Source organism: Helianthus annuus, chromosome 15 (assembly GCF_002127325.2).
Source record: "Helianthus annuus cultivar XRQ/B chromosome 15, HanXRQr2.0-SUNRISE, whole genome shotgun sequence".
NCBI classification, from domain to species: domain Eukaryota; kingdom Viridiplantae; phylum Streptophyta; class Magnoliopsida; order Asterales; family Asteraceae; genus Helianthus; species Helianthus annuus.
In genome coordinates, this window is record NC_035447.2 from 6,829,196 (window position 1) to 6,901,284 (window position 72,089).

Genomic DNA, 72,089 nt, shown 5'->3' on the forward strand with positions numbered 1-72,089 from the left:
CACTTCTTCAATTTCAGGATCCTCAATACATCTTAAATATGGTCCTGCAAGCACATTATTTAAGATTGTAAATTGAGATACCTTGATCCTGAAAGCTCTAGGATTTTCTCCCATTGGAATCTCTCCGTCTTGCAAGTATTTCATGATTGGTGAGACCCATGATCCTGCATAAGATTGAGCTTCTTCACTAGGGATTACTGCAGTATCCTCTTCTATTTCCATGGCTACTTGACTTTCAATAGCAGGAGCCAGGATATGGATGATAGGGATACTTATGTCTTCTGGAATTTTTAAGGATGATCCTAAGTTGGCCAATGCATCAGCTTCCTTGTTATCCTCCCTTGGTACCTGTGTTAAGCTGAAAGAAACAAAAGAGAGTGCCAATTCTTTGACTATCTCTAAATATTTGGTTAGTTTTTCACCTTTAACAGCATAGGATCCATTAAAGTGATTGGTGATCAATAATGAGTCTACATATACTTTAAGATATTTTACCCCCATATCCTTAGCAATTTGTAAGCCAGCAATTAAGGCTTCATATTCAGCCTCATTGTTAGTTGCTTGGAACTCACAGGCTATGGAGTGGGGTATTATGTCCCCCTGTGGCGATTTTAGTAGTATCCCGAGCCCTGTGCCCTTGACATTTGAGGATCCATCAGTGTGTAGTATCCAAGGATCCTTGGTTTCATCCAGCTGTTGGACCTCCAATTCTGCTTCTCTTTGTAGATCACTACTGAAATCAGCCACAAAGTCAGCTAGTGCTTGGGATTTAATGGCTGTTCTTGGCTCATATCTTATATCATGGGCACTAAGCTTTACTGCCCACTTAGCCATTCTTCCTGACATCTCTGGTTTCCTGAGGACATTCTTAATTGGAAAATTAGTTTTAACAACAATAGTATGGGTTTCAAAATAATGCCTTAACTTAGTGGATGCCATGATTAATGCAAGAATAAGTTTTTCGAGGTGTGAGTACCTGGATTCGGCATCAAGTAGACTTTTACTTACATAGTAGATAGGATATTGTGTACCTTCGTGATCCTTGGCAAGGACGGCACTTATAGCGGTTGAGGATACCGCCAGGTATAAGGATAACACATCTCCTTTTTCCGGTTTTGCTAATGCTGGTGCTGAGGACATATATTCTTTAAGGGCTTGTAAAGCGTTCTCATGCTTCTCAGTCCATTCAAATTTCTTGTTCTTCCTTAGGATATCGTAAAATTCTTTACATTTTTCTGAGGATTTTGATATGAACCTGTTCAGAGCTGCTATCCTGCCTGTTAGCCTTTGCACATCCTTAGCATTGGCAGGGGACTTGATGTTTATTAGTGCTTTAATTTGCTCCGGACTTGCCTCAATGCCCCTCTGAGTTACCATATAAAGTTGATCACTTGTGCATTTGCCGGAGGTGCTGGAGCCTTTTCAGGGATCCTTTCAGGATCCTGAGTCCTTTGCTTTTTTCTTCCCAATAATTCTTTCAGGTGCCCCTTGCTTAACAGATACCCAATCTCTTTTCTTAAAGCTATGCATTCTTCAGTTAGATGCCCGAAATCTTCATGGTATGCACACCATTTTGACTTGTCTTTAGTCCCGGATGGTTTATCATTCTTCCTGGGCCACCTAGCTTTTTCACCTAGATTCTGCATTGCAAGGATTAGTTCATGATTATCAACGGAAAAACAATATTCTGAGATTGGAGGATATTCTTCATCATCCTCTTCTTGGTCAACAACATGCACATTCTTGTTCTCATTTCTATGGTAGGATTTGAATTTGTTGTTCTTGAAGGAGGATCCTTGCTTCTCCTGTTTTGAGGATCCTACTTGTCTCTCCTGGATCCTCTTGTCATCCTCTAGCCGGATGAACCTGAGTGCTCGAGTTCTTACTTCATCTAGATTCCTGCATGGTGTCATAACAAGATCATCATAGAATAATGAATCCTTAAGCAGTCCCATTTTGAAGGCTTCAACAGCCGTAGCCATATCCAAGTTGGGAATGTCCAAGGATTCTTTACTAAATTTAGTTATATAATCCCTTAATGATTCATTATGATTTTGAGTTATCCTGTACAAATCACTAGTTAATTTTTCAAATTTTCTGCTACAAGAGAATTGGTTATTGAATAAATTAACTAAATTAGCAAATGAAGTAATAGAGTAGGGGGGAAGACTTAGCAGCCACTTAAGAGCTGATCCCGTAAGAGTGGATCCAAATCCTTTACATAGGCATGCTTCCTTCAACTTTTCTAGGATAGGATTGATCTCCATCCTCTCCCTGTATTGTGCTATATGCTCCTCTGGATCCGTTGTGCCATCATACAGCTTCATGGTAGGGATATGGAACCTTTTGGGTACCTCTGCATCACAAATTGGTGGTGCAAAATGAGATACCTTGTGGCTTCCATCTGCAATCTCTGGGATAAGCTTGACTACCCCTGGAACATTTGAGATCATATCTTTTAGCTTCTGCAACTCCCTGGCCATAGCATGATTGGTACCTGTATCCTGCATGAATCCATGGTTAGTGGTAGGATAATTATTTAAAGTGTTACCTCCCATTGGGTTCAAGTTAGGGAACCCATATTGCTGGGATTCTGGAACAACGGAGGGACCAGTGGAAGCAATGGTCTGCATTGGAATGAAGTCCCCTTGATGGACATCTAGACTTCCTGTTTGCAAACTTTTTAGGGATCCTGGTATCTGGAAGGATCCTGGTGTCTGGGATGATCCTGGAACGAAGGAGGATCCTTGAACCTGGGATGATCCTCGAACAAAGGAGGATCCTTGGCCCTGGAATGATCCTGGAACAAAGTAGGATCCTTGAAACTGCTGTGCCCCCGGATAGGCTCCTGAATTCATGAAGGATCCCATGTACTGAGGATAGGATCCTACTGGCTGAAAATGTGAGCCTGATGTCTGAGTCATTGCTGCCGACTTGAGATGTGATCCTCTTGACTCCCCTATGATTTGCACGTCCGGGATCCCTGATGGCTGGGAAGTGATCATTGGAGTATCGAAGCTCAAGGATTTGGGCATCAGTGGGGAATGATCCTCTGCCGCTTTCTTTTGTCTTTTGAGGTCTCCAATTTCCCTGAGGATCCTGTCATTAGTCTCATCCTGCCGCTGCATACGATCCTTCATCTGCAAAATTAAAGCAAATACATCACTAGTACTGGGAATAGAAGAATTCATAGCAGAGGAAGATGGAGGTTTAGAGAAAGTGGGAGTTGATCTCTTCTCAGTATTTTTCTGAGATCCTGCCGGTGGAGGAGGCAAAGTGGTCTGTGATGAGGTGACTGCAGACATCGCCGTGGACGTGTTCTTCAATGATGAAGCCATGCAACTCTTTGAAATGATTTCGAACAAAAGATTTTCTTATGAATGAAGCACCAATTGCCCCACGGTGGGCGCCAAACTGTTTTGGTCAAAAATCACACAAGGATAATGTAACCAAATTTTATGTAAACGGGGTATGATGCTTGGTTAATTATGAAAGTAAAGGATCACTTCTGTGATAAAGATGCAAAGACACAATGATTTGTACGAGGAAAAAGCCCTTGATCAATATATGATCTCCGGCACAAAAAACCTCGGGTGATGGCAACTACCGATCACCAAACTTCAATATAAGAACAAAATGGTTACAACTTTGGATGATAATGAGCTGAGTACAAGGATCACTATTGCTTTTGGTGTCTAAGTGTGTGAGAGTTGCGTTGTATGTCGTGTCCCCTCTTCCAAATGATGGAGAGTGGTATTTATACAAGTGTAGGTGACCTATTTTAGGTAAAAGGACTAATTATCAGCTCATTACCCCTTTAGAAATAAAAGACAATCTAGCCTAAATTGCCGCCCATAAATCAAGCCATGTTTCCATATCCTGTGCAACGTCTATCTCTGATTATGCTCCTGCCATAATTGTGAAGACGCGTCCCTTGATCATGATACTAGGAGCGTATCCTGCTAGATATTCCTGCAAAATAACATTGCATTAAGTGAAGGTGACCGTTAGCATGAGGATCCTTTGATGGTCCATGATCCTGATCCTGAAGTCCTGCTGAGGATCACTGTCTGCCAAAGAAACAAGGATCACTGGTTAGGATCACGTGTAAGGATCACCTATAATAAAAATCCAGCCCTAACAGTTTCCACAATCTCCTTCATGGAAGTCTCTCAACACTTCTTCAATTTCAGGATCCTCAATACATCTTAAGTATGGTCCTGTAAGGGATCGTTTATATAGCACATTATTTAAGATTGTAAACTGAGATACCTGGATCCGGAAAGCTCTAGGATTTTCTCCCATTGGAATCTCTCCGTCTTGCAAGTATTTCATGATCGGTGAGACCCATGATCCTGCATAAGATTGAGCTTCTTCACTAGGGATTACTGCAGTATCCTCTTCTATTTCCATGGCTACTTGACTTTCAATAGCAGGAGCCAGGATATGGATGATAGGGATACTTATGTCTTCTGGAATTTTTAAGGATGATCCTAAGTTGGCCAATGCATCAGCTTCCTTGTTATCCTCCCTTGGTACCTGTGTTAAGCTGAAAGAAACAAAAGAGAGTGCCAATTCTTTGACTATCTCTAAATATTTGGTTAGTTTTTCACCTTTAACAGCATAGGATCCGTTAAAGTGATTGGTGATCAATAATGAGTCTACATATACTTTAAGATATTTTACCCCCATATCCTTAGCAATTTGTAAGCCAGCAATTAAGGCTTCATATTCAGCCTCATTGTTAGTTGCTTGGAACTCACAGGCTATGGAGTGGGGTATTATGTCCCCCTGTGGCGATTTTAGTAGTATCCCGAGCCCTGTGCCCTTGACATTTGAGGATCCATCAGTGTGTAGTATCCAAGGATCCTTGGTTTCATCCAGCTGTTGGACCTCCAATTCTGCTTCTCTTTGTAGATCACTACTGAAATCAGCCACAAAGTCAGCTAGTGCTTGGGATTTAATGGCTGTTCTTGGCTCATATCTTATATCATGGGCACTAAGCTTTACTGCCCACTTAGCCATTCTTCCTGACATCTCTGGTTTCCTGAGGACATTCTTAATTGGAAAATTAGTTTTAACAACAATAGTATGGGTTTCAAAATAATGCCTTAACTTAGTGGATGCCATGATTAATGCAAGAATAAGTTTTTCGAGGTGTGAGTACCTGGATTCGGCATCAAGTAGACTTTTACTTACATAGTAGATAGGATATTGTGTACCTTCGTGATCCTTGGCAAGGACGGCACTTACAGCGGTTGAGGATACCGCCAGGTATAAGGATAACACATCTCCTTTTTCCGGTTTTGCTAATGCTGGTGCTGAGGACATATATTCTTTAAGGGCTTGTAAAGCGTTCTCATGCTTCTCAGTCCATTCAAATTTCTTGTTCTTCCTTAGGATATCGTAAAATTCTTTGCATTTTTCTGAGGATTTTGATATGAACCTGTTCAGAGCTGCTATCCTGCCTGTTAGCCTTTGCACATCCTTAGCATTGGCAGGGGACTTGATGTTTACTAATGCTTTGATTTGCTCCGGACTTGCCTCAATGCCCCTCTGAGTTACCATGTATCCTAGGAACTTTCCTGCCTTAACACCAAAATGGCATTTTGAAGGATTAAGTTTCATGTTGTAACTATCAAGGATATCGAATGCTTCTTCTAAATCCCTTAGGTGATCCTCAGCTTTCTTTGACTTTACCACCATATCATCTATGTACACCTCCATAGTTTTTCCAATTTGATCTTTGAACATCATATTCACCAGCCTTTGATATGTTGCACCTGCATTTCTTAGTCCAAAAGGCATGGCAATATAACAATATAAACCGGTTGGGGTCATAAAGGCTGTATCCTCTTGGTCAGATGGTTCCATCTGAATTTGTTGGAATCCAGAGGATGCATCCATAAAGGTCAACAGTTCATGCCCCGCCGTTGCATCCACCATGGAGTCAATGTGGGGTAATGGGAAAGGATCCTTGGGACATGCCTTATTCAAATCAGTGAAATCGACACATACCCTCCACTTTCCATTTTTCTTTTGGACAACAACCACATTGGCTAACCATTTTGGATATTTTACCTCTCTGATCATACCTGCTCGAAGTAGTCTCTCTACTTCTTCTTGGATAATGGCATTCCTTTCTGGTGCAAACTTCCTCCTTTTTTGATGGATTGGTTTGATAGACCTGTCAATGCCAAGTTTGTGAGTAATAATATCCTTAGATATACCTGTCATATCTTCATGTTTCCAAGCAAAGGTAGGTTTTCTTCTTTTGAGGAAGGATATTAAGTCTTCTTTCATCTTGCCAAGGATCCCTGATCCGATATAGATTTTTGATTCAGGATCATTAGGATCCAAAAGGATTTCGTCCACATCTTGTTCCCTTGCCTCCAAGACATCCCTCGGAGGATACTGTAATTGCTATTGCTCCCTTGGCTTCGAGGTTGGCTTCATGGATGAGGTATAACAATCCTTAGCCTCCTGCTGATCACTGTTGATCTTGATTATTCCCCATGGGCTAGGGAGCTTCACACATTGATGGTAGGTGGATGGGACTGCTTTCATATCGTGTATCCAAGGTCTGCCAAGGATAACATTGCAACAAGATAAACAGTCAATAACACAAAATTTCTGATAATTATGTAATCCTTCCACGTAGATTGGGAGTTTGATGTCCCCCAGAGTTTTCTTTGTTTCCCCACTGAATCCTACAAGCACGGAGGATCTTGGTGTGATGTCTGATTCTGGGATTCCCATCTTCTTCAGGACATCAAGCTGGATAATGTTCACTGAGCTCCCTCCATCAATAAGGATCCTGCGGACAAAATGGTTAGAGATAAAGAGAGTGATAACTAAACTATCATGGTGAGGATCTTGAATGTTAATGCGATCATCCTCATCAAATGTTATCATCTTCCCTTCTGAGACACTTGAGGTTCTAATAGGCCTTTCTCCATTATCCATTTTTGATTCTTTTGCATGTCTTTTGGCCGCCGAGAAGGATGTACCACAGATGTCTGATCCTCCGGATATAAAGTTGATCACTTGTGCATTTGCCGGAGGTGCTGGAGCTTTTTCGGGGATCCTTTCAGGATCCTGGGTCCTTTGCTTTTTTCTCCCCAGCAATTCTTTTAGATGCCCCTTGCTTAGCAGGTATCCAATTTCTTTTCTTAAGGCTATGCAATCTTCAGTTAGATGCCCGAAATCCTCATGGTATGCACACCATTTTGACTTGTCTTTAGTCCCGGATGGTTTATCATTCTTCCTGGGCCATCTAGCTTTTTCACCTAGATTCTGCATTGCAAGGATCAGTTCATGATTATCAACGGAAAAACAATATTCTGAGATTGGAGGATAATCTTCATCATCCTCTTCTTGGTCAACAGCATGCACATTCTTGTTCTCATTTCTATGGTAGGATTTGAATTTGTTGTTCTTGAAGGAGGATCCTTGCTTCTCCTGTTTTGAGGATCCTACTTGTCTCTCCTGGATCCTCTTGTCATCCTCTAGCCGGATGAACCTGAATGCTCGAGTTCTTACTTCATCTAGATTCCTGCATGGTGTCATAACAAGATCATCATAGAATAATGAATCCTTAAGCAGTCCCATTTTGAAGGCTTCAACAGCCGTAGCCATATCCAAGTTGGGAATGTCCAAAGATTCTTTACTAAATTTAGTTATATAATCCCTTAATGATTCATTATGATTTTGAGTTATCCTGTACAAATCACTAGTTAATTTTTCAAATTTTCTGCTACAAGAGAATTGGTTATTGAATAAATTAACTAAATTAGCAAATGAAGTAATAGAGTAGGGGGAAGACTTAGCAGCCACTTAAGAGCTGATCCAGTAAGAGTGGATCCAAATCCTTTACATAGGCATGCTTCCTTCAACTTTTCTGGGATAGGATTGATCTCCATCCTCTCCCTGTATTGTGCTATATGCTCCTCTGGATCCGTTGTGCCATCATACAGCTTCATGGTAGGGATATGGAACCTTTTGGGTACCTCTGCATCACAAATTGGTGGTGCAAAGCGAGATACCTTGTGGCTTCCATCTGCAATCTCTGGGATAGGCTTGACTACCCCTGGAACACTTGAGATCATATCTTTTAGCTTCTGCAACTCCCTGGCCATAGCATGATTGGTACCTGTATCCTGCATGAATCCATGGTTAGTGGTAGGATAATTATTTAAAGTGTTACCTCCCATTAGGTTCAAGTTAGGGAACCCATATTGCTGGGATTCTGGAACAACGGAGGGACCAGTGGAAGCAATGGTCTGCATTGGAATGAAGTCCCCTTGATGGACATCTAGACTTCCTGTTTGCAAACTTTTTAGGGATCCTGGTATCGGGAAGGATCCTGGTGTCTGGGATGATCCTGGAACAAAGGAGGATCCTTGACCCTGGGATGATCCTGGAACAAAGGAGGATCCTTGGCCCTGGAATGATCCTGGAACAAAGTAGGATCCTTGAAACTGCTGTGCCGCCGGATAGGCTCCCGGGTTCATGAAGGATCCCAAATGCTGGGGGTAGGATCCTGCTGGCTGGAAGTGTGAGCCTAATGCCTGAGTCATTGCTATCGATCCGTGGTGCAATCCTCTTGATTCTCCCATGATTTGCACGTCTGGAATTCCTGATGGCTGAGAAGTAATCATTGGAGTATCAAAGCTCAAGGATTTGGGCATCAGTGGAGAATGATCCTCTGCCGCTTTCTTTTGTCTTTTGAGATCTCCAATTTCCCTGAGGATCCTTTCGTTAGTTTCATCCTGCCGCTGCATACGATCCTTCATCTGCAAAATTAAAGCAAATACATCACTAGTACTGGGAATAGAAGAATTCATAGCAGAAGAAGATGGAGGTTTAGAGAAAGTCGGAGTTGATCTCTTCTCAGTATTTTTCTGAGATCCTGCCGGTGGAGGAGGCAAAGTGGTCTGTGATGAGGTGACTGCAGACATCGCCGTGGACGTGTTCTTCAATGATGAAGCCATGTAACTCTTTGAAATGATTTCGAACAAAGAGGTTTTCTTATGAATGAAGCACCAATGGCCCCACGGTGGGCGCCAAACTGTTTTGGTCAAAAATCACACAAGGATAATATAACCAAACTTTATGTAAACGGGGTATGATGCTTGGTTAATTATGAAAGTAAAGGATCACTTCTGTGATAAAGATGCAAAGACACAATGATTTATACGAGGAAAAAGCCCTTGATCAATATATGATCTCCGGCATAAAAAACCTCGGGTGATGGCAACTACCGATCACCAAACTTCAATATAAGAATAAAATAGTTACAACTTTGGATGATAATGAGCTGAGTACAAGGATCACTATTGTTTCGGGTGTCTAAGTGTGTGAGAGTTGCGTTGTATGTCGTGTCCCCTTCCAAATGATGGAGAGTGGTATTTATACAAGTGTAGGTGACCTATTTTAGGTAAAAGGACTAATTATCAGCTCATTACCCCTTTGGAAATAAAAGACAATCTAGCCTAAATTTCCGCCCATAAATCAAGCCATGTTTCCATATCCTGTGCAACGTCTATCTCCGATTAAGCTCTTGCCATAATTGTGAAGACGCGTCCCTTGATCATGATGCTTAGAGCGTATCCTGCTAGATATTCCTGCAAAAATAACATTGCATTAAGCGAAGATGATCGTTAGTATGAGGATCCTATAATGTCCCATGATCCTGATCCTGAAGTCCTGCTGAGGATCACTTCCTGCCAAAGAAACAAGGATCACTGGTTAGGATCACGTGTAAGGATCACCTATAATAAAAATCCAGCCCTAACAGCAACTACATTTGCCTTTCCTTCGTGATATTGAATATCACAGTCGTAGTCGCTCAGCATCTCCATCCATCTTCTTTGCCTCATGTTTAACTCTTTTTGCCCAAATATATATCTTAAACTTTTATGATCTGTATAAACAGTAAACTTACTTCCATACAGATAATGTCTCCATATCTTAAGGGCAAAAATTATGGCTCCTAATTCTAGATCATGAGTCGTATAATTTTCTTCGTGCTTTTTCAATTGTCTAGAAGCATACGCAATTACCTTCTTGCGTTGCATTAACACACATCCATAGCCTAATTTTGAAGCATCACAATATACTTCAAAGTCTTCTGTTCCTTCGGGTAAAGCTAAGATTGGTGCATTCGTCAATCTATGCTTTAAAATCTTAAAGGCTTCTTCTTGTCTAGGTCCCCATTCAAACTTAGCAGCTTTACAGGTTAACTTAATTAATGGTATGGCTATCTTAGAAAAATCTTTGATAAATCGTCTATAGTATCCAGCTAAGCCTAGAAAACTTCTTATCTCCATAGCTGTTTGTGGGACTTTCCACTTTGTAATTGCTTCTATCTTAGCAGGATCTACATGGATACCTTCATGATTTACCACATGACCTAAGAATTGTACTTCTTGCAGCCAAAATTCACACTTCGAGAATTTGGCATAAAGCCTTTCTTTTCTTAACAAGGTTAAGAGAACGTGTAAGTGTTCACAATGTTCTTTTTGGCTTTTGGAATAAATAAGTATATCGTCGATGAAAACGATCACAAATTTATCCAAGTATGGTTTACAGATTCGATTCATCATATCCATGAATGCTGCTGGGGCATTTGTTAATCCAAAGGGCATGACTGTAAACTCATAATGACCATACCTAGTTCTGAAGGCAGTTTTAGGTATGTCTTCTTCTTGTACTTTCAACTGATGATATCCAGATCTTAAATCTATCTTAGAGAAATACCTAGCTCCTTGCAATTGATCAAAAAGATCATCAATCCTAGGTAGTGGGTATCGATTCTTAATCGTAACCTTATTCAATTCTCTATAATCGATACACATTCTCATTGATCCATCTTTCTTTTTCACAAATAGTACTGGTGCACCCCAAGGGGATGAACTTGGTTGTATGAATCCTTTGCTTAATAATTCATCTAATTGCTTTTTCAATTCTAGCAGTTCGGTAGGTGCTAATCTATATGGTGCTTTAGCTATTGGTGCAGTACCTGGAATTAAATGAATTCTAAATTCTACTTCTCTATCAGGTGGTAATCCAGGTAATTCTTCTGGAAAAACGTCTGGGTATTCTGAGACTACGGGGATGTCCTGAAGTTCCTTATCTTTAGTGTTAATGATTACTGAAATCATATACACCATTTCCTGTTTCCTCGAATAGCTTGCCAATTTCATTACTGAGATAAATTTCAGTGGCTTTCGAGGCTTATCTCCAGTAATCAAAATTACTTCTCCTGAAGGGGTTTGAATTTCTACTGCATTTTTGTCACATAGGATTCGTGCATGGTTGACTACTAACCAATCCATTCCTAATACTATGTCGAATCCGGCTAAATTCATTGGTAACAGATTTGCAGAAAACTTATGGCCTAAGAGTTCTATTTTTCCTTTTTGCCAGATTTTATCTATGTTCACAGAATTTCCTTCTGCGGTTTCAACTGTGAAAATTTGCCTAAGAGTGGTTAACGGTAACTTAAGAGCTTGACAAAATGAAGTATTAATAAAACTTTGGTTCGCACCAGAGTCAAATAATACTTTTGCAAATACGTCATGTACTAGGAACGTACCAGCTATCACATCCGGAATGAGTTCGGCCTCTTGGGTGGTCAGCTGGAATGCCCGCGCATTTCTCTTGGTTGCTCCTTCAGCTGGTTTGGTTTGGTTGGCTACAGGTTTAGCTAATTTAGGACATTCAAATTGGAAATGACCTCTTTCTCTGCAATTATAGCAAATTCTTGTTTTCTTCCTGCAGTCTTCTTCCCGATGTCCTTTGGTCTTGCAAAAATTGCAAACCATGTTGCATTGTCCATAATGCTTCTTTTTGCAATTTTTGCAGAAAGGAGATGATGAGGATTGCCCCGTTCCTCTTTTCTTGGTATTACCCACACGAAATCCCTGGGTAATCTTCTGAGTTATTTCCTTCTTACGATCTTCCTCTCTTATGCGTACCAACTCATCCGTCAGGGTATTAGCTAATTCTACCGCATCGTCAATGGTACGAGGTCTCGCAGCTTTAACGATGTTTCGGATTTCACTAATTAACCCCCAGATGTAACGAGAAATAAGTACCGGTTCTGGCGAAGCCAGTGTTGGCACCACTCTTGCGTATTCAAAGAATGTCGAAGTATATCCTCGACAGTCTACACCTAGCATACGATGATTCAGGAACTTGTTTGCCATTTGTTCCTTCTCGTATTCGGGACAGAATTTTCTTTCGACAAGACTCTTAAATTCTTCCCAATTTATTGCATAGGCTACCCTTCTTCCTTTTGCCTGGAGGACCGTGTTCCACCATTCGAGTGCTCCTTCCTTGAACAGATTTGATGCATACATCACTTGATCCTCTTTAGCACATTTGCTTATTGCAATTACTGCCTCGGTTTTCTCTAACCAACGCAGTGTTGCAGTTGCCCCTTCATTACCTGCAAATTCTGCGGGTTTGCAAGCAAGAAATTCTTTATAAGTGCAACCAGGCGTTGCAGCTTTTATTCTCTTAGGGAGTGGGGCCTGCTGCGGATCATGATCATCATGATTACCGCCTCCATTTATGCTGTTACTGCCGTTATCTTCTGGAATACGTTTACTAGGAATTAATTGTGGTTCGGCAGGTTTCTGAACAGCGGCTACAATTTCTGGAATAGCATTGGCTATCCCTTGGGCGATAAAGTGCTCAATATCTTGTCGGGTTATATATTGATCTTTCTGTTCTTGCTCAGATTGATTTACTTCATTAATTGGTTCATTGTTAGCGTTTTCCATTATATCTTACAAGGTTTTATTGCCCATTTTTTGTCTATTTTATCTTCCCAAGGTGTACTATTATCCAACTTTTGGACTTCTGGGTTAAACCTAACTCTCTTGGTTCGGGGTTTCTTTTTCTCCTGACTCTTTTTAAGTATCGAATCCCTTTTCTCTGGGGAAAGAGGATTTTCATAGTTTGCCTTGCGGACAAAGATTCCTTCTTCTAAATTTACTGGGTTTTTAGAAGAAGATGCAACATCTAGTTTGTGGTAGATAGCAGACAGCTTTTGTTTACCCATACTGTAACTATCAAATAATCAGTTAATAAAACAAATAATCACAGAATGATAATTAGTAGGATTAAGTATTTTGTCAAATACTTAATTCCGTAATAGGCTTAAATCAGTGGCTCGATCAGTGGCTCAATAGTTATTAATTATTAGCTCTGATACCACCTTCACTGTCACGGCTCCCCGACCCACCCTGGACGGAGTCGGGGGCCGTGAGGCAGTTCCCGGTGACACCCGTGGTATTTAATTTATGCGGCAGCGGAAGTCTTTTATTACAGGATCTTTTCACCGTAAAAATTGCTCGTTTAATATATTATACAAAGTTTTAGGGATAAATTCCCATAATTTACAATCAGTTGATTTCACACAGAAATCATTATTTGCCAAAACATGTTTTATTTATTTATTCACACTGAGCCACTTCTCTGAGCTTGTAGTGCTTTACTGCACTTTTCCTGGATCACACAGATCACCTGAAACATGTTTGAAAAAGGTTTTGTCAGCGGGGAAATACTGAGTGAATCATTCTGTTTTCTAAAACGACCCGTTAGTTATTAATTTACAGTATTAAGAGCGATTACAATGTTTCTCTCAACCAATTATTAAGAATGGGTATTTGTCACTCGACCGGATCTGTGACTGTGGTCATACCACTATTGGGTCCCGTCGCCCCAATAGTGACGGTTCACTCACATAGAGTGATACTCACTCACCTAGAGTGATAAAAAATAGTAATGTGCACAATACCCCACATACCAGCTGTAATTTGGTGATTACAAAGACTTAATCCCTGTAATTATAACCTTGAAAATAATTTGAGGTATTGTAATACTTACTCACAAACTGTGAGAAAACAGTTTAAAAAGAAGAATGACTCACTTTTCAGATTAACGAGCAAATAGATAAGCCTACTGATTAGCCTTGATTAAACCTAATTTAACACAATGCACACACAGGCAGGTTAGTAACTAATACAGCAATTACGTCAATTCACGAGATTAAACCTTCACAACGATTAATCAGTGCAATACTCGATAATTCAATCGGATTGACAACGAATAACAGAGCATAGTCCGAATTCGAACAGCACTCTAATATTCAAGTCGAAATCACGACGAATAATCAAAGTACAAGCTCAATTGAGCAGCACCTGGACTATCGTTGGATAGTTATAATCGATCGGACGTTGAATCGTAATAGCGATCGAGTTATTACCCTGATTGTGGCAGCGTTTCGATAATCGTGTGTGTTGTGAATCTGTTTCGATTATAACTCAGTGCATAAGGTGAGTTTGGACGTCGAAGTAACACCAAAATTCAAGTGCCACTGCCCCCTATTTATATCTGAAAAATGTGTTCCCTCGCGTGTCGCGACAGGGAAACCTGGTCCTGTCGCGTGGCGCGACGGGTAACAATTTAGGGTAGGGTAGGTTCGTGTCCCAGTAGCTTGGATGAGTTGTTAATCAAACGAAATTTTACTTCTCCAGCAAGTTCAGAGGATAAACGTCACTAGGGTTTAACCCCCCCTGAGTTTTAGGGGCCCTGATCATACTTCCGATTGTTACGAAAATTTTAGGGTTTATGCGGGATCACTTGGGTTTCTCAATTAGGGTTTCCTTATTACCTAATTACCATCCTAATTATGGATTTTAGTGACAGTTGTTACAAGGGGGTACGGGAAAGGTCGAGATGGTCTGGGAAGATGGGGAACCAACGATGCTATAGAGGATGTTATGATCATGACAAGATCAGAGGGTGATGGTTGAACTAATCTTGTCATAGTTTGATAGTTAGAGGGATTATTTAGAAAGGTTTATTTTGGTTTTAGTTAAGTATATTTATTTGGTTTATCTTATAAGTCTGGATTTGGTTTGATTTACTTTTTTAAGTTTGACTCTAATTAGGTTGCTTGATCAGTAAGTTTGGTTATCATAAACAAATGTTAAAAGGGTTATTGTAAAAGGTGTGCTTTGGTTTGGTTTGGTTTGTAGGGTTGTAAACGAATCGGATGAACACGAACAAGGCATTGAATGTGTTCGTTCATTAAGGAAGGAACATGTTTATGAACTGTTCACTAACACTTGCCGAACGTAGAGGAACACAAACAGGCCCATATAAATGTTCATGAACGTAAATGAATACAAACGAACGTTATATATTCATTTAAAAATACAATTTGCATGTTTCGTCAGATAAAATATGAAGAATCCATAATAGAAACTTGAACACAAACTGAAATTAAAATGATCAAATGAGGGATGTTGGTGGAGGCGGAGAGTATAACTAAGGTTTCAAATTAAAAAAAACTAAAGCAAATAAAATAAAGAAATATAACATAAAAATCATTGAATGAACATAAGTGAACACACTAATGAACGTTCATGAATATAAACGACTGAACGGAGCCTCAGTTCATGTTCGTTTGTTTAACTTATCGAGCGAAATTTCTTGTCCGTGTTTGTTCATTTATATATTAAACGAATAACATAAACGAACTTCTCGCCGAACGTTGACGAACTGTTCGTTGAACGTTCGGTTAATTTACAACCCTATATATTTGTGTTAAAAGAGCTGAACGAGTTCATTCAATCTCGTGTTTTGATGTTTCTGTTTTTTTCGATCCGTGCCTGTAAAATCTTGTTACATCTGTAGATAAGATAATTATAATGAATATGTTTAAATGTTATACATTTACCCACATCAATACTTTAAGTACATTCACCTAACAATAATATAGTTTACTAGTCACGTAAAATCTTAGATAAATGCACATATAAATGAATGGTTTGGTGATATTTATGTGGTTCCATAAACAACATTCACAACTCTTACAAAACCTATAAGAGTATTTTTTTTTCAACATAAACCTGCCTAGTACAACCTTGAGAATAGTTGAGTAGATTATACATTTATATTCTCTTTTAGAAAACCAAACACAAAATCTATTTTTAGGATGTCAAAAATGTAGTTATGGTCTAAGCCCATTAAAGAATGGATCCCAAAAATTGCATTAAGCCATAAGGAAGTGTCCCTTTATAACCCTACAAGCACACCATCTTTGTCTCCCCACCCCTTCCTTAAAATCCCCCCCACTCCCTAAACTTTCACAATTTCCTAGTCTCCCCGTGTGCCTAAACTCTGTCTTTCTTTCTTCACTATAAGAATTCAGCTCCCCTATGGCAAGTACTGCTGGCACTGGTTCTCCTTGTGGTGCATGCAAGTTTCTAAGGAGAAAATGTGCTGCAGATTGCATCTTTGCACCCTATTTCTGCTCTGAACAAGGCCCGGCTCGGTTTGCAGCCATTCATAAAGTGTTTGGTGCAAGCAATGTTTCGAAACTACTGCTTCAGGTTCCGGTGGCTGACCGTTGCGAGGCCATCGTCACTATTGCTTATGAAGCTCAAGCTAGGATCAAAGATCCTGTTTATGGTTGTGTTGCACATATCTTTGCCTTGCAACAACAGGTACACATACATATGTTACATGTAGTCGTTATCATACAAGAATCACAAATATGATGAAAAGACATGAATAAACTTATAACCGATCTAGATTAGGGTTGTTCAAAAAGATCGCGACTCAAAAGCTCGCTTGAAATTGGTTTGGTTTGTAAACAAGCTGAGTCCAAGCCAAGGTAAGATCGCTCGTTTGGCTCGTTTAAGGTAAATAAGCCGAGCCCAAGCCTAACCTAGCTTGGCTCGTTTTGGCGTGACTCAGCTCGTTTACAGCCCTAGCCCTGCACTAGATCAATGGCTAAGAATATGGTTGTAATTTTGTAATTATTATTTTGAAAGTATTGAATGGCATAATTTAAGGGACTTAGTGGTTGCTAGAGAGCCAAGGATGAATAGTTATGACCTATTACATTTTCACCATATATGGATTCTTACATGAACTACATGTTTATTTATATAATTGATTAGTTAAGTTCATTTCATTGATGAATTCTTCTCTAATCTTAATTGACAACTGAATGGTAGGTTGCATGCTTACAAACACAGTTGATGCAAATGAAAGCTCAACTGGCACAAGGATTCTTCGATTCAATCAACATAGAGACTCAATGGCCAACGCAACGAATTTATCCAACCTTTCCAGATTTCATGAACCGAAACATATCGCCTAAGAGCTCACTTGAATCCATTGATCACATGACCAATGAAGGAATGGGGGATCAAGAGAAAGAAAGTAGAGATGATTACCATAACATATCTTTTGAACAAAGTAATAGCAACAAGAAGAGACCTTTCCCAAGTGATTTGGGTGAGCTTCAAGAACTAGCTGTTCGAATGATGAGAAAATGAGTCACTTTCTATATTTAGTAACCCTAGAGAGAGAGAGCCGGTGTTTGCTTCTTATGATCATCATGTTTATTCATCTTGGTTTGCAGTTCCTTTAGCCATCATTAGGTGCCAAATTCTAATGTTTAACACGTTGTTTAATTTTCAGGTTTTAACTAAGTGTAAGAAATCAAAACACTAGGAACGGTTTTCTTTTTATTAAAACTCAGTACGACTCTAATATGTGTGATTGTATGCATTTTAGATATTGTATACAAAAGTTGTGTGTCATCATATTCTGACACGATAAGATACTAAGTCAAAAAAAAAAAAAAAATTCTCGACTCTGATTTTTAAATCTATTTTAAACCTTAAAAATGTTGATTAGGCATGTAAATTATGTATATTTAAATCATTTAGGGTTAGGTTAGAGCTTTAGTTACATGTAAATTATCTATACTTGATCGTTTAGGGTTAGGTTAGAGCTTTAATTGTCAAGGACCTAGTTACCACTTACCACTTACGTACCCATGTTATAATGTAATAATTAAAGCCTAAATATGCAACCTTTTCCTTTTATAAAAGTATAAATATAGTATTGAGTGCCATTCTAGCTATGGCTAAATGGTAAAGGCTAATTAAAAAACTTGTGAGAATTCAATTTCTGGTGTATGATAGAATTTGGAATATATTGATATAGTTTAAAAATAGTTGTAAAAAGAGAGTAACATTCAGTCATTCCCAGCAGGGGCGGACCCACATTGGTGCCACCGGGTCCCCGGACCCAATCTTTTTTAAAAAATAGTAGATTCGGTATATTAAATTGTATATGGACCTCATAAATACAATTAGGTGGACACCATAGAAATAATAAGAAAGCTGGTGTAGTGGTAAATCTCTCTCTTTTCCACCAAGAGATCATAGGTTCAATCCTTGATAAGCCCATTTTTCTTATTTTTTTTAAAAAAAACTAGTTCAAACCTCACTTTAACTCGACCCGAAGGAGGACCGACCCGAAAATAGACCCCATTGAAATAAAATCCTGGGTCCGCCACTGATTCCCAGTATAAAAAAAAAAAACATATATAACGTATTGGAGTAGATAGACTTGAAGATATGATAATGAGGACAATAATAGCGAAACTTTGACGTTTTAGAAAAAGAACCCTCGGTTTTTGGGTCACTTTGAAATTTTATCATCTACAAAGCTAGATCGTACGTCAGGAGGAATAAAATACGTACATATTTTTTTTTTGTATTTATATAAGATAAATGTAATTGGAGTTTGAACCCATTGGTATCTTCCCCAGGAATTGAATATCTTACCTATGCTTCCTAGTCTAAAAGTTTCAAATATATCATATAAAATATTAGTTTAGGATATACATGATAATGATATGAATCATTAAATATTCTTACGTTAGTTACAAATGATTGAATGGCTTGTTTTCATATTTTATTTATAGGATTTTTGTTTATTAATTGGAGTAGAGAATGTAAGCGATAGAAATCATGATAACTAGCTTGGTTCAATTAGGATTAGGTATGACGGGCCTAGTTTGTAGCCCAACATGACCCGTCTTGGGCTTCTGTCGTATGGGCCCAATTAACAAGCCCACTCCTCTTATCTTCTCTCAAAAATATCCGCAATAACACAAAATGAGCGGGAAGATAAGGAGGATCCAAGGAGAACACAGAGATCATTAAATGCTTGATTGATACGGAAGGGAAAGTCGCCGGAAAGGAAGTACATCAAGCTGGCCGCATTAAATGAAGCCTCTGATCCTGCCGTTGGGACTCAGACACGTGTCTGAGTTCCCCAAGGATATCCAGAAGCCGTTAGATCGATCAGTTGGGTTCTCCAAGAGAGATAAGTCACTCTCTTTATATAAGGAAGGTAAGGAAACTCAATGGGGGACAAGATGAACCCTCACTAAATGCTCGGTAACATCATTTATTCCAACAACCTTGTATAAGCATTTACTCCGATATAATTACTCGCACACAAGAATCCACACCAAGGAGAATATTCCGGTGGCAATATTCGTCGAAATAGGCTTCTCATTATTCCCGGCAAGTTTACTTACTCTCATGCCGGAGCTTGGTCACGGATCCCTCATCCAGGGTCCCCCGTGACGAGGCTAACAATTTTCTTTCTTGTAGGACAGAGGAAACAGGGATCCTGCAACGTCAACGAGACTCTTTGACTGGCATCCGTGACTCGAGGGCTCGACATATACCATGAAAGTGTTTTTGTGACAAATGTGTAAGAAGTTGGAAACAATGGTTTAATAGAGAGTTCTACCATCAATATTGCATGTGCGTAAAGATCAACACTTATACCTTCACGTGTGCAAGTTACGGGGAACGACTAGATGCACGAAAACAATAGAGATAACTACATTATGTTTTTCTTCGCATGGAACCTTAATCTATCTTGGGCTTTATAGCCTCATTCCTCCAATGAAATCCTAAGCTTTTCAAGTTTTTTTTTTGGATTAAGTTACATATCAGATCTTGTTGTAGTTTGTTTTATGGATTTCCATGGCACAATTCATCTTTCCAAGGTGAACACATATTACTTAGGGTGTAGGGAGTGGTTAGACACTTGAAAGTGGTAAACTCCAAAATCACTAAGGGTGCACGATATGGCTTCGGTGAATGGTTCGGGGATGCCATTCACCGATCGGTGAACCATTTCCCCTATTTCGGTGACCACCATTCGGTGAACGGTGAATGGTTTATTCGGTGAATAGTCACCGAAGTGATTGATGAGAAGGGTGAACCATTTTCGACCATTGGAGTATATTTTTTTTGACCGTTCCGTTGCCCTCTATTTTTTATATAAAACCCACAATTTTTAATCATTTTAAAACACACAACTCTTTCAAAACATCTCTCTTTCTACACCCACAAACACCATGGATAAACAAAACAAAAGTGAACCCAAGAAAAAAGGTTCCGCTAGCCGAGGATCAGATTCAAGAAAAAAGGTTTCGCAAACGAGACAAGGTGATTTTAGAGGTCCGAGTGCACCGGTTCAAACCTCCTACGGAAATTCACCAACTTCTCAACCTCAATTTTTTTACCCCCAAACTTCACAACCGACTTTTTATAGCACCCAACCTAATTTTCCACCACAAATATTTTCACACCCAAGCTTCACAACCGAGTTCTATCCATTTGCATTTAGGACCCCGCCAATTCAATCACCAAGAGAGAATGTCGAGCGCCCACTTCCTATCAACGATGAAGACCAAGATTTAGAGGTTGTCCCCGAAACACAACATTTGGATGTAGATAGTGGCGAGGACGAAGAAGAATATGAGGATGAAGACGATGATATTGGTGAAGCAAGTGAGCCGAAACAAAAGGGAGTCAAGGCGGAGCGTCAAAGTTGGACGAAAAAACATGAAGAGGCCTTAGCCAAGGCATGGGTTCATTGTTCTTTAAACAAGAAACAAGGAAACGAGCAAAAAAAGGGACAATTTTTGGAAAAAAGTTCTCGATCATTACAACGAAACAGTCGGCGGAAGTACTCGAACAATTCATCAAGTACGTTCAAAATGGATGCCTATATTAACTAAGATAAACTACTTCAACGGTCTTTGGCATCAAGCGGTAACATTTTTTTGAACATTTAAAAAATATTTTCCATAACATTGTTTATGCTTAATTATTTTTTACTTTATATTTGTTATCTATGTAGGATCGTATTCGTGGTAGTGGGTGTGGCGACGTCGACGTCATGAATAGGGCTTTAACTGATTTCAATACAAAATATCCGAGTGGTTATCAACAAATTGAGGCATGGGTGGTCGTTTGTAAACATGACAAATGGGCATTGTTGGGTGAAGATAGTGGAAGTTCAGGACAAAAAAGAAAGTCGTCTGATTCGGATAACTACAATACGGGTACACCAGGAACTGAGTTCAATAGCGATATACCGGACATAAACGTAGACCCCTCACCAACAAGACAAAAAAAGAAAGAAAAGAGGCCCGCAACATCAACAAACAATAGCAAAGAGGCCCTCACCGAGAAGCTCGCGCAATACACTTTGATGAAAGAAGAAAAAGAGCACGGGCGATAGAGTTGACGTATATAAGAAAGAAACGCGAGGAAGACACCATAGCGTTAGTGGCTGAACAACGCGAGGCGGTGAAACAACTTTTGTATGATCGGGATTTGGAGACATTTACTAAGCCACACGACCATGTTTCACCCGAGATGTTGCCGTTTATTCTGACGAGGAAATGAGATATCGCAAAAAAATATAATTGGCCATGCAATTTCTAAATATTAGGTTTATTGTGGTTTAATTTTTTAGTTTCAAGTATGTAATGTGTTTTTTTTGTTAATTAAAAGTACTTTTATTTAGTTTACATATGTTTTATTTATTTATGCATAATATATAATTTCTAGAAAATAAAAAATATATAACTCAAACATTAATGATTGAGTGCAAAATGTGAAGTAGAATGGGGAGTTGATATGCCATAATATGGGGAGTTGATGGACGTTTGTGAAAGGTTGATGGGCGTTTGTGGAAACGGGCTAGGTATAGAATCGTCAGTGCGAGGGAAGTTAGCATACACACGATTCGAGAGAAACGACGCGTAACCCGCCATATCGGGCATAGTGGAGTGTATTACAAAGGGAGCAATTGGACGATTGGGTGGCGGGCTAGGATTTTTTTGTAATGTCCACGGGTTGTTCGAGTTAAAACCACGATTATGAGGATTTTATTTTTCATATTGTGGTTGGATGAGTATTTTTTTTTTAAAATAAGATAGAGATGATTATAGAAGAGGTGGAGTAGTTGTGGTAAAAAAATGAATAGAAATATGAGTTTTTATAGTGAAAAAATTCAATTTTTTTTCACATAGCCGTTGGCCAACGGCTAGCCCAAACGGCTAGTTATCTTGGCCAATCAGATCCCGCCATGTCACCTTGATAGCCCGCCCAATGCCTGGCCTTAAACTCCCGCCCAAGAGGCCACGCCCAAACCCAAGCCACCCGGGGTGGTGACTTGGGCGTTTCTCTCCAACCCACGCCCTAACCCCGCCCCATACCGCATACTCTAACCTCCGTATTTTTCGAGAAGATTTTCGTGTCATCATATATGGCCGTTATAAGACATAGATATATAAATAGAAAATTTGTTATAATACAATAATAAATATGACCTGCTTGTTATCAAATACATAGACAAAATGTCCCCTTGATTAGTTATATTATGAGTTTAGTAGCTTTCAAAAGCTCAATAAAATTAATCACGCAAATAAATTTAGAACAATTAGGTTTATAACCCCATATTTAAATCATTAAAAAACAAACCAAGATTAGAAAATGTAAGTTCAAAATATCTATTTCCTCATTGTACAAACTCCAAGGAACAAATTTTGCCGTTTATTTGATGTTAAAAATAAATATATAGTTTTATCAAACTTGAGTTCCCTTAATCAGTCATTTTAAGTTTACATTTTATTTAATGTTTATTTTTTTCTGGATAATGTTTAATGAATGAGTATATTATAAATCTTTTTATTGATGCGTAACTTTTTTTTTTTTTTTGAATGACTAAAGTTACATACTATGGGGATTGAATCCCTAATCTCTTATATCGTAAGCTCCATTTAGACTCATAAACACCACTGGGCTATTCCCTAGTGGATTGATGCATAACTTACTTCTAGAAAATAGCAATGGATTATCAATGTATCTTTCTCAAAATAATTATCTAAAAATCACCTAAGTTCGTTGTTTTATTTTATTTAAAATAACTTGTGTACGTCAAAACCAGTGTTTTATAACCAAACTGGGTGATTGATCGAACTTGTTACCGTGTTACACCCGAATCTAACAGAGCCATTGGTTTTATATGGTTAACAAGACTACTCTGACAAACAGGCAAAAAACGGATGAACCATTAATAGCATACCCAATAAGGGTGTTTATAGGTATTTTTTTGGGAGGATGTGAGGAGACAGGAGACAGACTTGGTAGATGGTCATAGGAAAGAACTGCAACTACTAAAGACGGATTATGAGAGTTGGAGGAAGGAAAGAGAATAAAGTAGTTTTACAGGCCTATAAGTGATATAAATCATGATAGATCGGCGGGTTGAAATATCTCGGGTTGCAATGTCGAAATATTTCATCCGTACATACTTAATCATGACATGTTCATGTCGTATTTCAAGTTGAACAGTTTAATTTTAGTTGTGAATGTGAATAATACTTAGTTACATAATAATACAATCGATGACTCTCGCTAGGTTTTTTTTTTCGCAATTGATGTCTATTTAATTCTTTGTGCTACTAAGCTATATCTTATTTCTCGTATATAGAATATGTATAATGTACTTCACGCTTAACGTACGTTAACGTACGCGACAAATTTACGCACGTTAATATGAAAATCACGCACGTACAAAACTGATAAAACCTAATCACGCTTTCAGCAACTTGGATATAATCACGCATACATGTGTGTAATCACGCATGGGATTTTGATCAAACATATAATCACGCACGTTATAAACTTAATCACGCATGTTGTTTTTCGTCGCGTACGTTAACGTACGTTAAGCAGTTTTGTACGTTAATCTTTCTCTAGACATAAAGAATGATAGTGGGTAAGGGTGTTTATGGTTCAGTTTTAACTTTTTTAAGTCAAATCGTAAGCCAAAACACTAGTAACGATTTTTTATCAACAAGTGAAACCGAGCCGTAAAACATTAAAACTGACCAAACCCAACTGTTATTAACAGTTTGGTTTCACAGTTTAAGCTTTATTGAGGGCCCTTGTATAATAAAATGTATAAAAGTAAATCTAAAAATAGTTTCCAAACAGAAAGCCGAAGTCAAACTTGATTTTTTCTTAGTAGCAAATATTATTAGTTGATTATATTAGACTAGGGGGCCACGAGGTCGGTGGGCCCATAGTCTAATAAATTAATGGGTTAATCTGTTTATGAAAAAGTCATATTTAAGTTAGTATGCTTTGTAATGAGTTATATTATTCAAAACCTAATAACTATTATTGACGGACCACTGGAGTATCATCGTGCCACCAGCAGAACTACCCGATCATATCCATCTTCACTAGGCATCATATCCATCTCCACTAGGCATCATATCCATCTCCACTAGGCAATAATGCCTATACATCAATTTAGGAGCAAACCTAATAAATCTGGGAAAATCCCCTTTGTGGGAATCGAACCCATAACCTAATGGTTATAAGCGTTATCCCACCCCAAAGATACTACTAGGCTATAATGGCATGGGTTGATAACTTTCCTTTTATTTTTCATATCGCGTAATGCAACAAGCGAACAAAGGAAGTTAAAATGTTAAATTAAAACAATAAATTATTATTTGAGTAAGTTAATCATGCGGGTGAGGGGATATTCTTGGTTATGTTTTTGCCTTTATACCTTTTTTAACTTATTTTTCCCTTTTAATTTCAAGAATGCTCATATATGTTTATAGACCTATAACAAGTTTGCAAAGTTATATTAGACTTCTTTATGTAACTTTATAATTTATTTATTCCTTCTAGTTATCATTTATATGTAGGTAAAATAATTATTATCTATTAGGTTTTTGGGATTGTGAACCAATATGATTATGGGTCTAATTAATATTTGGTCTATTCTAAAACATTGCTAAAAAGTTAAAACTGAGTTTATATAAAATAATGTATGTTTTTTTTTCCCTTGTGGACATAGATATTATTTTACATTATATATATATTTTTTTTACCAATGACTAATGGCAAGATTTTTATAAAGAGAACAAATTAACCAATTATATCTTACAACATAATAAATTAGTTAAACATGTATGATTTCGTCTAATGTACTTTGCAAAAACAATGCACTAGCAATTTGTTTCCTAGCCTCACTAAAAGAAACTGGAATCGAAAATTTTGATCTTGACTTAGTATTGGTTACACTTTATTCACGTAAATAAAATCAACGTGAGGGCATACTGCATTTAATTTGTACCCAAAAGAATCCTAAAAACATTGGAAAATTATATAACTACAAAACAGAAAAATCAAAGTAGAAATATAAAATAAATGTTTAAATAAATAAAGCACTCAAAATATTAAATCTTTATGTACTTCGAGCTCATGACCCATTTATATTTATTTTGTCAAAAGATGCCAAAAACTCAAGTGTGAAAAGAAATTAGTGGTTGAAGAATCCGCAATTAACTTGTCAAAATTAATGCACAATAGTTTAATTGGTATCGGAAGGAAAGTGTAGATTTGGGTTTGAGACCATACTGCTAAAGTTCGAATCTGATCCTAATCGGGTTTATTGTAATGAACCTTCGAGCGGCGTTTTCCCGAAACTGATGATGATGAGCTTGGGTTATCCGTCTACTAAAATTGGAGGATGATATGATATAACTAATAGATAACGTTTTTGGGAACAACTTTTGTACCAATAGATCGGCTCGTAACTTTGATTTTTAAGTTAACTAGAGGTATTCGTTGTCACCGTTGCGGGACATTACATGTTAGATTCATTTAGTTACGTGTGCAAGCATTCCTTACGTTAACAACGACTTGTCATTAATTTATCATGTTGCAGTTTTGTATATGCAGAAAAAAAAAAATCAGATTGCGACGTTCGGTTTCACATAAAGTAGAAGCAAACCGTTTGTTACATTCCGTCAAGTACGTTCAAGGTTGAATGGTTTCTCGTCCTACATTTGACTCAACTCACAGGTCTTAGTACACTAACAAAACAATTCCAAAATTACGAGTAGGGTAGAAGTAAAAACAATTCTTACATATATCATCTAGTCAAAATAATTCCTTTCACAATGCAAAGTTTGGGATATCCAAACTTAAACTAATTAAGATCAAATCAACATTAAAAATTGTGAATCATAGTTAAAAAATGAATTTAGTTTCTCGGAAGACCAGTTCTCTCTGAAGAAGACTAAAAGACGTCGGACCTTTAAGCTAACCGTCGCCGGTGGCTCCACGGAGTGGTGATACTCTGGTTTAGCGTTCGAGGTCGCCGACATCTGGCTTGACCTTTAATTCTAAACCTTCCTCCCATTCACCGACTGGGACGGGGTAACAATCATTGTGTGTGCTGGGAGCAAATCGTTGGTGGCTCGACGAGAAGGTGGAAATTAGGATAGGGTGTGAGGTTCGACCTGAGTCACATATCGGCTGGGACTCCAACTTTACCTTGTATTCTATCTTGACTCTCCAGCGACTCCATTCGCCACTGGGATTGTGTTCCCTGGATCTATCTTGTCAAACATGGATAGGAGGCAGAGGGGAGGGCAAGGGTCATGGAGCTGGAAGATCAAAGAAAAACCACCGGAGATGAGGGACAAAACCATGGAAGACGAGGAATGGGAGACGGTGAGAAGAAAGAAAGGAAAGGAGATAGAGGTTGAGGATCCAAGTACTACTATCTTCTTAGCAAATTTACCAAAAGAGGTGCCCGACAAAGAAATATGGCTGGAAATCAGAAGATGCGGGTACCTCTCGGATGTGTACTTCCCTAGGAAAAGAGACTTAAAAGGCAAAAGATTTGCATCTGCCAGATTCAAAAAGATCAGAGATATCAACGAATTGGTCCAAGCTTTAAATAACGTATGGTTCGGGGATAAGAGAGTCAAGGCAAATGTGTCCAAGTTCCAGAGAGAGGAAGAAAAAGAGGTAGGGGTAACATGAAGCATTATGGAGGTCAGTGGCGGCCAACGATGGTGGACCATGAGAGACCGAGCATGGCAAAAAACTGGGGGGAAGGTATAAAGGAACATGAGGCAAGCACAATGAACAGGAACAATTAAAGGCAGCTAAACTACAAGATGGATGGAATAATGATAGGAGAGGTTGGTCTTACTCAAAAATTGTGGTAGGTGAAAGAAATAGAGATAAGGGAGACATCGTTATTTTAACAGACCAAACAACGGAGGACACAGCGGAATGGTGCAAGAGGACGGTAAGGTTGGAAGCAAAATCAGTGAAGAATTTTGTGTAGAGCAAAAGAGATAATCAGCAAACTATTTCCAGACACGATGGAAATCAGATACCTTGGGGGATTGAGTATTTTAGTTACTTTTGGATCTCAAATGGTGACAACAGACTTTCTGAGAAATTACAATAAAGAGTGGGGAGAGTTCTTTAGTAATGGAAAGATGTGGAGGGAAGACATGAATCATTATGAAAGGATTGCATGGGTCACTATCTATGGGGTGCCGGTTAGCTTAAGAAATAAACATAATATCAACAATATTGCAAGGTAAATTGGGAAGGTGGTAGAAGTGGGAGAGGTTAGTAAGGAAGATGGAAATCTGTCTATTGCCCATATAGGAATCATTGTTAATATTAGTAAGTTGGTTAACACTGAAATCGAAGTTAAGTACAAGGAAACAATATTTAAATGTTGGATATCAGAGGTTCTGGGTAGTTGGTCACCGAAATTTGTAAATGATGAATCGGTGTTCGTTAATATTCCGGTTGAGAACATGACAGATGAGGGTAATGAAACTCAGTCTCTTGAAGAAGACGTAAACAACGAAGATGGGGAAGATAGCGGCAAAAAGAATGGAAAGGGAGATAACAGGGCTAGTGGGAATATTCAGGCGGACGTAAGGGGGGAGAATAATCCGGTGATCGGAGAGGAAGAGGATATGCCAGTGAACGTAGAAGAAGACGAAACGTTGGTGAACGGAAAGGTACATTGGATATTACAACAGGGGTGGAAAACGAAGTGGGTAGTGGGGAAGGAGAAACAATTATTGCAGATATGAATTTTGGCGGCAACTAGAGGGAGATATTTGCTGAATGCATGAGAAGTGAAAAGACAGCAGGCAACCTTAGTCCAAGGTATAATACTGATCTCAATAATAGGGAGGATACATGTAGGGACAATGGAGTAATAAAGTTTACAGCTGGGAATAGGGATACTGGTGAGCCAATTAAGTGTGGGCCGATAATTAATGATGTGCCAACAACTACTAATAGAAGATCAAACCAAAAAGGGGCTGGACTAAATAATATAGGTAATGGGCAAAATGATGATCCATTTAACTTAGATGAAATTATATGGGCCTCTCGTAGACGTAATACCAAAAGGAAAAGAAAGAAAGGGGAGGATACGTGTACTTTCACCAGATGTTATGTTGCGACACATAAAAGGACTCGAATAAATAATGGAATAGGAATCAATGAGCAGACGTTACCAGATGAGCTGACCGATCCGATTGACAAAACGCTGGACCTGAACGAAGAACCTACTGTTGATGCGACGGAAGAAACAGATGCAACGCTAGGGTTGGGAAAAAAGATAGGGGTAAGGGTAAGGGTTTCTAAGTTTCGGCCTGAAGTTAGAAGGATAGTGCAAGAGGAATTGGAGCTAAACGGTGAACCATGAATCTGTTGACAGTAAATATTAGAGGAATTGGGGGAACAGAGAAACCATTGTGGCTTAGCAGGTTAGTTAAAGAACAAAAAGCGTCCTTTCTTTGCATACAGGAAACTCAGATCTCGGATATAGATGCAGTAATAGTTGGGAGGTATTGGGGACAGGTGGATATGGAATGGGTGTCTGTAGATGCCAGGGGAAGATCTGGAGGGTTAGTCTCTGCTTGGGACCCGGGGGCCTTCTCGAAGAGAAGTGTCATAAAGAACGAGTCATTTCTGGCAGTGACAGGTCGTATTTTTGGAACAGAAGTAGTTCTAAACATAGTAAATGTGTATGCCCTTTGTGAGACGACACGTAGACGGATTTTATGGGAAGAATTGAAAAGAATCAAAGTTGAAAAAGAGGGTATGTGGGTAATGGCGGGAGATTTTAACGAAGTTAGAGAAGAAGAGGACATGATGATATCAAGATTTGACAGTCATAGTGCGTTGATTTTCAATACTTTTATTGCAGAGGCAGGAATGATGGAATACCAAATGGGGGGATATAAGTTCACATATATGCCGGATGATGGATCTAGCCTAAGTAAAATAGATAGGATCCTTGTTTGTGATGAATTTATGAACAAATGGCCATTGGCAAAATTTGAAGCATTATCTAGATTCCTATCTGTCACGGCCCCCGACCCGGTTTTACCTGTTTCCGGAGCCGCGGGACAGAAACCCCGTGATATTTGTTTAATTGAGTTTTAGCAGCGGAAAATTTTGAACATCAGGATCGTTGTAAAGCTAAATTTTTCCCGATTATTTTTATTTCACAATTCGGGATAAAACCCCGATAATTTACAATACATAAGTTTAGTGATAAATTCTTATTTTAAAACATCTTTATTCATTTTATATTGAGCCACTATTTTAAGCTTGAAATGCTCCTCAGCACTTTTCCTGATTTACAGCAGATCACCTGAAACATGTTTGAAAAAGATTTTGTCAGCGGGGAAATACTGAGTGAATCATTCATTTTACTGAAAATGACACATTTGTTATAATTCACAGTATTAAGAGTTTTTACATATGTTTATTATCAACCAACATTTCAAGAATAGGTATTTGTCACAGACCAGCTCTGTGACTGTGGTCATATCACCATTGGCTGGCCCAATGAGTGACGTATATCACTTTCTTTTAGGCTCGCCCACCTAATGTGATTAAAACAATAATAATACTGTGCACAATACCCCACATACCGGCTGTAATTTGGTGATTACATAAACTTAATCACTGTAATTATAACTTTGAAAAAAATTGGTTTGGAGTATTGTAAAACAATTGATAAAAAGAGAATGACTCACATTGCAGATTTAGTACTGACAGAATATGATTTTATCCCTGTTAACCTAATTTCACAATAATGCACACAAACAGAGTTAGTGATCAATACAGCAGTTACGATAATTTCCCGAGATCAAATACTCGCAATGAATGACCAAGTGCAATACTTCAACTCATTTATCAAAATGACAAACGACAAAGTATAGTACTTCAACTCATTATCGAATTATCGACAACGACAAAGTACAATGCTTCAACTCATTTATCGGATTACCGACAAACGACAAAGAATAGCCCAATGTGGGCGGCACTTAGACATTCTTTGGGTATATTGATCCCGGAAACTGAATCGTAATAGCGATCGAGTAATTACCCTGTTCCGCGGCAGCAATTCGATATTAGTGTGTGTGTGTTGGACTGTTTCTGTGATAACTTGATCTACGTAACTCGGATTTACGTCGTTCCAAAGACAGAATTCAAGTCCCAACCCCCTCTATTTATACCCGAAATTTGACACCGTCGCGTAGCGCGAGGGGTACCCCCTATAGGTGTCGCGCTACGCGAGTGGTAACCTATGTTCATAGGGTAGCTACGTGTGTAACTAGGCTTGCTGTGTTGACAGTTTCGTTAATTTCGAATTTTACACAGAGTTATGAGGATAATCGTTGGCTAGGGTTTATCCCCCTCTGAGTTTTAGGGGCCCTGATCCTGATTCTGATTGTTCTGGAAATTTTAGGGGTAGTGCAGAATTACTTGGGTTTCTTAATTAGGGTTTCCTTAATAGCTAATTACCATCCTAATTATGGATTTTAGTGACAATTGTTACATTCTCCCCACCTTAAGAAAAATCTCGTCCTCGAGATTTATTGGAATAAATGAGGATATTTGCGCTTCATTTTTGATTCCAGCTCCCAAGTGTATTCTGGTCCTCTTTTTGAATTCCATTTGACTTTGACCAACACCAGTCGTTTGTGTTTGAGAAACTTGACTTTTCTATCTTCGATCTGTAGTGGTTTCTCTATAAACTTTAATTTTTCGTTCACCTCTACATCTTGAAGAGGTATTACCAGGGATTCGTCTGATAAACATTTCTTGAGATTGGATACATGAAATACATCATGTACTCCAGCTAGTTCTTCTGGTAGTTGTAAGCGATAAGCAACTGGTCCGATTCGTTGAATCACTGGAAATGGTCCAACATATCGGGGACTCAGTTTCCCTTTCTTACCGAATCTTACAACACCTTTCCAAGGAGATACTTTTAGTAGTACTTTGTCTCCTATTTGGAATTCAAGTGGTTTGCGACGATTGTCGGCATAGCTCTTCTGGCGATCTCTGGCTGTTTTCAGTCTTTCCTTGATTCGGGTTATCTTGTCTGTGGTTTCTTGTACGATTTCTGGACCTGATAATTGACTTTCTCCTATTTCTGCCCAACATATGGGTGTTCTGCACTTGCGTCCATATAGTGCCTCGAATGGAGCGGCTTCTATACTTGAATGATAACTATTATTATAGGAGAATTCAATTAATGGTAAATGGTTATCCCAATTACCTCCAAAGTCAATTACACATGCTCGGAGCATGTCTTCCAGAGTTTGGATTGTCCTTTCACTTTGTCCGTCGGTCTGTGGATGATATGCAGTACTCAGGTTGAGTCGGGTTCCCATTGATTCTTGGAAACTTGTCCAAAATCGGGAAGTGAAACGACTATCTCTATCCGATACAATGGAGAGCGGGACTCCATGTAAGGATACTATTTCATCCACATACAGCTTGGCTAATCTTTCCATGCTAAAGGTTTCTTTTATTGGTAGAAAATGAGCTGATTTGGTTAATCGATCCACGATTACCCAGATCGCATCATTACCTTTTCTGGTTCTGGGTAACTTAGTAACAAAGTCCATTGTTATAAGTTCCCATTTCCATACAGGCATTTCTAACTGTTGTAGTAAACCTGAAGGTTTCTGGTGTTCGGCTTTAACTTGTGAACAAGTTAAACACTTAGATACATATTCAGCTATATCCTTTTTCATTCCTATCCACCAGAAATTCTTTCTTAAATCTTGGTACATCTTGTTGTTTCCTGGGTGTACAGTATACCTAGATTTATGAGCTTCTTCTAAGATTTTCGATCTTAAATTTCCTTGTTTAGGTATCCAAATTCTGCTTTTGTGGAATTTCCAAATTCCATTATTTCCTTGTTCCAAATCTTTTAGGTAACCTCTCATTCCTTCGGCATCGTCCTTGATTGCCGTTTTCTGAATTTCCTTCACTTGTTCTCTTAAATCTACTTGTAGATTTATTCTAAGAGCACGGACTCGCCTTTGTTTTTCATGATACTTACGACTTAAGGCGTCAGCGACCACGTTTGCTTTTCCTTCGTGATATTGAATATCACAGTCGTAATCACTCAAGATTTCCATCCATCTTCTTTGCCTCATATTTAACTCTTTTTGCCCGAATATATACCTTAAACTCTTATGATTTTAAGGGCAAAAATTATGGCTCCTAATTCTAAATCATGAGTCGTATAGTTTTCTTCGTGCTTTTTCAATTGTCTGGAGGCATACGCAATTACCTTCTTGCGTTGCATTAACACACATCCGTATCCTAGTTTTGAAGCATCGCAATATACTTCAAAATCTTCTGTTCCTTCTGGTAAGGCTAAGATTGGCGCATTGGTTAATTTCTGTTTTAAGATTCTAAAGGCTTCTTCTTGCTTTGGTCCCCACTCAAATTTAGTGGCTTTACAGGTTAACTTAGTTAATGGTACAGCTATCTTGGAAAAATCCTTAATAAACCGTCTATAATAACCAGCTAATCCTATAAAACTTCTAATTTCCATTGCAGTTTGTGGAATCTTCCAGTTAGTAATGGCTTCGATCTTAGCAGGATCTACGTGAATACCTTCGTGATTCACCATGTGGCCTAAGAATTGCACTTCTTGCAGCCAGAATTCACACTTTGAGAATTTAGCATATAACTTTTCTTTTCTTAACAAAGTTAAGAGTGCATGTAAGTGCTGACAATGCTCGACTTGACTTTTGGAATAAATAAGTATATCGTCAATGAATACGATCACAAATTTATCCAAATATGGTTTACAGATTCTGTTCATCATGTCCATGAATGCAGCTGGGGCATTGGTTAATCCGAAGGGCATGACTGTAAACTCATAATGACCATACCTAGTTCTGAAAGCAGTTTTAGGTATGTCTTCTTCTTGAACTTTCAATTGATGGTATCCAGATCTTAAGTCTATCTTAGAGAAATACCTAGCTCCTTGTAATTGATCAAAAAGATCATCAATCCTAGGTAATGGGTATCGATTCTTAATTGTGACCTTATTCAACTCTCTATAATCAATACACATTCTCATTGATCCATCTTTCTTTTTCACAAACAACACTGGTGCACCCCAAGGGGATGAACAAGGTTGTATAAATCCTTTGCTTAGTAATTCATCTAATTGTTTCTTTAATTCTAGCATTTCGGTAGGAGCTAATCGATAAGGTGCTTTGGCTATCGGTGTAGTTCCTGGAATTAGATGAATCCTAAATTCTACCTCTCTATCTGGTGGTAACCCAGGTAAATCTTCTGGAAATACATCTGAGTATTCTGAGACTACAGGGATTTCCTTGAGTTCCTTACCTTTAGTACAAATGATTACTGAAATCATATATACTATTCCTTGGTTTCGTTCATAATTAGCAACTTTCATTACTGATATGAACTTTAATGGTTTCCGAGGTTTATCTCCTGAAATCTTAATTATTTCTCCAGTGGGTGCTTGAATTTCTATGGAATTTCTATCACATATGATTTGAGCATGGTTGGTTATTAACCAATCCATTCCTAACACAACATCGAATTCAGCTAATTTCATAGGAAATAGGTTTGCAGTAAATTTATGACCTAAAAGTTCTATGTCTACTTTTTGCAAAACCTGATTAATTTCTATGGAATTCCCATCTGCAGTTTCGACTGTAAAGATCTGCCTAACTGTAGTTAATGGTAACTTAAGAGCTTGACAGAATGAAGTATTTATAAAACTTTGGTTCGCACCAGAGTCAAATAATACTTTTGCATAGACGTTGTGGACTAAAAACGTACCGGCGATCACATCCGGAATGAGTTCTGCTTCTTAAGTAGTCAGCTGAAATGCTCTAACATTCTTCTTAGTAGTTCCTTCAGCTGCCTTGGGTTTGTTGTCTGCTGGGTTGATTAACTTAGGACATTCTGGTTTGATATGTCCAGTTTCTCCACAACTGTAACAAATTATGGATTTCTTTCTGCAGTTTTCTTCCCGATGTCCGGTTGTTTTGCAAAAATTGCAAATTCTATTACACTTTCCAAAATGTCTCTTTTTGCAAAATTTGCATAATGGCACATTTGAAGATTGCCCTGTTCCTCTTTTCTTGAAATTACTACTATTACCTACCCTAAATCCTTGGGTAATTTTCTGAGCCAATTCTTTCTTCCTATCTTCATCTCTTGTACGGATTAGTTCATCGGTTAAGGTATTAGCTAATTCTACTGCATCGTCAATAGTGCGAGGTCTCGCAGCCTTGACGATATTGCGAATTTCGCTAATTAATCCCCAAATATATCGAGAAATGAGTACCGGTTCTGGCGAAGCCAAGTTAGGTACCACTCTCGCATATTCGAAGAATGTCGAAGTATAACCACGACAATCTACCCCTGTCATTCGATGATTTAGGAACTTATTTGCCATTTGTTCCTTCTCATACTCAGGACAGAATTTTCTTTCAACAAGATTCTTAAATTCTTCCAAGGTCATAGCATAAGCCACTTGTCTTCCTTTTGCCTGCAGCACTGTGTTCCACCATTCTAGTGCTCCTTCCTTAAACAGATTTGAGGCATACATGACTTGATCTTCTTCAGCACATTTACTTATTGCAATTACTGCTTCGGTTTTCTCTAACCATCGCAGTGTTGCAGTTGCCCCTTCGTTGCCTGCAAATTCAGCGGGTTTACAAGCAATAAATTCTTTGAAAGTGCAACCAGGCGTTGCAGCTTTTCGCTTCTTAGGGCGCGGCGTGTGCTGAGATTCATTGTCAGGATTTATATGATTATTGCCCCCGTTTATACTATTACTGAAATTATCTTCGATAGTATGTTTACTAGGAACGATATGTTGCGGATCATTTGGATTTTTCATAGCAGCAACGAACATTGGAATTGCATTGGCTATGCCTTGGGCAACCATATTTTCAATATCTTGTTTGTCATATATTGATCTTCTGGGTGTTGCTCTGATTGATTAACTTCATTTACTGGTTCGTTATTATTATTTGCCATCTGATGAAAATTTATTATAAGTAATTAGCAATTAGCAATTTATATTAATAATTCAAACAATTAAAGCACATAAAGCCAAAATTATCGATTTCTCGATTCTATTTCATATCAGTATAGTATGCATCAATACACACCGATATTTTACAATGTTTTATTCGTTATGTTACAACTGGTTTCGCTATTTACTTTTACTATTATACAAAGATAGCTTCACCATCCTCCTACTTATCATCCTAAAAACGAAGTTCCCTCTCGTCATACTTCCAGGCAATCTGTCCCCCTATTTCCCTAATTCTATTCCCTGCATCCATCAACTCCTCACCAAAATGGCGAAGTTCAGCCAGATTTTCATTGCTCATTGGTGGATTAGGTAGGGGTTCTGGGTCGAACTGTGGAAGAAACGAGTAAGCGTTATTGACAATATTTTAAAATTGCCAATCGTTTGTCCACCATTCTTCCATTCCTACAGGTTGGTCATGGATTATTGGTTCAGTGATGGTTGGTGCAAAATTCATAGGAATTGGGTTTTCGATAGGATAAGTAAAAATACCCGGACTGGTAAGTTGCATAGTCTCACATTTTTCTAGTAAAATATCTATCTGATCCTGAAAAGTAACTCTTTTGGTTTGATTAGAACTTTCTCCAACTTCTACCTGGGTTGGGTTAGAACCTTGCCCTATTTCTATTTCTATTTCCTGAGAATACTGATCGAACTGCTCCTCCATTTTCCTAGATTCATCATTGGCTTCAGTTTCCTGTTCTTGTGGATTAGGGTTTTCCTGGATTATAATCGCTTTTCCTTTGTCTAAAGATTTACTAGTTTTAGGGGTTTTTGTAACTGACTTTTTCTTACGTATACGGCTTCCCCATACATAATTTTTCTTTGGCTTCCTTTTTGGTTTAGTCACTGGTGGAGTAGGGAGTTTTACAGGTTGGTCTACATCAGCAAGATATCCCGTGAATTCATGAGAAACTTCTATGTTCACTGGGTACAGATTGAGGTTCTGAAAAGCTTCAGATATCTCGTTCATGCTGTGTAGCATATATGCAAAATGTATAAAATATCAAGTTAAAACTTTGGAACAAAGTTTAACAAATAACATGGAAGTTTTATTGCACACTATTTGTACAAAATACAGGAAAACACACTCAAATTTATTTCACTTTTATTTATTTACTTATTGGGAAGTACTCCTTGCAAATTTTAGGGCATCTTTAAAGATTTGCATGTTCTGCCACAGTGGCTAGCATATATAAATTTGCCCATTTTTCATCGAGTTTATCTTCCCAAGGGGATTTATCGATTAAATCCTGGGTTTCCTTTTTAATTTTCCTTTCTCTGATTTGCTCCTTACTTTTCTTAATAATCATACTCCTTTTTCTAGGAGAAAGCGGATTTTCATAATTTGCTTTTTGCACAAATATTCCTTCCTCAGGAATCGTAGGGAGCTTTGAAATTTTAGTTTTAGACGAACTTCCTTCTTCGTAAATTGATCTATCTAATTTAAGATAGATATTTTGCAACTTTTGTTTACCCATACTGTAACTAACAAATAATCAGTTAAAAGCACATAATCACCTAATCACATAATAGTAATCAGGAAAAATTAAGTATCGGTTAAATACTTAATTAGCTTAACTCAGTGGCTCTGATACCACCTTGTTTCTGTCACGGCCCCCGACCCGGTTTTACCTGTTTCCGGAGCTGCGGGACAGAAACCCCGTGATATTTGTTTAATTGAGTTTTAGCAGCGGAAAATTTTGAACATCAGGATCGTTGTAAAGCTAAATTTTTCCCGATTATTTTTATTTCACAATTCGGGATAAAACCCCGATAATTTACAATACATAAGTTTAGTGATAAATTCTTATTTTAAAACATCTTTATTCATTTTATATTGAGCCACTATTTTAAGCTTGAAATGCTCCTCAGCACTTTTCCTGATTTACAGCAGATCACCTGAAACATGTTTGAAAAAGATTTTGTCAGCGGGGAAATACTGAGTGAATCATTCATTTTACTGAAAATGACACATTTGTTATAATTCACAGTATTAAGAGTTTTTACATATGTTTATTATCAACCAACATTTCAAGAATAGGTATTTGTCACAGACCAGCTCTGTGACTGTGGTCATATCACCATTGGCTGGCCCAATGAGTGACGTATATCACTTTCTTTTAGGCTCGCCCACCTAATGTGATTAAAACAATAATAATACTGTGCACAATACCCCACATACCGGCTGTAATTTGGTGATCACATAAACTTAATCACTGTAATTATAACTTTGAAAAAAATTGGTTTGGAGTATTGTAAAACAATTGATAAAAAGAGAATGACTCACATTGCAGATTTAGTACTGACAGAATATGATTTTATCCCTGTTAACCTAATTTCACAATAATGCACACAAAACAGAGTTAGTGATCAATACAGCAGTTACGATAATTTCCCGAGATCAAATACTCGCAATGAATGACCAAGTGCAATACTTCAACTCATTTATCAAAATGACAAACGACAAAGTATAGTACTTCAACTCATTATCGAATTATCGACAACGACAAAGTACAATGCTTCAACGCATTTATCGGATTACCGACAAACGACAAAGCATAGCCCTATGTGGGCGGCACTTAGACATTCTTTGGGTATATTGATCCCGGAAACTGAATCGTAATAGCGATCGAGTAATTACCCTGTTCCGCGGCAGCAATTCGATATTAGTGTGTGTGTGTTGGACTGTTTCTGTGATAACTTGATCTACGTAACTCGGATTTACGTCGTTCCAAAGACAGAATTCAAGTCCCAACCCCCTCTATTTATACCCGAAATTTGACACCGTCGCGTAGCGCGAGGGGTACCCCCTATAGGTGTCGCGCTACGCGAGTGGTAACCTATGTTCATAGGGTAGCTACGTGTGTAACTAGGCTTGCTGTGTTGACAGTTTCGTTAATTTCGAATTTTACACAGAGTTATGAGGATAATCGTTGGCTAGGGTTTATCCCCCCCTGAGTTTTAGGGGCCCTGATCCTGATTCTGATTGTTCTGGATATTTTAGGGTTAGTGCAGAATTACTTGGGTTTCTTAATTAGGGTTTCCTTAATAGCTAATTACCATCCTAATTATGGATTTTAGTGACAATTGTTACACTATCGGACCACAGTCCCCTCTCCTTAATATGCTCCACTCTGGACTTTGGGCCGATACCATTCAGATTCTATAATAGTTGGCTTGATTTGAATGGAATTGAGGAAGTTGTTTGCAAAGCTTTGGAGGGTTATGAAATTGGTGACAGGACCATGAGGAATTTGGCGGATATCCTTAAATAACTAAAAGTTGATATAAAGCAGTGGAGGAAAGAGGATAAGTCAAGTGAAGAAAAGGAGATGCATGAGACGATGAAAGAAGTAGAAGACATTGAGAGGGTGGCGGAAACTAGAAGACTCACAACAAAAGAGAAGGAGAAAAGAATTCAAGGTAAGTGGAAATTAAAAAAGTTTGAAAAAAGGAGGGTGAAAGACTTGAAACAGAAAGCGAAAATGAAGTGGACAAAATTAGGAGACGAAAATTCAAAGTTTTTCCATATAGGCATAAATTGCAGGAAAGCAAAAAATCGAATAAACACATTATGGGTGAACGGGAACATGGAAACGGAGCCTAAGGCGATCAAGAAGGCAGTGTTGGAAAGTTTTTCGGCTAGATTTATAGAACCATATAGAAGGAGACCCACTTTAGATGGTAGAGGCTTTAGACAGTTAACGAATGATCAGGCAAAAAAGTTGATTGAAGAATTCTCGAAAGAGGAAATAAAGGAAGCGGTGTGGGCTTGTGGCAGCGATATGGCTCTTGGGCCCGATGGGTTTTCATTCAAGTTTATTAAGAGATTCGGGGCTCAATTGGAAAAACAGTTTGTGGGGGTTTTGAAGGATTTCCATAAGAAGGCTCACATTGAAGGAGGTTGTAATCCGTCATTTATTGCGTTAATACCGAAGACAAAAGACCCCAAATCAGTAAGTGAATTTCGTCCTATTTAGTTGATTGAAGTCATATATAAAGTAATAGCTAAAGTGCTCGCTATAAGAATAAAAAAGGTGATTCCGTCCGTTGTGGCTCCAGTACAAACGACGTTTGTGGAAGGTAGGTCGATCTTTGATGGTCCTATAATAACGAGTGAAATTATCTCTTGGGTGAAAAAGAATAAACAAAAAACGTTTGTGTTCAAAGTGGATTTTGAAAAAACATATGATTCAATAAATTGGAAGTTTCTATTGGCGAACTTAAAAGCGATGAAATTCCCGTAACTATGGAGGAAATGGGTGGGTGCAAGCTTAAAGTCGAGTTGGGCTTCGGTATTGGTAAATGGCTCCCCTACATCTGAATTCAAACTACAGAGAGGACTAAGACAAGGTGATCCACTATCACCATTTTTATTTATTCTAGCCATGGAAGCATTGGATGTCATTATGACTAGGGCTGGAGAAAAGGAGTCTTCAAAGGAGTAAAACTTCCAAATGATGGCCCATGCATATCACATCTTTGTTATGCGGATGATGTAATATTCATGGGTGCATGGTTCGAAACAAATATTATATCTTAATAGGATCTTGAGATGTTTTTACTTGTGTTCCGGTCTAAAAGTGAACTTAAACAAAACAAGTCTTTACGGGGTTGGGGTGGAGGAGGAGGAGGAGTAAGTTGAATTCATGGCTAAGAAATTAGGTTGTAAAGAAGGAAAATTACCGTTCGGTTTTCTTGGACTGACAATAGGTGCAAATATGAAAAGAGTAAGATTCTGGAAACCGGCAGTGGATAAGTTTAATAATAAACTTTCGGCATGGAAAGCTAAATGCTTATCTTCTGCCGGAAGATTGACTCTAGCAAAAGCGGTGATGGGAGCCTTGCCGAATTACTACTTATCGATGTACTATGCACCAAAGAAGGTTATACAATCATTAGAAGCGATTCGTAGAGACTTTGTATGGGGTAGAAATGACGGTACTAATAAGATTCGTTGGATAGCATGGAATAAAATGGTAAGACCAAGAATATATGGAGGGTTCGGAATCGGTGAACTAAGAAGTGCCAATTTAGCTTTATTGACAAAGTGGGGATGGAAATACAAGGAGGATCCGGAAGCTCTATGGGCCAAAGTAGTTAGAGCAATTCATGAAAATAAGAGAAGTCATAAGCACATTTCAGTTAACATTGGAGTGCCAGGTATATGGAAGGATATTGTGGCATCCTACAAGGAACTAGAAAGCAAAGGAATTAATATAAAAAGAAAGACTGGCGGCAAAGTTGGGAGACAGAATGAAGGTGAAGTTCTGGTTGGATAGCTGGACAGGTGGAATGCCGTTCAAGGATCGATACTCGGACCTGTTTAGAATAGCGAGGAAGAAGCAAGCACGTGTAACAGACTTTGCTGTTAAAATTGACAGGGAAACTCAATGGAACATCGAATGGACAAGTCCCCCTAACAGTGACACATAATGGAAGCAATGGTCTGGTATGTTAAGTGAACTAAACAAAGTATGTCTCGGCGCAGGGGATGACCGATGGGGATGGCTGACCGACAAATGGGAGGATTTTACTGTGGCAACGGTTAAGGATCATATTGCAAAACTAGTGGAAAGTGAACAAGATACACAATGGCCTTATTGGAATTCTTGGGCTCTGGCAAAAGTAAACTACTTCACCTGGAGAGCGGCTTTAAGGAGGATCGCGGTAAAACAAGAACTGAGAAAGAGAGGGGTTGAGTTGGTATGAGCTATGCATAAGGTGCGGGACGTCGGAGGAGTCGGTAGAGCATCTAATCAGCAGCTGCACAATGTCGAAATCGGTATGGTGGAACATTCTTGCTTGGTTGAAGTTGCCGTTGTCTGTGGACATTAGCTCTTGTGATAAGATAATGGCATATGAAGATGGGTTGAATAGATCAACGGACTGGAAGAAGATTGTGAAATTGGTATTTCAAGCAACTATATGGCATCTATGGAAATCAAGGAATAAAAAGGAGTTCAAAGGAATTTCAAGATCCGGGAACAATGTTATCGAAGATGTCAAGGCAGACACGTTTTTATGGATGAAATGTAGATCAAATTTTAAGGATTTAGTATGGGAGAGATGGGTGGATTTTAATGTAAGAGATATAATAAAATAATATGGTAGGAGAATGAATTGGGGGAACGAGGATGAAATTGTACGTCTTTTAGTTTGTTTTTATGTTTTGTAATCTTTTGGGTTTTACAACACATGTTGGCCCTATTCTATAATCATAGAATGTTACCGTTCAAAAAAAAATGTTAAAAAAATGAACTTAATATAACAACATAAGACATACTTGTCCACCTGATAAAAGAAGAACTAACTTCCCATTTGAAATTGCCTTCGAGCCCATTTTCCACCTTTTATTTCTATCTTCCTCGACTGGCTCTATGGAAGTCGGAGTCAGGCCTGATTCATCACACACATAACTAATAAATCTCATCAAACGCACACACATACTCTTGCACCAAACATGAACATCTTAAAACACCAACCATGTGACTGAAATGAGCAGCAAATCATTCTATCAATCCTTTGAAGATCCAAACTTAAATAAGAGGTGAATACTGAAAAAATAAGGAAGAAAAAATTGAGGACTTTAAGTTATAACTAATGCATTTTAAAAGAAAAGTTTATGTATCTAAATAGGGGCACCTCTCACTATAAGCTTGTTTGTAGCATAGTTATCTACATACAAATATGAATAAAATGGATGCAAATCCAATAATCAGGGTAATATAACACGCTATATGCATTCTTAGTACTATCGTGTAGATGAAATGCTAAATAACAAACTGTCAACAGAGTAAAACCACACATAAATTAAACTACCCAGCTAACTGGTGCGTACCCTGAACCAAATATTGAAGATGAATACATCAGATATCAGATGTGGAGCTAAATTTCAAATTCTAAAACTGATTGAAAAAAAAAATAAAACTAAACATGGAAAACATATTGAATCAAAAGTCATACTAAAACTCGATTTTGCATAAATCAAAACCTATTGAAAGATTGAGAGAGGGTCGTGTCGCCGTCGACATCACTTCCACCTAAGTGCCTCATGGATGCTCTGATATAATAAGACCACCACACTGTCAACACCCTTCCCAGAACAGTATACTCGCCGGAGTTGACGACTGCTTCCACCGACAAGGCCGGCCCGGAGTGGGTGCGGGGTGAGTGACGGCACAAGGCCCAAACCCTCCGGGGGCCCAAATCTTTTTAGTTTTGCATAAAATTTACGTTGTATAAGCTAGAATATATATGCACTGAATCGATAAATGACACAAACAAGGTCTTGTCGGGGTGGTTATTGTTTTGCTTAAACAACAAGGAAACGCGGGTTCTAATCCCGGCGTCTCCAAATTCTCTATTTTAGCTTCATTTTTTGGTTTTTTAATGTTAGCTTCATATAACATTTAATGCCTAATCTTGTTAATTACATCTTTCCCTTTAATTAATAAATTACTACCTAAACTTAGCTAAAAATTAACTATTTAAATTACTTTCATATAAATTTTAGTAATTAAATAACTGATGGTTTATAATACATGGAAATTTGCAAATATGGCCCATAATTTTTATCTCGCACAGGGTTAAAAGAAATTTTGTGATTTTCAGAGACGGCCCTGTCCACCGATATCAACACTAACGCCCATCGTTTGACCAAAACGAGCCCACACCATCCTTTAGTTTTGCCATGCCATAGGTTGATGCTTAGAAATTTTCAGTCGAATCTCTTCGCTCATCACAGCCTTGTGTCTTGATTTTTGTTAATTGGAAGTTTAAACACCCAAACTGAAGCACTGTTTTCGTCGTTTGGAACACCATTTCGAGTTAAGTTTTACATCAATGGACTCGTATCGTCGTTCTGATCAAAAGCCCTAAAACATCTGCTTGTAATTCGGAAAAAAATTTAACTCCTTTAAGTTTTTTCAATGGAGGACCGGTGGAGGAAAAATGGGTGAAATGTTGGACTGTTAGGGTTGTCACACCCCAACTGATGGCGGAAACATCGAGGCATGGCCTTGAGTGAAACAGATTGTTTAAGAGAATCCATAACAACTATTAATGAAAATATATTAATCGTGAACGTCCCATACCATCACATATATAGTAAAAACAGTTATTACAGATATTGTTCTCAAAAACAAATAAACTGTTTCGACAACTCGGATTTTTATTGAATGACGTTTCTAGACACCCTAGCTTGATTCGTCACAGCGAACATAGCATCCTAAACACCTGTCACATACGTTAAAATAAAGTCAATACACAGAGTGTAAAGGTGATACACAAGTTCAAGTAGCATATAGTTAGCGAAAGCGTTTACGCATAACCAGCATGTAACACGTAGAAATGTGAAGCAAGTAAGCTATCAACAATGACATATGCAACCGACATGACTGCGACTGTAGAATGCGCACCAAATTATCACCACTGTGACCATGTGAAGTAAAACCCTTAACAACCCATGTCCAGGACATGTGCTGAGTCCAAACTATAGTACTATCGTTGCTAAGGTGTCAGGCAACAATCACTGTGTAAATATAACATACAAGCATTCATCGAGGCACGTATAACATGCGAGAGCGGTTAACGTTTTAGAAGTGTTTGTGTTGTATGTGATGTGATTTGATATAGAGAACGTATGTAACACCCAAAAGTGCATTAAGTGAAAAAGGGTTCGAGTATACTCACAGTATTAGTAGCTGATAAACACCTATTGTATTGGATTGAAGGGAGCGCGTTGGAGTTAGCCCGAGTATAGAACATCAGCATGACCATTGAACAGTGCGTAAACAACGTGACAGGTAAGATAAGTGTCGAATGGTGAGTCGATCGGATGATCATTCGGACGGATGGTCATCCGGGCGGATGACCATTCGAACAGTTGGTCATTCAATTGGGTGAGTGTGTTTGTAAAATGTCTCAACTTTTGAAGTTTTCATTGTAGTATAGTTCAAGTCATTCAATCGGATGGTCATCCGGACGGATGGCCATTCGATCGGATGGCTATTCGATTGAAAGTGATATTCTTTGAAGTTTTATCAAATTGTTTAAGTGTTGAACTTATAAAAGACAAGTCACCTGGTCGAATAGTCATTCGATCGGATGGCTATTCGATCTGATGTTTTGAAAATTTTGTGAAATTTTCTAAGTAAAAATTTTTAACGGAGACGGCGTGACGACGTGTCAAACAACGGAAACCGTACCAAGTCCATCTCGGTCGATCGGATGGGAATCACCCCATTCGATCAGCCTAATTGTTCTTAACGGAGTTTCATGTTCGACCCGTGAGTCGGTCATCTCTTCGGTGGAAATCCGTTCTCAGACCGGTTCTCGACTAGAGAATGAGTAGAGAGCCTGAATGAGTCTAGATTCCATCGGTTTTGAGTGAAAAGTGCAGAAATGTTGAAGAAAAGTTTGAAAAGAGATGAAACCAGTTGAAAATGTTGAATCTTGTTGAGATTTGTGTTATATCGTGTAGAAATCCTTCTGAACAGACTTTGATGAGATGAGGTCACACAACAGTTTCCATCGGGAACCGAGATGACGTCACCTTCAAAGAGTCCAAATCAGGTGATGTCATGGTGAAAGTTAGTGATTTTGATGGAGAAGATGGTGAGGAAGTGTGTAGTGGTGATGGAAGTACAAGATTTAGGAAGAAAACTTACAAAAATGGCCTTGAATCGAGAGAAAAGTGCTTGAAACGAGCTGGGAGGATAGAGCTGTCACATCAATGAATAGTTGATGTGACAGGTGAGTATTTATAGGCTCAGAGGAGATAAGGCAGTGCAGAGTGGGTCAGATGGCCAGTCGATCGGATGGCCATCCGGTCGGATGGTCATCCGGTCGGATGTCCATCCGATCGAGTGGTCATTCGATCCGACGGCTTGTGCGAGTTCATTTTCCGACTTTCGTTTCGTGCGTTAAGCGTTGCGTTGCATTTAAGCGAGTTGCAAGTGGTCGTTGCGATAACATTAAACAAGTAGTTACACAAATAACATAACACATAAAAAGCATAAAAGTAAATATGTGTTTCGAGTTTGCGATGAGATTGCGTTGTGATAGATTTGCGATTGCGTTTGCGAATAACATCCCAAAACATATAAAAGGCACACACAATTAAAGCACATATAACATACACATAGAATGTAAAATCCGTCAAAATTGGACCTCCGAATTCCGCCCGAATTATAAAACCGGACCCTTAACAATTAAATAAAAATAAGAATTTTTAGATATTTTTAATACATTTTGCGCTGGGTTAAAACCTGTATAAAGTTGGAGGTTGATAAGCGAAACTCGATTAATAGTTATAAGGAAAACTAATAAAATTGCATAACTAATTCTTGTATTCGTTCAAAAATAATAAATACAATAAATGTATGATATGAACAATAAGTAAAATTAATTAATTACTTAAACAAAACATGAATGTATACGTTAGAGTGGAATATTTGGATTTAAATTCTCACACTAATCTCAAAAGGAATTCAATGTATAGGAAATTGAGTAAATAAGGAAACCATTTAAAACCATTATTGTAACAACTGTCACTAAAATCAAAGATTAGGATAATAATTAGCTAATAAGAAAACCCTAATTAAGACACCCAAGTGATTTGGCATAAACCCTAAAATTTTCGGAACAATCGGAATCAGGATCAGGGCCCCTAAAACTCAGGGGGGGGGTATTTCCTAGTTAGTATTTTTCAAACTGTATTCGATAGAAATTTAATTTTAACGAACCGTCGACTCACCCAAACTACTGAGACGCGTGGCTACCTCATATTAAAAGTGACCCGTCGCGCCACGCGCCAGGACCATGTTTCCCTGTCGTGACACGCGAGGGAGACCAAATTTCAGGTATAAATAGAGGGCAGTGGCACTTGAAATTCGGTGTTAATTCGACGGAAAAACTCATAAGATTCACTGAGTTATAGCAAATATCGTTCACAAACACACACGAATCTCGAATTGCTGCCGCAATCAGGGTAATAACTCGATCGCTATTACGATTCATTGTCCGAGATCAATATATCCAAAGAATGTCTAAGTGCCGCCCACATTGGGTTATGCTTTATCGTTGTCGATAATTCGATAATGAGCTGAAGCATTGTACTTTGTCGTTGTCGATGATTCGATATACGAGTTGAAGTACTATACTTTGTCGTTTGTCATTTTGATAAATGAGTTGAAGTATTGCACTTGGTCATTCATTGTAAGAATTAATCTCGGGAAATTATCGTAATTGTTGTATTGATCACTAACCCGTTTGTGTGCATTATTACTTGAATTAGGATACTTAAGGCTAATCAGTAGGCTTATATCTTGCCCGTTAAATCTGCAATGTGAGTCATTCTTCTTTTTATCAACTGTTTTACAATACTCCAAATTATTTTCAAAGTGTTATAATTACAGGGACTAAGTCGTGGATATCTTGATTTATTGGTTAGTGGGGTATTGTGCACATTACTATTTCTCCCAGTTAGGTTCATTGACCTACTAGGGAGAAACGTCACTATTAGAGTTCATTGACCTAATAGTGATATGACCATCGTCACCATTGTGACTTGTCACCATTGTGACAGAAAGCCAGATAAAAATAAGATATGAACCATTGTAATCGCTCTTATGCTGTAATTTATAACTATGAGTCATTTCCTAAAACCTGAATGAACTCACTCAGTATTTCCCCGCTGACAAAATCTTTTTCAAACATGTTTCAGGTGATATGTTGTGAGCAAAGACAGAAAGGTGCCAAGAAGCACTACAAGCTTAGAAAAGTGGCTCAATGTAAATAAATAAAGAAACATGTTTTGTAAAATAAAGATTTCCCAGTGAAATCATCTTATTGTATAATTACAGGGTTTTATCCCTAAATTATATAAAACGGGCAGTTTCAAATATTAAAAGATCCTGTTTTAAAAAGACTTCCGCTGTCGCCTAAATTAAATACCGCAGGATTTCTGTCCCGCGGCTCCTGGAACGGGTCAAACCGGGTCGGGGGCCGTGACAGAAATAAGGTGGTATCAGAGCCACTTCTCAAGCCACTGATTTAAGCCAATTAAGTATTTAGAAAAATACTTAATTTCCATTAATTGCTATTTTGTGATTATTTATTTATTTATCTGACTAATTGTTTACAGTATGAGCAGATCTTTATATGCTAGTCAAAATAGCTAGTAATATAAATTCTTAAATAATTTGACTAAACTATTAGTACCTTTATGTCTAGAAGTCTTATTCGGGAAATCATATGAATTACAAATAAAACTTAATATGTTTTAAATTTTAAAATTGTTTTAATAATTACCCAGTATAAACTAATTTTGTTATAAATTTTAACGTAGTAACTATGTGTATTTTGATAAATAGCATGAGTAACTTGTCTGACGCCCTTCAGAATTTAAATCTCTATCCAGTAAGAATAGAGGTTTCCAGAGATTTCAATAGATATATACCAGCCATAGAGGAACCTATAGAATTTAATGCTTTACCTCTCGAGCCTTAGAAAACGGAAATTGAAGAAAGTTCTAGGCAAATTGAGGGGTTACCATCTCAAGAAAAGTTAAATTTTATATTAACAAACTATAGTACTACTAAGTCTATTAATGAAGCACAACTATCAATAAACTTAGAACCAGCTATTCTGAACCCTTCAATCCACTCACGACCTTTCGAAATAGACGAATGGCTGACTAGTGAAATACAGTTACAAAACCATCCCTATAAGCTTTTTCCTCAGTTCAATCTAAAACCTTTATCAAAATTGCCAATGAATAACAGTAATATAGCTAAACTCCGCCAGTTTGACCAAGAGCTAGTAAATGTTGGAAATAGAATCCAAGAGATGGGGAAACAGATCTCCTGGAAATATGATCCGAGGAAACACCGTTACTAGAATATTATTTAACAAAAGGATAGGAAATTTATGAAATTGCGATTATGTAAAATTGGTATGTGTAAAACAAAGAATAAAATAGTTGTATATGAAGGCATGATTTAATTCTAGTTTGTTTATGTGACTATGTGCAATTAAGTGAAACATTGGATTATTTGCAGTATACTAATTATTTATTTATAAATTAGTTATTCAATGGAAAACGCTAATAATGAACCAGTTAACGAGGGTAATCAATCTGAGCAACAATCAGGGGGTCAATATATGACTAGGCAGGATATAGAAAATATCGTTGCTCAAGGGATAGCCAACACTATTCCAACAATGATAGCTCAAGGGATAGCCAACGCTATTCCAACAATCGTTGCTGCTGTTAAAAATCCAATAGAACCACAACCACTCGTTCCTAGCAAACGTATTTCTGAAGATAACTTCAGTAATAGTATAAACGGAGGCAATGATCATGTTAATCATGACAAGGAACCCCAACAAGCTCCGCTCCCTAAGAAAATGAAAGTTGCAACGCTTGGTTGCACGTACAAGGAATTTCTTGCTTGTAAACCATCTGAGTTTGCGGGCAATGAAGGAGCGACTGCTGCACTACGTTGGTTAGAGAAAACTGAGGCAGTAATTGCCATAAGTAAATGTGCTCAGGATGATCAGGTCATGTACGCGTCAAATCTTTTTAAAGAAGGAGCGCTAGAATGGTGGAATACGGTGTTACAATCAAAAGGAAGAAGAATGGCGTATGCTATGAAGTGGGAAGAATTTAAAAGCTTGGTAGAAAGAAAATTCTGTCCCGAATATGAAAAGGAACAAATGACAAACAAATTTTTAACCCACCGAATGGTTGATGTAGATTGTCGAAAGTATACTACGACATTCTTCGAATATGCTCGAGTAGTACCAACCCTGGCTTCGCCAGAGCCAGTACTTATTTCTCGATATATTTGGGGATTGATTTCTGAAATCCGTAACATCGTCAAGGCTGCGAAACCTCGCACGATTGATGATGCGGTGGATTTAGCCAATACTCTGACTGACGAACTAGTACGGACAAGAGAAGAAAATAGAAGGAAGGAAGTAGCCCAAAAGATTACCCAGGTAATCCGTTCGGATAACCATAACGATTTTAAGAAAGGAGGGAATGGGCAATCTTCTACTAGTTCATTCTGCAATTTTTGCAAAAGAAAGCATTTTGGAAGATGCAAAGGATACTGCAATTTTTGCAAAATTCCGGGGCATCAGGAAGAAGACTGCAGGAGGAAGAAATTTTCAGTTTGTTACAACTGTGGAGAAACTGGACATCTTAGGCCAAATTGTCCAAAACTAAACAAACCATCTGACACTAAAGCCAAACCTGCAGAAGAAGCAAAAAGGAATGCAAGAGCCTTTCAATTGACTGCTCAGGAAACAGAGCTCATTCCAGATGTCATAGCCGGTACGTCCTAGGTTACAACTTTTACACAAAAAGTATTATCTGACTCTGATGCACACTAAAGTTTTATAAATACTTCATTCTGTCAAACTCTTAACTTAGACAAATCTTTACAGTCAAAACAGGCAAAAAGGAAAATATAGAACTCTCAGGTCATATAATTCTTCGCTAAACTAATTCCTATGAAATTAGCCGAGTTTAATGTTGTGTTAGAAATAGATTGGTTAGTAGCCAACCCTACTCGAATTCTCTATGATAAGAACTTTATAGAAAATCCAGGTACCCGCCGGAGAGGTATTTATGATTATAGAAAATAAACCACGTAAGGTCACATGATAAATTATGAAGATATTCACTTAAATCCTGCTAAGATAACAATGGAAGAGTTCGCAATCTTTAAATGGAAATTAGGAATTTTGTAAATTTAGCCAGATACTATAGGCAGTTTATTAAGGATTCTCTTAGATAGATATATCCTTAACTGAGCTAAAACAGTTAATTCTAAATAAGAACCTAAACAAAAAGAACCCTCTAGCATAAAATAATAAATATTCCAATCCTAGCCTTACCAGAAGGAACAGAAGATTTTAAAGTATACGGTAATGCTTCAAAGTTAAAATTTGGATGTATGGTAATGCGACACAAAAAGGTAATTGTGTATGCATCAAGGCAATTGCAAAAGCACGAAGAAAGCCTTACCACTTGTAAGCTTAAAAAATTAGGAACCACAAGTTACCTTTAAGATTAGAAAACATTATCTAAGCAAGCTTACTATCCATATGGGTCATAAGAATTTAAGATACATATTTGAGCAACAAGAATTAAACATGAGGAAAAGGAAATCCTCGGTGATTACGACTGTGATATTTAGTATCACGAAAGAAAGGCTGAAGACGGTTAGAAGAATTATACAAATAATAAACAAAAGCCGTCGAAGTTCGAGTTGGAGACAAAATGCTATTGAAAGTATTTCCTTGGAAAGGAATTTATAAATTCGGTAAGAGAAGAAGCTAAGTCTCTGATACGTAGGACCATTTCCAGTAATCCAACGCATAGGACCAGTAGCTTATCATTTACAACTACCAGAAGAGTTAGCAGGAGTACATGATGTGTTTCATATATCCAATCACAAGAAATGTCTCACAGACGAATCCCTGGTAGTACGTCTTCAAGATATAGAGGTAAATAAAAAGCTGAAATTCGTGGAGAAACCCCTACAAATAGAAGACCGGAAGATCAAGTTTCTCCAATACAAACGACTAATGCTAGTGAAAGTCAAATGGGAATCCAGAAGAGGACCCGAGTACACTTGGGAACTGGAATTAGAAATGAAGCGAAAGTACCCTCATCTATTTCAGTAAATCTCGAGGACGAGATTTTTCTCAAGGTGGGGAGGATGTAACAACTGTCACTAAAATCAAAGATTAGGATAATAATTAGCTAATAAGAAAACCCTAATTAAGACACCCAAGTGATTTGGCATAAACCCTAAAATTTTCGGAACAATCGGAATCAGGATCAGGGCCCCTAAAACTCAGGGGGGGTATTTCCTAGTTAGTATTTTTCAAACTGTATTCGATAGAAATTTAATTTTAACGAACCGTCGACTCACCCAAACTACTGAGACGCGTGGCTACCTCATATTAAAAGTGACCCGTCGCGCCACGCGCCAGGACCATGTTTCCCTGTCGTGACACGCGAGGGAGACCAAATTTCAGGTATAAATAGAGGGCAGTGGCACTTGAAATTCGGTGTTAATTCGACGGAAAAACTCATAAGATTCACTGAGTTATAGCAAATATCGTTCACAAACACACACGAATCTCGAATTGCTGCCGCAATCAGGGTAATAACTCGATCGCTATTACGATTCATTGTCCGAGATCAATATATCCAAAGAATGTCTAAGTGCCGCCCACATTGGGTTATGCTTTATCGTTGTCGATAATTCGATAATGAGCTGAAGCATTGTACTTTGTCGTTGTCGATGATTCGATATACGAGTTGAAGTACTATACTTTGTCGTTTGTCATTTTGATAAATGAGTTGAAGTATTGCACTTGGTCATTCATTGTAAGAATTAATCTCGGGAAATTATCGTAATTGTTGTATTGATCACTAACCCGTTTGTGTGCATTATTACTTGAATTAGGATACTTAAGGCTAATCAGTAGGCTTATATCTTGCCCGTTAAATCTGCAATGTGAGTCATTCTTCTTTTTATCAACTGTTTTACAATACTCCAAATTATTTTCAAAGTGTTATAATTACAGGGACTAAGTCGTGGATATCTTGATTTATTGGTTAGTGGGGTATTGTGCACATTACTATTTCTCCCAGTTAGGTTCATTGACCTACTAGGGAGAAACGTCACTATTAGAGTTCATTGACCTAATAGTGATATGACCATCGTCACCATTGTGACTTGTCACCATTGTGACAGAAAGCCAGATAAAAATAAGATATGAACCATTGTAATCGCTCTTATGCTGTAATTTATAACTATGAGTCATTTCCTAAAACCTGAATGAACTCACTCAGTATTTCCCCGCTGACAAAATCTTTTTCAAACATGTTTCAGGTGATATGTTGTGAGCAAAGACAGAAAGGTGCCAAGAAGCACTACAAGCTTAGAAAAGTGGCTCAATGTAAATAAATAAAGAAACATGTTTTGTAAAATAAAGATTTCCCAGTGAAATCATCTTATTGTATAATTACAGGGTTTTATCCCTAAATTATATAAAACGGGCAGTTTCAAATATTAAAAGATCCTGTTTTAAAAAGACTTCCGCTGTCGCCTAAATTAAATACCGCAGGATTTCTGTCCCGCGGCTCCTGGAACGGGTCAAACCGGGTCGGGGGCCGTGACAATTATTTAGTCTGATCGTTTCGTTTTCCAACCGAAGAAAGGATTAATGCTAGTAGTTGAGTAAATACTTCTTAATATTGAAATCAATGAGATTAAAAGTGGGTTATTTAGTTTTGCTGCTATTTTCTTTTAATCTATTCTATTCCGGCAGCCACTCCGCGTAAACGAATCACATGAAATGAAACCGTCACAAACTCTTGTTATGCTAGAGTAAAATCGCCAGCCATCTTTCTTGCATAACCTTTTGCCGCCAAACTCAGTTATGTGACAACCATTAATTTTAATTCCTTTTAATTCTCTCCTTAATTTTTCGAGAGTTACACGGTTTCCGTTTCTTTAAAACCAATCAATACCTTTGAAGGGGTATGGTCCCAGATCTCGCGTCAGCATTGACCGCGAGTGACCATTACCCTTATCAAAACCCCCACTAGCTAACAACCTACTTGTGCCCATGCGGGAACGCGTCGGCACAAGGGTTGAATCCAATCTATCTAGTAACGAAGGAGGACTTACATGGAACATGAGAACGGTAGAGTGATGCGACATAGCATCACATCTGGTGTATGAAAACGGAAGTATTCACAGCGATGCGGCATCGCACCGCATCCAGTGAACACTTCTATCAATACAGGAAAGCCTTACCTTAGGCATAGAAGAAGATGAACGTAGCGGTGCGGCTGACACCGCACCATACGGGCATTTTCGTCACGACAAGGAATGCAGGCAAGACGACGATGCGGCTAGCACCGCATCTCGCGTATTCCTTGATCACAAGTAGGAGACGCGGTAACTTCAGATATTACCGCACGTAGCGATGCGGCTTGCACCGCATCCTATGCACTCAAGCAAGTGGTACTGACACCACAGTGCAAGTGGCACCAATGGCAGTTACCTGTCAGAGCTACGTAAGCAATGGACTGACGTGGCGTAACCTCCATAACCGACAAGCCTGACACACCTGAAAAGGTGCAGCACGTCGTCAGTCCATCCATCATCATCCTCCTTCACTCCTCGGCTATAAATACCAACCCCAAACCAGGTTTGAGGTATCTCTTCACAACTCTCTCACTACTACTACTATCTTACTTTGCTTCCCAAGCAAACTACTGATTCTCACGCCGGAGAGTGGTAACAAGGAGCACCCCCCACCCCATCCTCCTTGTTACGAGTCACGGCTTGTTTCCTTGTGCAGGAGATCAACCACCGGTGATCCAGCCAGCGATCCTCGAGAGGAAGGGATTAACCCTTCTTGACGAGACCAGTGTGTTAACCCTGCCCGGTTAACCATTGTTTCATCATTGGCGCCCACCGCTACTCTTAGCACTTTCTAAACCATCCTTTTTCCTCTCTCACGATCATGACTGATCACCAAAACAACACTTCGGATAACCAAAATCCTCCAATCCCAAACCCGGTAGGGGTCAATGCCTCGACCTCCCAACCCGGACACATCGGCACGTCCACACAAAGGAGCCCCTCCTTTATGTTTGGACATGACTTATCACAGTTCCCATCTGTGATCCCACCAGGCATGACCATCCATGCCTGGTACGAGCAGCAAGCAGCCACGCTGACCGCAGCATACAACCGCGCTTGTACTGAAGCGAATATACGAGCTGGGCTTCCCCCAGCACCGCACACCCCTGTTGAGCGTATGTTACAATACGACGGCAGGATACATTCACGCCCGGCTTCAAGAAGCCGACGTGAAGAACGGGGATCGTCTTACTGTTCGGTCCACACCCTCAACGAGGACGATTCCTCATACGGGTCCCACACCAGAGGACCGGTACATACCCGCCTTGGCCCCCATGGCGAGGACAGGAGGCGATCAACCTCCAGACGCGGCCCAGGCATTCAGAGCCGATTGGGCCCACAACCATACACCGAAGGTTACGGTCACACCGACCCTGACGACCATAGCTACCGCGGTGATTCGCATGACACCAGTAGCAGACCGGGAGGACGCAACTATGTTCCTCCCAGTCACCCCCGCAACACACACCTTAGGGCGGCAAAGCGCCCTGCGAACGAGCCATACAGGCCAAAGGCAGCGGCCGAAAATTCTAAGTTCGGCACGCGGATTGCCAACGCCCATGTTACCACGACAAAGTTCCCATTCAACGTTGGGAAATACAGTGGTTCGACCGACCCGGACGACCACATGAACATCTTTATGGGCGCGGGCATCAACGGCCAGTGGGATGAACCCACTTGGTGTAATTTTTTCCCCCAGACCCTTACGGGCCTGGCCAGGGCATGGTTCGATTCTTTGCCAGTGGGATCACTGGATTCATTCGAGGACTTGCGTACCAAGTTCCTCGCCCATTTTTGCCAGCAGCGACACCACGAACGAGATTCGTTGGACGTCATGAACATCTGGCGAAGGGACGACGAATCGCTCGAAGCATTCGTCGTCCGATATAATAAAGAGTGCCTGGAGATAGGTGACGTGGCAGACCAGATGGCACGAAACCACTTCATCCGGGCCGTCAAAGACAGAGAGATGATCATGACCATCTCTGGCAAGGAGGGCTTGCCCAAAAAATGGGAAGATGTCATGACCGCGGTCAAGACATACGCCCAGACACAGCGGTCACTGGAACCGCATGTGACAAAGGCAAAGCCCCAAGCCGAAACATCCCACCAAGGGTCCAAGCGTAACAATAAACGCAACCGGGACGTTGGAAATCGCGATATTTCCAAACCATACTTCCCGCGAACCAACACGTTCGACCCAAAGAACTACAACCCCGCCCGAGACAGTCGGGCGTCAAAAAAAGAATCTCGGGACCGCAACTGGACCGAGATCACCATGTCGCCAAGTGAGGTCCTCCTTGCGGACCCACAGTTCTTGCGACCGGCCCAACCAATGAAGTCCAAGAAAAATCAGGACCTCACACTCTACTGTGAGTACCACAAGGACTCGGGCCACACCACCAACAACTGCATCAGTCTCCGACTGGAGATTGAGCGCGCCTTAAAGGAGGGGAAACTGCAACATCTTTTGCCAGGTGGGCAAAAACCCACCAAGCGCATTACCCCTCATGGCGAAGGTACCTCCTCCGGGAAGAGAACCATGCACGTGGCTTCCACCCACATGATCCACGGAGGCAAGGGCAGGCCGCGAAAAGCGGCAAGAAGGCCGGAATGTGACTGGAAAGACGAGCAAGTCGTCTTTCCAAAAGTCCGAGGCGGACCGCGCGATAGGCGCGCCGTCGTCATTTCAGGCCAACTGGCACACTACTGCACCGAGCGTCTATTCATCGACCCGGGCAGTACATCTGATATAATCTACGAACAATGCTTCAACCAGTTCGACCAGGAGGACAAAGATCGGTTGCAAGCAGTAGATTACCCGTTAACCGGGTTCGCAGGGGAAACTGTCTTTCCCCTAGGCCAGATTACTTTCCCTGTGCGTCTTTCCAGTGGAAACCGCACAAGGACAGAAGAGGTAAACTTCATGGTTTTACCTCACACCTCCAGATATGACGTACTCCTCGGGAGAGAATCCCAAGGAGATTTCAATATGATTACGTCGGTCCCCCACTCTGCGGTTGGTTTCCCAACCGAATCGGGGGTCGCGATAATCTACGCCCGCAGGGACGTCATGATGTCGGACGAAGTACGTCCGACCAAGGTCGCAAGGCCCACTCCCAATGACCAACCAGAAAAATGGGTTCTCAACGCGAGATACCCAGAACAAAAGGTCACATTGGGTCACGCCTTATCCCCGACCACAAAAGCGCAACTGAAGCAGCTTCTCTTCAGGAAAAAGGACATCTTCGCGTGGACACCCGCAGACATGACCGGGGTCCCACGTGATATTGCGCAACATCACTTGAATACCTTGCCAGGTATCAAGCCAGTGATCCAAGGCCAACGCCACCTTGGGTCAGCTAAAAATCAGGCGATGCAAGAGCAGATCGAAGAACTGCTCTCCGCAGGCATCCTGCGGGAAGTCAAATACCAGACGTGGTTATCCAACCCAGTCATGGTAGAAAAACCATCCGGGGGCTGGCGCATGTGCGTCGATTACAAAGACCTTAACAAAGCCTGCCCCAAGGATTGTTACGCGCTTCCAGAAATCGACGAAAAAGTCGATAATCTCGCACCATTCAGGTGGAAGTGTTTCATCGATTGCTACAAAGGGTACCATCAAGTACAAATGGCAATCGAGGACGAGGACAAAACGGCATTCCGGACTCCCACCGGAAATTACTGTTACACAAAGATGCCGTTTGGGTTGCGCAACGCGGGCTCAACCTACCAAAAGTTGATGAACGACACTTTCCGCGGGCAAATAAGCAAAAGTGTCGAGATCTATATGGACGACCTGGTCGTCATGAGCATGGAAGAAGATACCATGCTCACAGATATTGATAGAACATTCCAAACTCTGCGAAGCGTTAACATAAAGCTCAATCCAGAGAAATGCTCGTTTGGAATAGAAGAAGGCAAATTCCTTGGGTTCATCGTCACTAAAGATGGATTCAAGGTAAACCCGGAGAAAGTCCAGGCGATCGAGCGCATGCCATCGCCTTCATCGATGAAGGATATGCAACGGCTAGCCGGCAGGCTAGCGGCACTTAACAGATTCTTAGCTAACCACGCAGCTAAGTCTTATCCGTTCATCAAGACCCTGCGGAGCTGTTCAAAGAAAGAACAATTCCAGTGGACCGCAGAGGCTGAACAGGCTTTCCGGGAAATGAAGGAGTGTTTGATACAACTCCCAACTTTAACCGCACCACGCAAAGATGAGCCACTCATATTATACCTATCCGCCGCGGATAACGCGGTGGGTGCGGTATTAATAGTGGAGAGAAAGGGGGTTCAAACACCCATCTATTACATCAGCAAGATGCTCAATGACCCAGAGACGAGATACTCAATAATGGAGAAATTGGTGCTAGCATTAGTGCACGCTTCAAGACGGTTGCGACGCTACTTCGTAAACCACGTCATCACAGTGCTAACCAATTACAGGATCGGCCCGATCCTATCCAAACCCGACATCTCTGGGCGATTAGCGAAATGGGCAATCGAGCTGGGCGCGCACACGATACACTATAAACCGCGCCTCGCGATTAAAGGCCAGATCTTAGCTGATTTCGCCGCCGAAGTACCGGTGAATCGCATCCAAGAATGCGAAGAAGCACAAACTCCTGCACCAACGCCACCCTCCTCAGAGACATGGGCACTCTTCACAGATGGTGCCTCCAACGACGAAGGTGCGGGTGCAGGTCTGCGACTCGTCAGCCCTGACGGCCAAGAGCTTACATATGCAATCCGCCTCGAATTCAAAAGCACAAACAACGAGGCAGAATATGAGGCTCTGTTAGCGGGGCTACGTTTAGCAGTCAAAATCGGCGTGCAAGATCTGGAAGCACACGTCGACTCTTTGTTAGTTGCAGGCCAAGTACGCGGCGACTATGCCGCAAAGGGGGATATCATGATCCTCTACCTCGAGCAAGTCCTGCAACTAAAATCCAAATTCGCTTCGTTCAATATTCGCCATATTAATCGAAGCGAAAACAAGTCCGCAGATGCACTATCGAAACTTGCATCTACCAGCTTCCAACACTTGGAAAAGGAGATACGCATCGAAATCCTGCAAAATCCTTCGGTACCCCTGCGCCAAGTCAACGTCATTCAATACGGTTCAACATCATGGATGACACCTATTATCGCATATCTACAATCAGGTGTGACTCCCGAAAGCAAATCAGAAGCACGCAAACTACAATACAAAGCGTGCCATTATCAAATGGGAGACGGTATCTTATACCGCAAATCATACCTCGGGCCACTACTACGATGCGTCAACCCCCAGGATGCCACATACCTCATTCGAGAGATACACGAGGGCATATGTGGCATACATGCTGGACCACGCATGGTAGTGGCCAAAATCATGAATGCCGGGTATTACTGGCCCGGCATGCACCTGGACGCCGTCAAAGAGTTGCGCAAGTGCATCGACTGTCAACGTCATGCTCCAAAAACCTTGCGGCCAAAAAACAACTTAGTCCCCGTTACAACCGCATGGCCCTTTCAGAAATGGGCAATTGACGTTGTGGGACCTTTCCCTGACGCTCCAGGTGCGGTTAAATTTATCATAGTAGCGGTTGATCACTTCACAAAATGGGTGGAAGCAAAACCGCTCGCCTCAACCACTGCTATGATAACAAGGAAGTTCATTTGGGAACACATCATCTGCCGTTTCGGTTTACCAATGTGCATTGTCACCGACAACGGTACCAACTTCGCTGCCGACGAATTCCAAAAATGGCTAAAAGAACTACATATTGAGCACATATTCTCATCAGTCGCACACCCGCAAGGGAACGGCCAAGTCGAGAGTATCAATAAAAGCCTAGTCGAAGGGATCAAGGCACGGTTGGGAACGGCCAGGCGTGGCTGGGTCGATGAACTCCCAAGTATCTTATGGGCTCACCGTACAAGCCCAAAAACAAGCAATGGGGAAACACCCTTCAGCCTAGTCTACGGTTCAGAAGCGGTGATCCCCGCAGAAGTAGGTCTCCCCTCTCCTAGAATGTTGGCTATTGAAAAACTAGACAACAACATGGAACGCAGGATCGATTTGGACCTCTTGGAAGAAAGGCGTGAAAACGCTGCCATCAACGAGGCCAAATACAAATCCAAACTTGAAAAGTACTACAACGCGCGCGTCCGCGTTTGTACTTTCAACCCAGGAGACTACGTCCTACGCGACAATGAGGCATCTAATGCCGAGCGCCCAGGCAAACTCGCCCCCAAGTGGGAAGGACCCTACCTCATCAAAGAGGTCTTGGGGAAAGGCGCGTACAAATTGCAAACACTAGAAGGCGAACCTATCGCACGCACATGGAATGCACAACAGCTTCGACGCTGTTATATGTAAGCCATGTTCTTACATTTCTCTATGTAACCTATCGGGCCGCAGGCCATTTGCAAATAAATAAATAAGCAATTTTATACATTATTGTTTGTTATTACTATTACAAATGCGTGTTCCACTTTGCGGTATCCCAAAAACAGATTGGCAAAATCTTCATTCGCGATACCCGTACAAAGTGGTAACCACACACAAATATTGTAATAGGCCAGCAAAGGGCAAAAAGACTTGCATATTTATCCGGCCGGATAAACAAGTTTTTGTTAAACACTTGGCACAATTCCTGAGCCCAAAAAAGGCAAACAACGGAATTGACGCGGACTCATACGACAAAGGTATGGAGTACACTTGACCCCATTCACAAATGGGCAGAGTTCCGGATATATAAGCTTTTACAAAGCTTATACAATTCTAAAAACCCTAATGCGGTAAATACCAGAATTGACGCGTACTCGTACAACAAAGGCATGGAGTATACTTGACCCCGTTCATAAATGGGTAAAGTTACGCATATATACGTTCAGACATGCAAGAATTAAAAACACTTGTACAAACTGAACAAAGAAACTTTATATTCAAAAAATTCAAGTATCCACATGATGCTTAATGAATTTACATAAAGTTCCTATTCTATACAAGAGGAATACAAAAAGGAGGCACACTCGCCAACCTAAACCCTATTTTGTACCGCTGGTTCCCGCATCTCCTCCGGCACCACCAGCGGGTTCTTCCTCATCCGTATCCAGATAAAGCATCCGCAAGCGGTCAACATAGTCCGCAGCCTCCAAACAATCGTCCAGTTCCCCTACACAGGCAAGGGGCGTATCATAAAAGGAGGCTTCGGCCGCCTTAAGATGCGATTCGACGTCCACACCATGGAACCCGGATCGTTTATCAGTATAACCGCCTGCGGATAATACATTGATATCCCCAATGCAGCGGTTATAACCAGCTTTAAAGCCTGCATCACGCGCGCGTTCCCTAACCAGATCCAAACCAGCCGCGGTCTCAGGGGCATTCATGATAGCCTTAACAATCTGCAATAAAAGGATCATAAGTCTTGGATACTAATCCAAGCAAATAAAAGGCAACGGATACTTACACGCGCGATGCCGTGAGTCCGCAACCACTCACGGTCAGCTTCCAGCTGGTTAAAAGAGGACACTAAGGCATCCTTGGCCTCAGCAGCGGCGTCAGCCCGCTTCTCCGCAGCAGACACGCGGGCAGTAAGGTCTGTAACCGTGACCTCCCGGGCCTGAACCTCAGCCTGTCAAAAAATAGTAAACAGTTTACACGATAAACATTTACGAAACACGGAAGAAAGTAACACAGTTAAAGAAACATACCTGCAGGCTGGCAACAACTTTGCCCAAACGAATGCGCTCCGCGTTCGCCTCTTCAAGAGCCTTAGAAGCACGGCTCTCCCTCTCTTCAGCCTCCTCAAGGGCTTTCGCGGTACGAGCCCCGGCTTCTTTGGCCTCTCCAAGCGCCTTCAGGGCGTCGGCCTTCGCCTGCAGCGCTTTAACAGAAATGGCCTCAGCCGCAGCCTTCTCCTGGCTCAAGGTAGCGTTCGCTGCCTTGGCATTTGTCAACTCCTGCCGAGCATGAAACAAAATGTCATTCTGCTTAGCCCACGATGCATTCCACTTCTTGCGCTCATTGGACATTTTTTCATTCCAACTCTTGCGCTCATCAGCAAGAAGTTTAGCAAGGGTACACACCTGTTTCAGCTGGGCAGCGGCAGCCCATTCAGAAGTCTGTTTCTGCTTCTCAAAAGCAGCTCTATCTTTCTCAAGCTGCTCCGCACCCACACGAGCAGCCTGGACCAGCTTTTCCGCTTCTGCCCGCATGCGAGCAGCATCTTCCTCGCGCCGGCCCAGCACTTTATAATCTTCCAAAATGGCATTTGACACAATGGAAGTCCCTACCAGCATTGTTGAGAGCTGGTTTATACGCAGCTCTCGGGGTGCGGCACGGGCGCGCTCGACTTCAAAAGGGGTGCCCAGACCACCCAGAATCTCCTTGCATGCCGCAGGGTCATTAGAAATATCGTCCCCCTGCATAACAGTCCAGGGGGGTCGGTGATACACCATACTGCGACCCTGTGAGTACGTGCGGTAGTAATACTCCAATTCAGACTCCCCAGGCTGAATTGGAGGCCCATCATAACCCGCACCACCAGCAGACGAGCCACTACCCTTCTCACCAGCAGGAGACTTCTGCGGCTCAGCATCCTGCTGCCGCACCTCAGCATCAGACTTCTGCTTACCGGCATCTGAAAACCTCAAGTCCAATCCATCACCCTCATTAGGAGAGATCAGATTGTCCGAGGAATCCACAGTGTCAAAAATCCGGTCAGCAGTCGTTTCCACCGTCTTCTCCAGGGGGGATCGCGAACCGGCCCAACCAAAGGAACCGTAGGCTCCTGGGGCACGACAGTCTCCTTCGATACCCCCGCACCCCCAGCAGCGGTATGCGGAGGAGACGCAGGGAAGTCAAAGAAAGAATACCCCGCATCTCGGGATTCTACAACACAAAGAGCATTAATGATTATCCCCACCTATTGCACATACAAAACAAGGAAAAGGGATATACTTACCAGCAGCAACTGCAGGTTTCTTTTGCGCCGGAGCAACTCTCTTGGTCTGCAGTCTCCGACGTTTCGGTTCACCACCACCAGCAGCCTTCTGCTCTGGTCCCCTTTTCTCTCCAACAACGGGGGGAACCACAGCAGTTCCACCCGCAGCCGCACCACTACCTATAACACCCAAACCCTCAAGGGTGTCAGATACTACGACGTAATCGGTATATCCCCGAGAACAAGATCGATAGGTACCTGCGGCTTCAGAAACTGAAGAAGGGGCAGCTGAGCCTTCAGCACTCCCCTTGCCACGACCCCGCACGGTCTTCTTCACAGTTTTCTTCTCCACAGTCTTTTTGGGGACACGTTTCTCAAACTTCCCCAAATCCGCAAGGATACCTGGATTGACATAATCAACAAAACCAGTCAAAAAGATAAACTGAAAAAACTAATGTCACATACGACATACCTCTTGCGTCTCCCGGAACCGGGGCATCCAGCACCGCACGCGACGGTACGCGGAAGTTGCTAAGAATTTCAAGGTTGAAGCCTTTCTTCAGCTCAACCGCAATCAGTTCAACCTGACCCTTGAAATCGGGCTCAAACATTCTCCACGCCAACCGCATCCGCTGATACATGCATGCAGGTTACTACAAAGGCTTAGGAAGTAAGGAAAATAACAAAGTGTAAAGAGCTTACCACCACCCTGTTCCCGCAAAACGGGCCTTTCCTTCCTATCTGGTCTCGAGAGCATCATCCGCAATATCCACAGTTGATCATTATCCAACCATGTGACTGAAATGAGCAGCAAATCATTCTATCAATCCTTTGAAGATCCAAACTTAAATAAGAGGTGAATACTGAAAAAATAAGGAAGAAAAAATTGAGGACTTTAAGTTATAACTAATGCATTTTAAAAGAAAAGTTTATGTATCTAAATAGGGGCACCTCTCACTATAAGCTTGTTTGTAGCATAGTTATCTACATACAAATATGAATAAAATGGATGCAAATCCAATAATCAGGGTAATATAACACGCTATATGCATTCTTAGTACTATCGTGTAGATGAAATGCTAAATAACAAACTGTCAACAGAGTAAAACCACACATAAATTAAACTACCCAGCTAACTGGTGCGTACCCTGAACCAAATATTGAAGATGAATACATCAGATATCAGATGTGGAGCTAAATTTCAAATTCTAAAACTGATTGAAAAAAAAAATAAAACTAAACATGGAAAACATATTGAATCAAAAGTCATACTAAAACTCGATTTTGCATAAATCAAAACCTATTGAAAGATTGAGAGAGGGTCGTGTCGCCGTCGACATCACTTCCACCTAAGTGCCTCATGGATGCTCTGATATAATAAGACCACCACACTGTCAACACCCTTCCCAGAACAGTATACTCGCCGGAGTTGACGACTGCTTCCACCGACAAGGCCGGCCCGGAGTGGGTGCGGGGTGAGTGACGGCACAAGGCCCAAACCCTCCGGGGGCCCAAATCTTTTTAGTTTTGCATAAAATTTACGTTGTATAAGCTAGAATATATATGCACTGAATCGATAAATGACACAAACAAGGTCTTGTCGGGGTGGTTATTGTTTTGCTTAAACAACAAGGAAACGCGGGTTCTAATCCCGGCGTCTCCAAATTCTCTATTTTAGCTTCATTTTTTGGTTTTTTAATGTTAGCTTCATATAACATTTAATGCCTAATCTTGTTAATTACATCTTTCCCTTTAATTAATAAATTACTACCTAAACTTAGCTAAAAATTAACTATTTAAATTACTTTCATATAAATTTTAGTAATTAAATAACTGATGGTTTATAATACATGGAAATTTGCAAATATGGCCCATAATTTTTATCTCGCACAGGGTTAAAAGAAATTTTGTGATTTTCAGAGACGGCCCTGTCCACCGATATCAACACTAACGCCCATCGTTTGACCAAAACGAGCCCACACCATCCTTTAGTTTTGCCATGCCATAGGTTGATGCTTAGAAATTTTCAGTCGAATCTCTTCGCTCATCACAGCCTTGTGTCTTGATTTTTGTTAATTGGAAGTTTAAATACCTAAACTGAAGCACTGTTTTCGTCGTTTGGAACACCATTTCGAGTTAAGTTTTACATCAATGGACTCGTATCGTCGTTCTGATCAAAAGCCCTAAAACATCTGCTTGTAATTCGGAAAAAAATTTAACTCCTTTAAGTTTTTTCAATGGAGGACCGGTGGAGGAAAAATGGGTGAAATGTTGGACTGTTAGGGTTGTCACACCCCAACTGATGGCGGAAACATCGAGGCATGGCCTTGAGTGAAACAGATTGTTTAAGAGAATCCATAACAACTATTAATGAAAATATATTAATCGTGAACGTCCCATACCATCACATATATAGTAAAAACAGTTATTACAGATATTGTTCTCAAAAACAAATAAACTGTTTCGACAACTCGGATTTTTATTGAATGACGTTTCTAGACACCCTAGCTTGATTCGTCACAGCGAACATAGCATCCTAAACACCTGTCACATACGTTAAAATAAAGTCAATACACAGAGTGTAAAGGTGATACACAAGTTCAAGTAGCATATAGTTAGCGAAAGCGTTTACGCATAACCAGCATGTAACACGTAGAAATGTGAAGCAAGTAAGCTATCAACAATGACATATGCAACCGACATGACTGCGACTGTAGAATGCGCACCAAATTATCACCACTGTGACCATGTGAAGTAAAACCCTTAACAACCCATGTCCAGGACATGTGCTGAGTCCAAACTATAGTACTATCGTTGCTAAGGTGTCAGGCAACAATCACTGTGTAAATATAACATACAAGCATTCATCGAGGCACGTATAACATGCGAGAGCGGTTAACGTTTTAGAAGTGTTTGTGTTGTATGTGATGTGATTTGATATAGAGAACGTATGTAACACCCAAAAGTGCATTAAGTGAAAAAGGGTTCGAGTATACTCACAGTATTAGTAGCTGATAAACACCTATTGTATTGGATTGAAGGGAGCGCGTTGGAGTTAGCCCGAGTATAGAACATCAACATGACCATTGAACAGTGCGTAAACAACGTGACAGGTAAGATAAGTGTCGAATGGTGAGTCGATCGGATGATCATTCGGACGGATGGTCATCCGGGCGGATGACCATTCGAACAGTTGGTCATTCAATTGGGTGAGTGTGTTTGTAAAATGTCTCAACTTTTGAAGTTTTCATTGTAGTATAGTTCAAGTCATTCAATCGGATGGTCATCCGGACGGATGGCCATTCGATCGGATGGCTATTCGATTGAAAGTGATATTCTTTGAAGTTTTATCAAATTGTTTAAGTGTTGAACTTATAAAAGACAAGTCACCTGGTCGAATAGTCATTCGATCGAATGGCTATTCGATCTGATGTTTTGAAAATTTTGTGAAATTTTCTAAGTAAAAATTTTTAACGGAGACGGCGTGACGACGTGTCAAACAACGGAAACCGTACCAAGTCCATCTTGGTCGATCGGATGGGAATCACCCCATTCGATCAGCCTAATTGTTCTTAACGGAGTTTCATGTTCGACCCGTGAGTCGGTCATCTCTTCGGTGGAAATCCGTTCTCAGACCGGTTCTCGACTAGAGAATGAGTAGAGAGCCTGAATGAGTCTAGATTCCATCGGTTTTGAGTGAAAAGTGCAGAAATGTTGAAGAAAAGTTTGAAAAGAGATGAAACCAGTTGAAAATGTTGAATATTGTTGAGATTTGTGTTATATCGTGTAGAAATCCTTCTGAACAGACTTTGATGAGATGAGGTCACACAACAGTTTCCATCGGGAACCGAGATGACGTCACCTTCAAAGAGTCCAAATCAGGTGATGTCATGGTGAAAGTTAGTGATTTTGATGGAGAAGATGGTGAGGAAGTGTGTAGTGGTGATGGAAGTACAAGATTTAGGAAGAAAACTTACAAAAATGGCCTTGAATCGAGAGAAAAGTGCTTGAAACGAGCTGGGAGGATAGAGCTGTCACATCAATGAATAGTTGATGTGACAGGTGAGTATTTATAGGCTCAGAGGAGATAAGGCAGTGCAGAGTGGGTCAGATGGCCAGTCGATCGGATGGCCATCCGGTCGGATGGTCATCCGGTCGGATGTCCATCCGATCGAGTGGTCATTCGATCCGACGGCTTGTGCGAGTTCATTTTCCGACTTTCGTTTCGTGCGTTAAGCGTTGCGTTGCGTTTAAGCGAGTTGCAAGTGGTCGTTGCGATAACATTAAACAAGTAGTTACACAAATAACATAACACATAAAAAGCATAAAAGTAAATATGTGTTTCGAGTTTGCGATGAGATTGCGTTGTGATAGATTTGCGATTGCGTTTGCGAATAACATCCCAAAACATATAAAAGGCACACACAATTAAAGCACATATAACATACACATAGAATGTAAAATCCGTCAAAATTGGACCTCCGAATTCCGCCCGAATTATAAAACCGGACCCTTAACAATTAAATAAAAATAAGAATTTTTAGATATTTTTAATACATTTTGCGCTGGGTTAAAACCTGTATAAAGTTGGAGGTTGATAAGCGAAACTCGATTAATAGTTATAAGGAAAACTAATAAAATTGCATAACTAATTCTTGTATTCGTTCAAAAATAATAAATACAATAAATGTATGATATGAACAATAAGTAAAATTAATTAATTACTTAAACAAAACATGAATGTATACGTTAGAGTGGAATATTTGGATTTAAATTCTCACACTAATCTCAAAAGGAATTCAATGTATAGGAAATTGAGTAAATGAGGAAACCATTTAAAACCATTATTTAGTCTGATCGTTTCGTTTTCCAACCGAAGAAAGGATTAATGCTAGTAGTTGAGTAAATACTTCTTAATATTGAAATCAATGAGATTAAAAGTGGGTTATTTAGTTTTGCTGCTATTTTCTTTTAATCTATTCTACTAGTTTAAGATCCCGCGAGTTTCGCGGGTGGCTTAATACAAACATATAATATCTACTGGCATTGAGATGAACTTTGTAATGAAAGAATTTTTCAATATAAACGTATAAATATCCACTGCCATTGAGATGAACTTTGTGTAACTATATGGATATAGATACAAACACTTTCAACCATAGCTTCAAATGTAATGTGACATACAAATGGTAAATTTTAGGCGGATATTGCATTTTTGTGATGCTTCGCTTGGTTTGATGCTTAGGATATGTATGAATTGTGAGGGCAAACGACATTTTAACTTGATCGGAGTAAATAGTTGCATGGTGGATTTATATGGCATCTAAAATAAAGATAAGAGTACCATACACATTAAAATATATCATCGTATCAATCCTTTGGGTAAAAGAGATGTGGTTATTAAACCCATTATATTTTAATAGAAGTACATTTGGATCATATTTTACAACAAATGTTGTAAGAGTTTAAAATCTCAGGGTTAAATGTCATCCAATCCAATGTGAATTAAATTAAAAAAGCTTACAATCTTCAAACAACATTGACTAATTGCTTGCCACGTGTCAGATAAAAGATATAGATAATCGATACTTAAATTAAAATAACAAATTAAAATGTGAACAACAAATCCCTCCTATACTAAATTATAAATATGACTTTTCAACTTCTCAATATTTGTCCGAAATTTGAAGATAATAAGTGCAACTTTTTATATCTGAAGCTCTTCTTCCTAACCATCGTATATAATATAACGAACAATAAATACATATCTAATCAAAGTTCTGAAAAAACAAAAATTCAAATATATATTTGCAACCAACCTACACTTTTCTCTCCAGAGTAGAAAATGACTTGACATGGGCTTGATTTCATAAGCTTTTATTCTAGACCATTGCTTTCCACGAACACTTAAATTTCGAAAAAAAAACGCACAAATTTATATACACTCGAGAAAGAAAAACAATAATTTATAACCACAAAAACGAAAATTTCAAGTATCAAAGGAAAAGGAACATAATCAATCTATAACTCGCTCACAACAACATTGGAGTAGGCAATTACCTTTGCAACTGATTGGAGGAGACCGCGAACAAAGAGAACCGAGAACTTGCAGCGAAGTAGATATCAAAGAAAAACACATTCAATCTATAACTTGATCAGAGACAAACTTATGGAAGCAATTACCTCTTCCGCTTATACCTTTGCAACGACTTTAGATGCATCAATTTTGGCGACGGCGTTTGTTGAATCGACATTACATATTTCTAAATTTGTGCACGTGTTCTTCATCAAAACACATATATAGGTTACAGTTCCTAACCAAATCAACCATTTACTTCTTCATCACGTCGATAATATCATCCATCTTCCCATACATAGCTCTTAGTTTTCAGCTCATTACAACATAAAAACTAAATAATATCAGTTATTCTAAATCACAATACTGGATGTAACTTGAGAATATGTACCAGCAGTTAAAAGCCCATGGGTATCTCCACCAGAAGTATTGAATGGTTGCATAAAGTTACATGTAGAATAAGATTGTAAATATAGTGTGAAATAATCATTGATACAAAGAGCTAGAGGTGACAATTTTGACCTATATACTTATAAATGGGTCATTTTGGGTCAATTAGTAATATACTTTATAGGGAACATATTGACAGTCGCCCAAAGTCTATTCAAAATACCTATATATAATAAGAATCAGAACACTACTTGACCCTGAGCCCGAACCGGGCCCCAGGTGGAACTGTCTATTCATACTTTGTAACCCACCGGAATTGGTAGACAGTCCCACAAGTCCACCTGGGCCCATTCCCTGTTCTGTAGCCATTGGGTTCTGACTCATCATTGGTGACAGAGCCCTGGGTCCAGTGCGACCATCACTACCCATTCCGAACCCAACCATGCTATTATTGTTACTGACAATTCAATGTGGCATCAGGTCCCATCATCATTTTCCTTTGGTTATGAGATTGTTCCTGTTGCTGTAAAAACAGATTTTGAAGCTGTGACTCATTATTATTATCCTTGAAATTATGAGAAATTGCTATCTATGCAGTTAATGCGGTAAAATATTAATATCCTTGAAATTATGAGAAATTGCTAAGCATTTTAGATAGCATACCACTGGAACTGCAGGAAAAAGTCTGAGAGTTTCCGTCAAAGCTGCATGAAGATACTGCATCTTTTCTAAGGCTTCTTCACTCACACTTTTTGCAAACTCTTCTACAATTGTGACATCATTTCTCATGTTTGTTGCTAGTCTTATTTCTTTTGCAACCTTTTCTTAAATCTCTGGATGCTTGCATAGCAGGTAAAAAAACCAAGTCATAGCAGTAGACGTAGCTAGTGTCTTTTCTAGCAATTATGAAGTTTAATATGATATCTCGTATATATTTTGAATCTGTGCTGTTGATTTGCAGAAACCTTGATAGAATGTCTTCTTTCTTCAAATATACATTTGATAGTTCAAAGGTCAAACATTACATTTTAGCAAAAATCTTGAATATTAGGGGGCGGGGGGGTTACGATCTCACAGCGGTCGAAGAATCAACCTTGAATATAGCATCGAGCAGGGTGAGTTTACACGTGTGATTGGTTTCGATTAAAAATAATGTAGACATCTGAGCCATACAATCATACTTGAGCAGGAGTCAAATCAAATGATGCCAATAAATAACATCGTAAGCCATAACTCATTTGTACAAAATCGGGCCATAATCTATACAATCTTACCTGAGCAGGAGTCAAACCAAAGGAGGGGCGTGAATAGCCTTCACGGCCCTGAACGCAAACACACGAGAGGCCTCTGCCAAGCCATGCTGCTGAGCCTGCAACAACATCAGCTGCACACATATGAGAAACATTGGTCAAAATTAAGGTAATAAGTCTTACAAAAGTTAGGGTTTATCGCTATGCGATGGTTTAAATAATTCATCACATAATGTCCATTTTGGCATCTCTTAAACACTTCTCAACCAGCTCCATACACTTTCTGAACAGGTCCATGTTCAGCTCTTCAAATCTAGCACGGGTAATGGTGGAGTAAAAGTCAACACCCTCATACAAAGAGTCGGTTTCAATGGTGGTTTGAGCTGTGGACGATAAAGTTCTCTTTGCTATCTCGCATGAAGTTCTCAACCTTCTCAATGCCCTTGGGTTTCCAGTAATATCCTTCTTTTTCTTTCTCTTGAACTCTTGAACAAAATGGTTAACCATTCTGTTATCAAAGTCCTTTCCACCAAGATGAGTGTCACCATCGGTAGATTTGACCTCAACGATACCCTATTCAATCGTCAAAAGAGACACATCAAAAGTACCACCACCAAGATCAAAGATCAACACGTTCTTCTCACCAACACTGGTCGCCTTCTTGTCAATACCATAAGCGATAGCAGCAGCGGTTCGCATCACTAAACCTTCTACCGATAAGACGCTTTGCATCTGTTTAGTGAAAAATAAATTAATTAATTGCTCAACTCAACATGAAACAAAATATCTATATACACAACAGATGTTCAATCTTTCAACCTGAGGAATAAGTTACAACATAAAAGAGTTTCTACATTCAATAACAAAACACACCTGAATACAAAGCCACTCCACTAATCCTTTCAAAACAATAATTTACGCAACCTTATAAGTAAAACGCCATCTAATAATTTACGCAAAGCAATATGCTACAAAAACATAATCGAGAATGCGTAGCTTCTTACAAATGGTAGTACCATGAGCAGCGTCAAACTTGATCTAATCAGCAAAGCATAATAATAAATTAATAATTAATCTGTATGGATTGCAAATAGATTGTAATGTATGATTTTTGGGGTTGATACTATTATCAAATATCTTACAAAGGATATTGATTATTCGGAAAAATAACTGTTAATATTAATTTTTCATTTGGAAAAAGTCAAAGCACAAATTATATGGGTCAGACTAACATGACCCGTTTGACCGGCACTAAAAAGTTATCCACTTTGACCCAAACACATATTGTTTCTTTACCCAACCCGCCCAATTTGTCACCTATAAAGTGTCACAAAACAAACCTTACCTATTTATTCTTGCAGTTGTTGAGTTTTTGCCGTACGGTTATTCATTGTAGGCCTTTAATCTCAAACCTGAAATGGTACAAAGAATAATCTTTAGAATTTATGTGAACATGCAAGATGTTTGTTCATAAAACTATCCAAACAACATCTTTCGCTTTTAATTTTTGTTCCCCTGCAAGTATTCTTACATTCCAAAGGACACTTTAATCGGTGTAAAAAGTGTATAATAGAAACTTGTATCATGGCCAATAATACTTAAAGGTATCGGAACTCAGATTAGCTAAAAAATTAGATGATATATTCTGACTGACGCACGTCATCCTTTGAATCTTCTAGGACGAAAAACAGGCTGAGAAATCATTGAGAATTTGTCCACGATATTATGATCCTAAAGAAAAAAGACCCCTTTTGATCAAGGGCGGACCCACGTACTAAGCGTAGGTGTCACATAAAATACGCGTTCTCATGTGCTATTTGCGCATCAGACGGTCAAGTGATACCGGTTCATCAAACACTATCGAAGAGTGACACAAGTAAAAAAATCCTCTAAAAATTGATTTTTTTTCGCTCCCAACAAAATAGCAAACAGTTCCCATAACAGTCAAAAATAGCCCTTAATTTGCAAATCATAAAGGATAAACTGATTCATCAAACATTTAATAAAAAAACCCTCTAACATTTAATTTTTTTTTTGTGCTCCAATAGCCTACTAAACAGTTCAATAGCATTTCAAATAACAACCTTCAATTAGCAAATCATAAAATATCAAGATTACTTTTGAGCAGGGGTGAACCCAGATACTAAACAACTAATTATGCATTACATAGTATTCCATACTCGTTTTTTATGTGTCATTTACATATCCGACTGTCAAG

At 39.6% G+C, this 72,089-nt stretch overlaps 2 protein-coding genes, 1 long non-coding RNA gene and 1 pseudogene across 3 annotated transcripts in view; 2 read left to right on the forward strand and 2 right to left on the reverse strand.

Moving 5' to 3' along the window:
* The first annotated feature begins 16,164 nt into the window (after nucleotides 1–16,164).
* LOC110914734 (LOB domain-containing protein 16) lies at nucleotides 16,165–17,510 on the forward strand. Its single transcript, XM_022159488.2, has 2 exons — nucleotides 16,165–16,526; nucleotides 17,043–17,510. Exons 1-2 carry the CDS (start codon nucleotides 16,239–16,241, stop codon nucleotides 17,364–17,366), a joined length of 612 nt encoding a protein of 203 aa, XP_022015180.1. The 5' UTR covers nucleotides 16,165–16,238; the 3' UTR covers nucleotides 17,367–17,510.
* An 11,250-nt stretch (nucleotides 17,511–28,760) lies between these two features.
* On the forward strand, nucleotides 28,761–39,449 carry LOC110913221. Its single transcript, XM_022158066.1, has 2 exons — nucleotides 28,761–29,360; nucleotides 38,766–39,449. The coding sequence occupies exons 1-2, from the start codon at nucleotides 28,761–28,763 to the stop codon at nucleotides 39,447–39,449; spliced, it is 1,284 nt and encodes a 427-aa protein (XP_022013758.1).
* Nucleotides 39,450–70,096: 30,647 nt separating this feature from the next.
* LOC110913220 lies at nucleotides 70,097–70,603 on the reverse strand (annotated as a pseudogene).
* Nucleotides 70,604–70,803: 200 nt separating this feature from the next.
* The window catches only part of LOC118487351, a 1,633-nt gene continuing 347 nt past the window's right edge, over nucleotides 70,804–72,089 (reverse strand). The window contains exons 2-3 of the long non-coding RNA XR_004881481.1: nucleotides 71,217–71,283; nucleotides 70,804–70,909 (exon numbers count right to left, since the gene is read on the reverse strand). This is a non-coding gene — a long non-coding RNA (uncharacterized LOC118487351). The remainder of the gene's footprint in view (nucleotides 70,910–71,216; nucleotides 71,284–72,089) is intronic.

Excerpts from the sequence above, each read along its gene's own strand:
- LOC110913221 (XM_022158066.1), top strand. The coding sequence starts at position 28,761 with ATGAATCTGTTGACAGTAAATATTAGAGGAATTGGGGGAACAGAGAAA. Across the intron at positions 29,361-38,765 it reads GTAAAATAGATAGGATCCTT|TGGAGGAAAGAGGATAAGTC; the intron begins GTTTGTGATGAA and ends GATATAAAGCAG.
- LOC110914734 (XM_022159488.2), top strand. The coding sequence starts at position 16,239 with ATGGCAAGTACTGCTGGCACTGGTTCTCCTTGTGGTGCATGCAAGTTT. Across the intron at positions 16,527-17,042 it reads TCTTTGCCTTGCAACAACAG|GTTGCATGCTTACAAACACA; the intron begins GTACACATACAT and ends ACTGAATGGTAG.